This window comes from Oncorhynchus mykiss, chromosome 22 (assembly GCF_013265735.2).
Source record: "Oncorhynchus mykiss isolate Arlee chromosome 22, USDA_OmykA_1.1, whole genome shotgun sequence".
Classification (NCBI taxonomy): domain Eukaryota; kingdom Metazoa; phylum Chordata; class Actinopteri; order Salmoniformes; family Salmonidae; genus Oncorhynchus; species Oncorhynchus mykiss.
In genome coordinates, this window is record NC_048586.1 from 5,952,963 (window position 1) to 6,024,406 (window position 71,444).

The 71,444-nt window shown below is 41.2% G+C and overlaps 3 protein-coding genes, 1 long non-coding RNA gene and 1 other non-coding gene across 7 annotated transcripts in view; all 5 read right to left on the reverse strand.

Annotated features, from left to right (window-relative positions):
• Positions 1–10,974: 10,974 nt before the first annotated feature.
• On the reverse strand, positions 10,975–15,583 carry LOC110501285 (C-X-C chemokine receptor type 1). Of its 2 annotated transcripts, XM_021578731.2 has the most exons (4): positions 15,446–15,583; positions 13,208–13,309; positions 12,637–12,721; positions 10,975–12,325 (listed from the first exon to the last, which is right to left on the reverse strand). In XM_021578731.2, exons 2-4 carry the CDS (start codon positions 13,259–13,261, stop codon positions 11,253–11,255), a joined length of 1,212 nt encoding a protein of 403 aa, XP_021434406.2. In that variant the 5' UTR covers positions 13,262–13,309; positions 15,446–15,583; the 3' UTR covers positions 10,975–11,252. The 2 variants fall into 2 exon arrangements, with proteins under 2 accessions (XP_021434406.2, XP_036814461.1); XM_036958566.1 differs by lacking the exon at positions 12,637–12,721.
• Positions 15,584–17,451: 1,868 nt separating this feature from the next.
• On the reverse strand, positions 17,452–42,049 carry nabp1a (nucleic acid binding protein 1a). 2 transcript variants are annotated; one of them, XM_021578732.2, is made up of 7 exons: positions 41,031–42,048; positions 40,907–40,957; positions 40,560–40,698; positions 40,010–40,081; positions 37,278–37,362; positions 22,961–23,024; positions 17,452–18,484 (listed from the first exon to the last, which is right to left on the reverse strand). In XM_021578732.2, exons 1-7 carry the CDS (start codon positions 41,122–41,124, stop codon positions 18,282–18,284), a joined length of 708 nt encoding a protein of 235 aa, XP_021434407.1. In that variant the 5' UTR covers positions 41,125–42,048; the 3' UTR covers positions 17,452–18,281. The 2 variants fall into 2 exon arrangements, with proteins under 2 accessions (XP_021434407.1, XP_021434408.1); XM_021578733.2 differs by lacking the exon at positions 40,907–40,957 and having other exon boundaries at positions 41,031–42,049.
• A 554-nt stretch (positions 42,050–42,603) lies between these two features.
• Positions 42,604–42,685, reverse strand: trnas-cga. Its single transcript has one exon. It is a non-coding gene; the product is annotated as a tRNA-Ser (tRNA).
• A 14,183-nt stretch (positions 42,686–56,868) lies between these two features.
• On the reverse strand, positions 56,869–60,684 carry LOC110502106. The gene is made up of 4 exons (XR_002470291.2): positions 60,644–60,684; positions 59,989–60,107; positions 59,565–59,706; positions 56,869–57,595 (listed from the first exon to the last, which is right to left on the reverse strand). It is a non-coding gene; the product is annotated as an uncharacterized LOC110502106 (long non-coding RNA).
• Positions 60,685–65,715: 5,031 nt separating this feature from the next.
• LOC110501287 (caveolae-associated protein 2-like) overlaps positions 65,716–71,444 on the reverse strand; it is a 23,512-nt gene continuing 17,783 nt past the window's right edge. Inside the window, exon 2 of the mRNA XM_021578734.2 lies at positions 65,716–69,867. Within this exon, the coding sequence (XP_021434409.2) occupies positions 69,001–69,867 (867 nt within the window). The 3' untranslated portion in view covers positions 65,716–69,000. The remainder of the gene's footprint in view (positions 69,868–71,444) is intronic.

Sequence of the window (71,444 nt, forward strand, 5' to 3'; positions counted from 1 at the left end):
ATGAAAATTTTATATTTTTAGTAATTTAATTTGAATTTGGCGCTCTGCAATTCAGTGGGATGTTGACGAGGATCCGCCAAGAAGTTAACACAGTGTCCAAAGAAGGGCCAGAAGTATACAGAATAGTGTTATCTGCGTAGAGGTGGATCAGAGAATCACCAGCAGCAAGAGCGACATCATTGATGTATACAGAGAAGAGTCTACCAAAGGATTGAACCCTGTGGCAACCCCATAGAGACTGACAGAGGTATGAACAACAGGCCCTCCGATTTGACACACTGAATATCTGAGAAATAGTTGGTGAACCAGGCGAGGCAGTCATTTGAGAAACCAAGGCTGTTGAGTCTGCCGATAAGAATGTGGTGATTGACAGAGTCGAAAGCTAGGTTTATGAATACAGCTGCACAGTATTGTCTCTTATCGATGGCGGTTATGATATCATTTAGGACCTTGAGTGTGGCTGAGGTGCACTCATGACCAGCTTGGAAACCAGATTGCAAAGCGGAGAAGGTACGGTGGGATTCGAAATGGTCTGTGATCAGTTTGTTAACTTGGCTTTTAAAGACCTTAGAAAGGCAAGGTAGGATAGATATAGGTCTGTAGCAGTTTGGGTCTAGAGTGTCTCCCCCTTTGAAGAAGGGGATGACCGTGGCAGCTTTCCAATCTTTGGGGATCTCAGATGATACGAAAGAGAGGTTGAACAGGATAGTAATAGGGGTTGCAAAAAATGTTGGTGGATAATTTTTAGAAAGAGAGGGTCTAGATTGTCTTGCCCAGCTGATTTGTAGGGGTCCAGATTGTGCATCTCTTTCAGAACATCAGTTATCTGGATTTTGATGAAGGAGAAATGGGGAGGCTTGGGCAAGTTGTTGTGGGGGGTGCAGGGCTGTTGCCTGGGGTAAGGGGAACCAGGGGTAGCCAAGGTTGGCCAGCCATAGAAAAATGCTTAATGAAATTCTCAATTATCGCAGTTTTATCGGTGGTCACAGTGTTTCCTAGCCTCAGTGCAGTGGGCAGCTGGGAGGAGGTGCTCTTATTCTCCATGGACTTTACAGTGTCCCAGAACGTTTTGGAGTTTGTGCTACAGGATGCAAACTTCTGTTTGAAAAAGCTAGCCTTTGCTTTCCTAACTGCCTGTGTATATAGGTTCTTAACTTACCTGAAAAGTTGCATATCGCGGGGGCTATTCGATGCTAATGCAGTACGCCACAGGATGTTTTTGTGCTGGTCAATGGCAGTCAGGTCTGGAGTGAACCATCTGTTTCTGGTTCTAATTTTTTTGAATGGGGCATGCTTATTTAAGATGGTGAGGAAACCACTTTTAAAGAATAACCAGGCATCCTCTACTGACAGAATGAGGTCAATATCCTTCCAGAATACCCAGGCCAGGTCGTTCAGAAAGATCTGCTTGCTGAAGTGTTTTAGGGAGCGTTTGATAGTGATGAGGGGTGGTCGTTTGACCGCAGACCCATTACAGACGCAGGCAATGAGGCAGTGATCTCTGAGATCCTGGTTGAAGATAGCAGCTTGATTAGGATGATATCTATGAGGGAGACCGTGTTTTCGGATTTGTGGTTGTACTTGGTAGGTTCATTGATAATTTGTGTGAGATTGAGGTTATCAAGCTTAGATTGTAGGATGGCCGGGTGTTAAGCATGTCCCAGTTTAGGTCACCTAACAGCACGAGCTCTGAAGATAGATAGGGGGCAATCAATTCACATATGGTGTCCAGGGCACAGCTGGGGCAGAAGGTGGTCTATAGCAAGCGGCAACAGTGAGAGACTTGTTTCTGGAAAGTTGGATTTTTAAAAGTAGAAGCTCAAATTGTTTGGGCACAGACCTGAATCTGCAGGCTATCTCTGCAGTAGATTGCAACTCCGCCCCCTTTGGCAGTTCTATCTTGTCGGAAAATTTTATAGTTAGGGATGGAAATGTCAGGGTTTTTGGTGGTCTTCCTAAGCCAGGATTTAGACCCGGCTAGGACATTCTGGTTTGCAGAGTATGCTAATGCAGTGAATAAAACAAACTTAGGGAGTAGGCTTCTAATGTTAACATGCATGAAACCAAGGATGTTACGGTTACAGAAGTGAACAAATGAGAGCACCTGGGGAATGGGAGTGGAGCTAGGCACTGCAGGGCTTGGATTAACCTCTATATCACCAGAGGAACAGAGGAGGAGTAGGATAAGTGTGCGGCTAAAGGCTATAAGAATTGGTTGTCTAGTACGTTTGGAACAGAGAGTAAAAGGAGCAGATTTCTGGGCACGGTAGAATAGATTCAAGGCACAATGTACACAAAGGTATAGTAGTATGTGAATACAGTGCATTGAGTGACGATGAGAGAGATATTGTCTCTAGAAACATAATTGAAACCAGGTGAGGTCACCACATGAATGGGAGGTGGGACTAAAGGGTTAACTAAGTCATATTGAGCAGGGCTAGTGGCTCTACAGTGAAATAAGGCAATAATTACTAACCAAAACAGCAATGGACAAGGCATATTGACATTAGGGAGAGGCATGCGTGGTCGAGTGATCATAGGGGTCCAGTGAGTAGCTCGGCGGGCCAGAGACACACCGATTCAGACAGCTAGCAGGCCAGGGCTAGCAAGCTAGCACAAGGGCCTTAGAGGTGCGTCGCAAAGAAAGAAGTCTGTTGTAGCCGCCTCGTGCTGTTCTGTCAGCAGATCAGTCATTATGGAGCAGCAGAGCTCCGTGTGGTAAAAGGGTCCAGGCCAATTGGCAAAATAGGTATAGTCGCCAAAGAATTTGTCCAATGGGCCTCTTCAGCTAACAGTTTGATATGCTCTAGACAGCTAGCGAGCCGTGGCTAGCAGGCTAGCAGATGGGCATTCAGGGGACGTCGCGACAGAGGAGCCAGTTGAAAAAGCCCCTTGAAAAAGCGAATTACATCGGTAGTTGTCATGATGGGTCGGTGGGGCTCCGTGTTGGCAGTAAAAGGGGTCGAGGCCAATTGGCAAAATAAGTATTGTAGCGCAAGGAATGACTAATGGACCTCTTCAGCAAGCCGGGAGATGGGCCTAGCAAAGGCTAGCTCCAGGCTAATTGGTTCTTGCTTCGGGACAGAGACGTTAGCTGGGAGTGGCCACTCGAATAGTAGCTAGCTAGCTGCGGTGATCCAGGTGAAAAGGTTCAGAGCTTGCGGAAGGAATCCGGAGATATGGAGAAAAAGAAGCCTGATTTGTTCTGGTTTGAGCCGCGCTGTGCAGACTGGCGAGAGTTGTCCGGGCTAAGGGTAGCTGATGACCGCTAGCAGTGGCTAGCTGACTACTAGCTAGTAAACTGGCTAGCTTCTGTTGGGGATTCCGGTTCAAACGTAAAGAAAATAGCAGATTCATACCACATTGGGTGAGGCGGATTGCAGAAGAGTATGTTGAAGTTGAGGTTTAGAAAAATATAAAAAAGATATGCGAAGAAAAAAATATATAAAAATATATATACGAGGACAAAAGACGTCTGATTGCTACGCCATCTTGGATTTTAATACATCCACCTGAAAGGTGTGGCATATCAAGAAGCTGATTCAATTGCATGATCATTACACAGGTGCTGGGGACAATAAAAGGCCCCTCTAAAATGTTTTTGTCACACAACACAATGCCACAGATATCTCAAGTGTTGAGGGAGCGTGCAATTGGCATGCTGACTGCAGGATTGTCCACCAAAGCTGTTGCCAGAGAAGTGAGGAGTATTTATGTCTGTAATAAAGCCCTGCCTCCCCAGTGTGGGCCTATGCCCTCCCATGGCTGCTCCCCTGCCCAATCATGTTAAATCCATAAATCCAAAAGTATTACCTTATTTGAACTGTAACACATTGATAAGAGGCCAGGGATGATTAACGAAACTATAGGATAAGTAATCTGTCTACATTACCTTCCTCCAGGTCCAGGACGGCGTGCATGGCGCTACTCTGCACCTCCCCCAAGTGGTTGCTGGCGATGCAGGTGTAGAGGCCGGCATCGCTGGGCTTGCAGTCCCTGATCCAGAGGCCCCCATACTCCTGGTTAACCATATTCAGCATGTCGTCGTTGTGGTACCAGTAGAGTGAGGGCTATGGGTCTCCTACCACCACCACTTTCAGACAGATGTCGCAGATGGTTCCCACAGCGGCGTTCCTCATTTTGCGAACGAATGCTGGAGGGGTCTGGGTGGGGAACAAGGAAGCCCCAGAGTTCGGGACCGCCTGGTCTGGGTAAGGGTAGGCCTGGCCCGCTTTGGAGGAATGATGGGGCTTGGGACGCCGTGCACCCCTCATCCGCTCCCTTCTTCAGGGTCATCTGCAGCTCTGCCTTGTTCATTGTCACAGTGCTGCCTTCTTATAATAGCATCAGTTGTGTTTTCAAAATGTGTCCCAAATGGGCCCTTTTTCTTAATTTATTTTCTTTCTTTCCCAACTACACTTTAACATTTTGATTATTATAAGTATTGTTAACACTTTCAAACATAACACTAACTTCCAAAAAAAACTGTGACAAAAAACCTGGCTCGGGCACTTTGAAGGTAATCAAATCCAATTTAATGAATTACGTTTATTTGCTTTAAAACTTTGATAGCAGAAGATACATGTATATTATTAGCAATACATGAGCCAATTCAAACAACTTTGAAAGTTCAATTGGAAAAAAAGGCTAAACAAATGGATCATTCCATAGCAATTAGGCATATACAGACTGTGCATGCTCCTGCCCGACAGTATTTTTATGGCAAGATTGTCATGTTGCATTAAAAGCTCCCAGTATTGCCTTTTGCAAGTTGCTGGCCTGTGCCTTTCACCTTCCTTTCCGCTGGCTGGTTTCTCTTGCTTTTTCCCCCTCTTGTGCCGGTTCTTGGCTTGAACACATTGAGCACGAGACAAAGAAAAAGTGCCTTGGACCCTGTCAAATTCTATTGCCTTACTCCCAAGATTATCTCTTGGGATTGGCTCTGCCTGACAAACTCGCTTTGTTTCCAATTCATTATGCACCAGGCTTAGTCACACCAAATGCACAGTCTGTCCCCCCTCCTATGCCAAAAGAGCTAAGCCTTCTCAATCATGATCTCCCCCCACCTCTGCCAGGCAAGTTCACAGTGGAAGTGCCAGCCACAGACCTAGAAAGCATCAGAATGATGACAGTTGCATGCTGATATATCTACCTTGTCCCCCTTAGCTCCTGCCCTCTTGTCATTTTTAGAAAACCATGTGGTCTCCAGAGCATGTTGGACAGTGCCACCGTGAGCAGGGAGGAAGGGGTTGAGAAAATATTTGATTTGTAGGTCAAATGCAAACTCACAAGCAACTTCACAAAAAATATTCAGGAGGGAAAGCAATATACTGTAGGCACTAGGCAGTCAAGATCTCAGTCCACATGGTTTCATTAAATCACAAGCAGCTAGGTATCTAATTTGTTTGAATACTTGTTCCTAAATTGATTCTCATCAGACAACTGTCAGGTACTCATTTACAAGTTTTAAGAGTTCATAACAGTGACTGAGTCTAATGTCAAGCCATTAACGCAACTCGGTAACACTAAAGTTGAAAAAAAATCTAGAAATTCTAATCAAGTGACAGCAAAACATTGGCAAAATAAGTAAGGGCCTTCTCCTTTTTCCAGATGAAATCTGTTTCGGGCTAAAAGGTATTAATAATTACCAGGATAAGCTCTGCATTCAATGACACATTCTAATCTAATCCAATCTGTAATATCAAACCCCTGTTGTTCTTATTTTAAACCGCAGGGTTTCAGTCTCAATCAGTTCAAATGAAGCCATGTTTTGTACTGTATGTACTAGTATGGTAAAAAGATAGCATATTAAACTTGTTGTTCAAGCATTACACTGCAGTGTGGTATTTATACACTTCAACATTTAATAAACAACTTTTTTTAATAAGACTTTCCAGCACCCAACAACCTGATTATATCCAGTGGTGGCTCCTCGGAGGAGGAAGGGGAGGACCATTCTGTTCTGTTATCCTGTTCAGATAAAACTATACAGAATATATTCACGTCAACAAATAATTGATTAAAACACACTGTTTTGCAATGAAGATCTTCAGTACTCTGTACGGTAGCACAATGCAGCATGAACTGACAGGTTGTCCACCCAATCAAAGGATCTGAGAATGGAACTAGTACTGAAAGCATAAGCTACAGCTAGCTAGCTAGCACTGCAGTGCATAAAATGTGGTGAATAGTTGACTATGAGAAAGAAAGACAATAGTTCAACAGTTGTGAACAAATACATTTCATCCAAAATATGGGAGAAGCGAGAGAGAGCGATCGTCCTTTTTTTTTACAGTTTCACTTACTTACCTAGCAAATGCAGCTAGCTAGTTTAACCTACGCAAACACCCTGCTCAAACAGAGGGAAGCTATGTTAGCTAGCTGGCTATGACTATCCAACACAACACTAGAACTCTTCCAAGTCAAGGTAAGCTTTTGGTTTTAAGAATTTATTGCCACTGGGGCCCACCGGTTTCAGTGCTAAACTGCTTACTGACAATACACAGTAACATCACTGCATAATGGTTGCTGGTTTACTAACACGTTAGTTATATTAGCTGTGTTGACCATGACGTTACTTTAGCTAATATGGTGACAACTACGTAGGCTGTGTGTAGTGGTTATGATATGGTTTGCCATGGAAAGTTTTTTTTTCGCCTGATCACATACAGCTGATATGCATTGAAGTCCACAAACGAAGGGAAAAGGTGTGTGGAGGAGAGCGTATAGATGCGAGAAGGAATACAACAACTTGGCTGCTATCACACTGAACTGTGTTTACAAGTGATCAGGGGGTGTATTCATTCCGCCAATTCTGTTGAAAGATGTTTCTTAAAAGGAAGCAAATGGAACGAAACAGAGATAAACATACCTGAATTTGTTCGATAGATACTATCGTTTGCAAGTGTTGGACTAATAATTACACCATAGATCAGCTAGATGCAGGCAAGTGTATTGAAGTGTGCCAGTCCCTCCTGCAGCAAAGCACCCCCACGACATGATGCTGCCACCCCCGTGCTTCACAGGTTCGGATGGTGTTCGTCGGCTTGAAAGCCTCCCCCTTTTTCCTCCAAACATAACGATGGTCATTATGGCCAAACAGTTCCATTTTTGTTTCATCAGACCAGAGGACATTTCTCCAAAAAGTAAAATTCTTGTCCCCATGTGCAGTTGCAAACTGTAGACTGCTTTTTTATGGCGGTTTTTGGAGCAGTGGCTTCTTCCTTCCTGAACGGCCTTTCAGATTGTCGATATAGGACTTGTTTTACTGTGGACATAGATACTTTTGTACCTGTTCCTCCAGCATCTTCACAAGGCCCTTTGCTGTTGTTCTGGGATTGATTTGCACTTTTCGCACCAAAGTACGTTCATCTCTAGGAGACAGAACGCATCTCCTTCCTGAGCGGTATGACGGCTGCGTGATCCCACGGTGTTTATACTTGCGTACTATTGTTTGTACAGATGCACGTGGTACCTTCAGACATTTGGAAATTGCTCCCAAGGATGAACCAGACTTGCGGAGGTCTACATTTTTTTCTCTGAGGGCTTGGCTGATTTCTTTTGATTTTCCCATGACACAACAAGACACTGCGTTTGAGGGTAGGCCTTGAAATACATCCACAGGTACAGCTCCAATTGACTCAAATGATGTCAATTAGCCCATGAGAATCTTCTAAAGCCATGAAATCATTTTCTGGAATTTTCCAAGATGTTTAAAGGTACAGTCAACTTAGTGATTGTAAACTTCTGACCCACTAGAATTGTGATACAGTGAATTATAAGTGAAATAATCTGTCTGTAAACAATTGTTGGAAAAATGACTTGTGTCATGCACAAAGTAGATGTTAACAAACTATAGTTTTGGAAAGTTGGTTAGGACAAGAAATGTGTGGAGTGGTTGAACAATTGGATTGAACTTCCGACTTCAATTGTACATTTGGTTAGCATAAAGCTCATGAACTGTTAAACTGTTGATATTTGTAAAAAAAATAACACATTTTAACGTCACATCGCATATATTTCTTGAACTAAACTGCCTTCGTTCCTAGAATAATAAAACAAATAAGAGCTAATACACTGTTGAAAAAAAGTACAAAAAAGGTTTGGGTGCCATCTAATCCCTTCTCTTCCATGTAAATCATTAGCAACCTAGCCAACCTTCATTACTTACAATGGGGAACATACCAACAAGTTTCACTCGATTAAAACTCCCTCCTTTACACGTCACTAAACTCACGGACTATATAATTAACCATGTTACCTCAATATGTTGCACATTACATACCTGAATGAACAGGATAGAATGATGACAGAGAGACATTAGTGGTGTTCAGTAGTAAGCATTCTACAAGATTGAAGAAGAAACCTCACGATCTCACTAACTCTCCCATTTGATGTCACAGCACTCATACACATTAATTTAAATGCAAATACCTAGGCGGCCTAAAAATGGACAAGGCATGGCCCCATAAAATAACAAAACTAAATAAAACTTGCAAAAATATGACCATACACGTCACAACACACTTAAAACATAAGTTGCAGCCATTTGCAGTTAGTGAGAAGAGCAAAATCTGTGTTTTATTTTATGAAACATTTTATATTTTATTTTATTTTATAATTCAAGTATTTGTTTTTGAGTAGCCTAGACAATTTGCTGACAGTCCAGCATTAGGTTGGGGGCAAAGTCAATACAAAACATTAAATTACAAACATTCTACTTACAGGTCCACAACAATTTGGCATCATTCTCTCTTTCAGAAACTTTCAGTTAATGCAAAAGATTAAAGCATTCTGCCAACACAGTAAATAGACTGGTAGCTTATGTTAAATATTTGACAGAATGGGTATAGGCTACAGTATTGCTGTGCAATAGGAGCACAAGGTAATAGCCTATTTAATAAAAATAGTTTGCCCTACAGCCAATTCTGTCGAATCAAAAGAATTTGCAAAAAACAATCCGATTTCGACAGAAATATGGCTGAGACGCAAAGAAAGTTCAAGGAGAGGGGCTACAAGAATGATCAGATTAATATAGCCATTGAGAAAATTCAAAACAAAACGAGAATTGACCTTTTTCAAGGTCAGTCTCGCAAAAAGACGCATTCTTGCGTTCTAACTACCCGCTATTCAAAGTGCTCTGAACAAATTAAGGGAATTGTTCACAAACATTGGCACATCCTAAAATCCGATCTCGGTAATGTGTTTTCGGACCTTCCCTTGGTCGTATTCTCGCGGGGCAGAAAACTCAGAGACCAATTGGTAAACTCTGATTTACCACCACAAGATATTCCTGAACGTCTATTTGCACCCCTACTGGATGGAAATTACAAATGTAATGGCTGTGCTCAATGCAATGGCACTTATAAATGTAGATACTTCAAACACCCACAAACAGGGAAATCGATCCCAATCAAAGGTGTTATTACGTGCTCCCCTAAGGCAGTTATTTATCTTATAACTTGTCCTTGTGGTTAAAATTATGTAGGTAAAACAAAGCGCGAATTAAACGTACGTATCTCAGAGCATCTAATCTACTTATCCAGTTCCGGCACACTTCTTGGAGGCAGGCCACTCGATTTCGTCTCTGCGTTATATTGGCATCGAACATGTCACCCGCCCTAGGAGAGGGGGTGACCTTGATAATTTATTGTTAAAACGAGAGGCTGCCTGGATCTTTCATTTAAAGACCCTTGTGCCCTTCGGTCTCAACGTAGACTTTGATCTGAAGCCATTCTTGTGATTATTGTGACTTTGCCATTGTAATTGTTTGTAAGCTTGTGTAGTCAAATGAATCTATGATCGAATGCTATCCATTTGTTGTTTGTATGTTGTTCTTTGTATGACATTTTAATATTTGATTATTAACCAATGATAGTAGGCCACTCTTGGCCATGATTACAGACGCCTGTGTCTTTTGACACTATATAAACGAGTCATCCCGCAGTGATTGATTATACCCTGATGAAGACAGCTTGGCTGTCGAAAAGTTGGTAATTACATTTTTGCATCTGAGCTCCTAGTGTGCGGCTCTTTTATTTTCAAGTTTTCTACTCCACTAGCCAGCACCTCGTCTTAATAGGTGTGCGTTTCTTTTTCTTCTAAATAGCCTATTTAATATCAGAGACTAAACCAAGGCAAGAGATAAACATAATTTATTGATTAACAACATTTTGAACATTTTGTATTTTGCATACTGTAGAAGCGTGGGCTGTAGAATTTCACTTTTAAGATGTTTCTAATGTACAATCAATCAAGTGTTTGGCACCTGCTATATTTGATAGTATGCATATTTAAATTATTAAAACATTCTGCCCACACCTCTAAAGGAGTGTAATCAAGATTTGCCATTGCTCTTTCTTTTAGCAAAAAAAAAAGGTGCTATTGTCAACATAAAAAGGTGAATTCACGCACACAGTTTTATGAAAGGTCTGATTTATAACGGAAAACATGCATATGTATGGCGTCGCCAAGTTTATGTCAATATTTTTTTTGTGGTCTAGGGCACGGCATTGCAGGCTAGCTGTCCCACCAGAGACTCTGGGTTCGCGCCCAGGCTCTGTCGCAGCCGGCCGCGACCTGGAGGTTCGTGGGGCGACGCACAATTGTCCTAGCGTCGTCCGGGTTAGGGAGGTTTTGGCCGGTAGGGAAATTCTTGTCTCATCGCGCACCAGCGACTCCTGTGGTGGGCCCGGGCGCAGTGCACGCTAACCAAGATCACCAGGTTCACAGTGTTTCCTCCGACACATTGGTGTGGCTGGCTCCTGGGTTGGATGCGCGCTGTGTTAAGAAGCAGTGCGGCTTGTGTTTTGGAGGACGCATGGCTTTCAACCTTCGTCTCTCCCGAGCCTGTATGGGAGTTGTAGCGATGAGACAAGATAGTAATTACTAACAATTGGATACCACGAAAATTGGGGAGAAAAGGGGGTAAAATAAAAAAATATATTTAAAAATAAATGTCATGGACCTTGCTTGGACATGTTACTATACCCCACAAAATGGTACAGATTTATTTGAGCAGTGTTTGCCTACATGCTGGGAGACATGCGTTCAAAACCCGCCAGGGGCGTTTACACTTCCTTTTCACAAAACAAAAAAAATGGATGCATTGAGTTAATACAGGCTGTTTTAAAAGTCCAGTTTGTTGACATTTATGTGGGCGTATTCCTGCACACCCACAGCATAGCACCGGAGTCCTCATCATGACTCATTGATTCTTCTTATAATCAGGGGTAAAAACACACATTTTAAGATCACATGAATGTGGAGGTGGCCTCTGAGGTCTGAGAGAAGTATCTGCTGGCCCTGGTCAATGACGCTCGCTGCTCCATCACACCCACTTTCTGGAGTAGCCTCCTCCTAAACTTCTCCCCGACAAAGGCATAGAGAACCGGGTTGACGCAGCTGTGCAGCAGGCCCAGACTCTGGGTGGCGAGCATGGCTGTGTCCACAGCGTTCCTCTCTCGGCACCCATACCCCACCACTTTCGCCCGGAATAGGGTGTCCGCCATCACAGCCAGGTGGTAGGGCATCCAGCAAAGCAGAAAGGCCAAAACCAGCGCAACAATCACCCTCATGGCCCTGTTCCTCTGGAAACCGCCCCGGGTCCGCAGGAGTCGAGCCACAATCACACCATAGCACACCACCATAACTGTCAAAGGGAGTAGAAACCCTAACATGTGCCCGAGAACCCGTATGACCAGCCGCCAAGCCTCAGCGCTGCCTGGGTCGTAACTCTCGGCGCATGTCATCCTCTCTGTGCTGGGTAAGAAGACGACATGGTTGAAGAGACCGGGCAGGGACAGCAGGCCACCCACGAGCCAGACAGTTGCACAGGTGCCCCAGCTGACCTCTTGGCGACGAGGAGCCTTGGATGCCTCCATGGCTCGCACGATCACCAGGTAACGGTCTACGCTGATGCAGGTCAAAAACAGGATGCTGGCATTGAAGCTGACCTCCTGAAAGACACTGACTAGTTTGCACATGGCGTCACCAAAGACCCAGCCCACAGTGACAGAAACGGCCCAGAAAGGGAGGGTGAGAGCCAACAGGAAGTCGGCCACAGCCAGGTGGAGGAGGTATAAGTCAGAGGGAGACAGCGGCTGCTTGCTGGAGGCTATCACCAGCCCCACCACCATGTTCCCAGGAATGGCCAAGAGCAAGATGAGGACGTATAAGGCACATAAGACGACGGTCACACCGGAGGAAATGGGGGAAGTATTGCAGGTTAGGGTGTTTTCGTCAAGCTCATAAGTTGTGTTGAAGTCAGTGTAGTTGAAGTATTCACCAAAGTCCTCCACAATCAAAAGGTATGAGATATTTGGGTCTGAAAAGAAGATGGTAAACGGTTACACTTTCTTGAATCAAAATGGATAGTATAGAAAAATAGTAAAAGGACAATTTATTTTCTCTTTTGGCAAAATACATTGGTATAGTGTCTGCACAGTTTGGTTTCCTCAAAAGGTATTACAGCAATACCCCTTATGGTAATACTTGACAAGGAATCAGTATTACCTAATTTTATGAATCAAAATGATACTGTGTGAATAACAACCAATGTGTTGTAGAAAAACAAAATGCACATTCAAACTGAAAAAGTATGTGTGTCATGTTGTAGGAATGAACTAAATGACTTACCTGCCATTGTGACCATGTCTTGCTTTTTCGACGAACAGATATCACAAATCGCGTCCCCACGTCTAATGAATTTGTGACGAGATCTCTGTTGAAACCAGCGTTATTGTAAATTACATGTGACGAGCCTTTTCTAGATATAACAGTAGAGAAAAATAGTAAGAGCTAAATGGACAATTTATTTTCTCTTTTGGCAAAATGCATTGGTATAGTGTCTGCAGTTTGGTTTCCTCAAAAGGAATTACAGCAATACACCTTATGGTAATCTTTGATGGGAATCAGTAAGATCCTTTTCTTTCTTACTACATTACATTATAATTTAGACTTTGAAATGCATGCTTGACTTAATGTGATAGAGCATTGATTCCATAGCATTCATTAATTTATACAACTAATTGAATAAATGTCAGGACAAACGAGAGCTGTTTTTCCGAATCAAAATAAGCTGAGATACCACATAATGAGCCTGTGTGAATAACAACCAGTGTTGTACTTTTTTTTTTTTTTAAATGCACATTCAAATATAAACTGAAAAAGTATGTGTCATGTTGTAGGAATGAACTGAATGACTTACCTGCCATTGTGACCATGTCTTGCTTTGTCGACGAACAGATTTCACAAATCGCATCCCCACCCCACACCACACAGGAAACGTCTAATTTACTTCTGACGAGATCTGTTGAAACCAGCGTTATTGTAAATTACATGTGACAAGAGCCTTTTCTAGATAAAACAAGATGTAATCCCAAAAGTTATTTATCATGAGGGCCATAAACTATAACTAGTAATGATGCATGCTCCAAGAAAGACAAAAATCTCACCTTTCTGGTAAAAATAGTTATACATTGCTGAGGTGTAGTTACTTTTGAGGACACAAGCTTAAGTACACAGTACATTATGATAAAAATATATTTTTTTATATGACCCCCACCTACAAGTACAAATTACCTCAACTAACCTGTACGCCCACACTGACTCGTTACCGGTGCCCCCTGTATATAGCCTCGTTGTTGTTATTCTTACAGTGTTACTTTTTATTATTACTTCTTATTTTAGTCTACTTGGTAAATATTTGAACTCTTCTTGAACTGCACTGTTGGTTAAGGGCTTGTAAGTAAGCATTTCATGGTAAAGTCTACACTTGCTGTATTCGGCACAACAAATAAAGTTAGATTTGATTTGAAATCAATCCCTGAATCTGCTAGAGCAGGAATCGGCACTCTTTATTATTTCACAATATACAAACGCACAAGGCAGGATCACGATACAAATACTAGCCGACCTGACGACACTAACATACAATATAACTATTTACATACTGTCAGGAGTAAATTATTTGAGTGCACAATGACATTTACAGAAAGGAAGTAGAGTTTACAATACAAAGGGATCGGCACCTTTGATGGGGGCGGCGGCCACAAAATAAATCATCATGAGGGGCCGCAGTGGCTCATGGGTATGCATACCCACACATGCCGTCACAGCTGGCCCGATCCTTTTGGGGGCCATAAGCGAAATTTTGTTGGGGGTGCCCACCCCACCTTACGGGCAAAACTTTTTAAGATGCGCCCCCCCCGACAGGAATTTTTGGGTTAATTCTACACATTTTGCCATGGGGCATAAGAGAAGATTTTGCAATATTATATTCACTTTGCATTGGGACGAAGATAAATATTTGCAGTTTTTAAACGTATATCTGAGTGAGGGTGACTAACAAAATCAATGGGGCCCCCCAGTCAGCAATTCGACCATGATTACTAGAAATTTTTATAGATGGCCGCTAGACTAACTTACCAATCTAAAAAATAAAATAAGAATGTTGACATGGGCTAATTGAGTGACTGTCAGTGACTGACAAGAGAAACTGAACCCTGTCTGTGTATTATACTATTCTAACTCTCAACAGTAAATTGAGACCCGGACTGAGTTCCCAAATTTAACATTAAAAATCTATTGGAAACTGAACCACGGGCCACCAGTTGCCCATCCCTGTGCTAGTGTATCAAAATCACGCTCTTCTGCTGTGCTAGGATCTAAGGATTTCAGGCATGTGCTTTGTCAACGGCTGCGATGGAGCATTCAGCCAGAAGTTAACGGACAGTCGGAAGAGCGAATGAAATGGTGGGCGGGACATCCCAAATTGGTGGTGCCAGATTTCACAGCCTGAGTCACAAAGGTCGAAGAAATATGTTGACATGCCAGTCGGGGGAACTTTGAAATTTGGAGTTCCCCCGACTAGGAAACTCTGAAATTTCTGGCTTGCTAAATTGGCTGAACGCAGCAGCAGTATAGCTACAACAAGTCCGACTAGCACATGAACGTGAGAACTAGGGCTATTGCTGAATGGTAGTCATTTTGATCTACGGCATCCACAGATCGATTTAAAAGCAAAAATTACAGATACCAGAACTTTGCTAGTCCTCTTCAGGGGCCTTTACATCCATGAGGTTAATTAAATGTAGCGATATAATATTGTCACTCAAATTCAAAACATTGGTTGAACAGATCTTTTCCATTAATTTGAGGTAGATCATGCAAATTTCCCTTAATACTATCCATTCAACAGATATTGTAGAATGACTGAAGAGCACCTTTGAGGCTACATAACAATCTTTTAAACATGGGTTTGGAGTGTACTATTCCTTTAAGGCTCATTAATTTAAGTGATCATATATATACACTATAAACACTGATGTACTCTATAAATTGTTACTATTTTTTTTATTTCACTACCTGAAGGGAAATTCCACTTAAAAACTCTCCAGTCATGACAATGACCACTTTGTTTTTCTAAAAATGTTCAACCACTCACCTTGTCACCAGAAAAGTAACTGGTCACAATAATACTAAAAGTGAAACAGAAAATAACCGTAAGAGAATAATCATTATTAGGAAGATTAAACATTATATGGCATGCACATGTGCAAGGTAATGTTTCTTATTTCAAAGCGCACATTTGTTTTCAAACATCTGAGAGCAGAAAATGACTCCAAGGACACAATTCTTAGTCTAATCACCAGCTGTATCTCCACACTTCCACTTTCATTGTGATCAACTTTTACCACCCAGGATTTAGTGCATACATACACAAAAAACACATGCACACTCACTTTTAGGAGCACATTTCATAACATACCAAAGACATATTACAAAAATATTGTGCTGTTGTCCTCTGTCAAAGTGTCTGATGCACTGTACATTTATTCAACCAACAATTTGTCTAGGAAATATTTTATACATTTCATATAAAGCTCACATACCCAACAACTGAGTAAGCACTCTCACTGTATTACATTGCTTATTTTTATATGAGCCAGTTTCCAGACACAGATTAAGCCTAGTCGTGAGCAAAAATGCATGCTCAATGAGTCTTCATTTAAAGTGCTTTTTGGTAAAGGAATAGGCTTTATCTGGGTCTGGGAAACCAACCCTATTTTGGAATATCAAAGAGTAGATAACATTTTTTTAAACATTTTTTATGTTAATTAATATCCAGAATAGCCTGAAGCTATTTTTATTTTGAGGAACGTGACACAGTGCCTATCAGTTAGTGCAGGGAGAATTCTCACAGGCCAAAGCCTTCCCTGTCTGTGGTCAGAGGTGCTTTGTGAAACATAGGATATGAGGCCATGTGTGTTTAGTCTCTTGCAATGTGTGGTTACAAAATAAGTTTCAAAACAGACCACTGGGGTAAAATAAGGAAAGTACTAATTGTCATCATACTGCAGCTTTTCTCACAATATTAACCAACCATATTCAATGGGCCAAAATAACTGTCATATGGGACTTGTCTCTTAACATTTGTCTAGATCTCTGAATGAGCTTCTGTTATTGTAGCTAGAAGCAAACATACTTAAGGGTTAACACATTTGGAATGCATTTTTATATATCTGCTTATAAATTACTTGAACATATGTAGGCCTTCTGAAGGCTTCGTTTAGTTCAGACTATTGCCAAAACTGCACTATGAAACAATGAAGTCATTCCAACTGGACTTGGGAAATAAATAAGATTGCAAAGCATGGATTCTAAACTTTGATCATAACAATCTAATTGAAGGGTACAATGTGGCACAGACGACTACCAAAAAAGCACTACTTGTTTTGTTTTTTAAGCAGCAGCCCAAATGATCCCAGTAAGGCACGTGTCAAACTCATTCCACACAGGGCCGAGTGTCTGCGGTTTTTGCTCTTGCACTTGATCAAATATGGTCGCTGATTAGTAAGGCACTCCTCTCACCTGGTTGACTAGGTCTTAACAAAAACCAGCAGACTCTTGGTCCTTCATGGAAAGAGTTTCCTGCGCAAGGCATGCCAAGAACTTGAGTGAATGGACACTGGAGGGCACTGTATAATGGTGGTATATAAATAAAACACTACATGACAGATCTTCAAGATGTCTCTCTACTTGAGGGCAGTTGGGTGATCCCTGGAGCTTATTCAATAGGTTTCAACATTTTAAGTGTTTCAGATAGACATATAGGGACAGTTTCCTGGACAGAGATTAAGCCTAGTCCTGGACTAAAATACTTTCCATTTGGAATCTCCATTGAGTATAATTTTTTGTCCTGGACTACGTTTAACCTGTCTGGGAAACCCGGCCCACAGGGTAGACATGCAACAAGGTAAATATTTCCTCCTACTGAATAAGCCTCAGGACTATCGATTAAAGTTAAGGATATTAGCCTTATGGCTAGTTTTGACATATCAGAAACGCTGTCTGTCGTTCATTGGAAATGTGTTAATGTGATAAAACAGATTAAATGTATTACTCAGTCTTGATTAAAGTTGTTTGACAGAATGAGGAACATAGCTAGAGTTAAATGTGACAATATTATTTATTGCACTCATTAGCTACTTCACCATCTATCTCAGAGATGAAACAGAAATCAAAATGTCAGTAAAATATATTTGGGTGAACCTCTTAAGTGTTCCCACCTAACAAATGTATTGTTCATAACTGGACAGCAAATAAACTAGTCCTCATGAAAACTGTAGCCATTCTCAACTAAATCTAATCGACCTACTGATAAAAATCAAAGTATCACCTTTCTTTTCAGTCACTTTTGATATGTTTTGGTTGAGAAGGGAGTTGTGATCCTTCCAAGGGGGGTTTTGTTAGTTAATTCTGTCCAAAAAGTTGTTTCGCCTACGTAAGGCTTTCCCCATCAGCAGTAATCTGTTCCTTAATCAAATTAGTGATGCATTTACTTTGACTTAAAGAGAAGAAAGTGCATCTAGTGGTCAAGTAGGGTGTATAGTTTCAGCCAACAAGATGGGCGAGAGGGAGGCACAGGGAGGGTTGTCAATAACATTGGCACAAAATTGGCAATTATGGTGGTGGAAGGGGGAAAACTTACTTTATGTCCAGAGCTTTGCAAGTCCTGCTACTGTGTTCATGTTTAGGTCACACTTATTCAGTGAGGTGCTTTATGCAATTGACAGCATAACCAACAAACATTAGCTCAACTAGAGAAAGACAACGTCGCCTAGGTTAACCAGTATAAGCTGCAGATCAGAAACTAGTCTTTTTCAGTGATATTGTTGTGAATGCCAGGTTTGGCTTGTTCAAAAGGTAGATGGAAAGGAGAGAGTGAGGGGGTTGGGGGAGGTTAAGAGGCCGGGGGAAAGATGTCCCTAATGCCAGTTTCATCTCTTGGCACGCCGGGGGTCCCTGCCATTGCTAATAGTGACCGAAGGCTTGGGGGCACTGGGAGGTCCCACAGCGGACATTGGAGGAGCTGCGCTGCCAGGGGAACGGCCGTTAGTCCGCCCCACACCCCCAAAGACAGGGTCACGAGGAGTGGAGGGAGAACTGTTGTTGTTGACAAATGGTATCATGGCACCGTTACCTGTGGGAAGAGAAGGGATGGGCAAAAATGCTAAGAAGAGCAGTCATGATCAACTGAGGGGAAACATGTGTCAGTTCATTTAATCAAATATAGCAGACTACCGCTTTCTTAATCATTTGAATGGACATGGCAAAGAGATTAGCATCATAACTTGGCATGAAAGCAGCAGGCCAGAAAGGCCGCCCGCCGTGGACCAAACATACAAAATGCATGAGTCCACTATGCTTAGATAACAGTAGCACCAATTTAATAAAGATATGTGAGACTGCCATTTAGAAACCCAAACTAACAATTCCAGTTAAACATGGACATACACTATATAGAGGAATTAGCAGTGTAAACGTGTTCTCTGGAGTGATGAATCGAGCTTCACCATCTGGCAGTCCACGATGAATCTGGGTTTGGCGGATGTCAGGAGAATGCCAACTGCCCAAATGCATAGCGCCAACTGCAAAGTCTGCTGGATGAGGAATAGTGGTCTGGGGCTGGTTTTTATATGGTTCGGGCGCCTTAGTTTCAGGGAAGAGAAATCTTACATTCTAGACGATTATGTTCTTCCAACTTTGTGGGAACAGTTTAGGGAATGCCCTTTCCTGTTTCAGCATGACATTGCCCCTGTGCATAAATTGAGGTCCAGAAATAGTTTGTCAAGATGTGTGGAAGAACTTGACTGGCCTGCACAGAGCACGGACCTCAACCCCATCGAACACCTTTGGGATGAATTGGAACGCCGACTGAGCCAGTTCTAATCGCCCAACAACAGGCCCGACCTCACTAACGCTCGTGGCTGAATGGAAGCAAGTCCCCGCAGCAATGTTCCAACATCTAGCGGAAAACCTTCCCATAAGAGTGGAGGCTGTTATAGTAGCATAGGGGTTAACCAACTCCATATCAATGTCCATGATTTTGGAATGAGATGTTCGATGAGCAGGTGTCCCCATACTTGGTCATATAGTGCACATGCAAATGCCAAAGCATTGAAACACTAGAGTAAATGAGGGATACAAAGTAGGTTGAAATCAGGTGCTTCCACACAGGCGTGGTTTGAGTTATTTAAGCAATTAATATCCCATCATGCTTAGGGCCTGCGGGGGAGGCTATTATTTTCCAGAGTCTGACTCCAGCAGATGACTTCACACACAGACACTGTAAGACATAGGAAATGAGACAAGATATCGAATGGTGCATTACCGCCACCAACAGCACAGGTGATGAAATTAGGTTGGTTAAATCCAAAACTTTAAGTACCAGGGTTGCCTACCCCTGAAAGTCATACTTGCGAGCAGCAAGCAGCGAGTGTCCAGCGTTGTACGAGCTAGCTGCACACGCAGTAGTGGTTAACATAACGCCCTGGACCAGAGCTAGTGTGCGTAACACACCAACGCCTAGGAACAAAGTTAATGGCCGTGTTGGAGAGCATTAAAACCGTGATGCATCAAGGGTAAATTGAGACTGACTGAACTAGAAATAGTATTGAGTAGTTATTTAGGATGCAATTTGTAGAGCAGACAGTCGACTGACTCAGTTGATAACAAAAGTACTCATTTCGGATGGTATTTGAAGTTAGCAGACCACAAGGAGCCAGTGTGCATAATCTGCAGCTGGATAAGCTAAAATATGGAATTGTTTTAAGATGGTCATGCCAAAAAGCATTTAGCTTAAACATTATTGACTTTAGAATTTCTGATATTACCCCATAGAAATGCTGTGAATAACAGATTCACCACATGTAACAGATCGGTTTTTCTTTTTTTACTTGGGGGGAGGGGGGGGTTCTGAAGTGTTTGTCCTATATCTGAGAAATAAAAGATCAGGAAACTATTTTTTATTTAACATACACATGTATTTAACCCCTGTATTCTAGGCACTAAACTATCTCCACCTTCAGACAAGTCCCGTGACACTTGTGGGGGTGCGTAGAGCAACCCCATCATGTTCGTGAGAGTCATCTTTCCACAGAGGGGTCATAATAGTTTGTAGGCCAAACCGTTCTGAAGCTTTAGACGTTTGTGAGAAGACAGATTTTTGGGATGTTTTATGGTCTGACAAACACAGCTCTAGCTCTGCCACCTTTCACCGCAGATACAGAAGGGCGATATTAACAGATGCAGTGGATTGAGACAGCCCATGCAAAAAAAAACATCTCTAGACAGATTTTGATGGGGATGTTTTTATGTTAATTCAATTTCCACAGGGCCACAGGAATTGTAGGAGAAAGGTTAAGACACGGTTGGTTCCCTATATTTTGGCAGTTACTTGTAGGTGGCCTAATTTGGCACTAGCAAAAAGAAGTTCAAAAACAAGTATGACCATGTACATTGACATGCCTGACCCATTAAGGCACTGCATGTAGATCAGAGAGGATTTGATGGGTATAAGCAACACAAAAGGCATAAACTCAGCAAATAAAGAAAAGTCCTCACTGTCAACTATTTATTTTCAGCAAACTTAACGTGTAAATATTTGTATGAACACAAGATTCAACAAAAGACAAACTGAACAAGTTCCACGGATGTGGTATAATGTGTGCCCGAACAAGGGGGGGGGGGTGTCAAAATCAAAAGTCAGTCAGTATCTGGAGTGGCCACCAGCTGCATTAAGTACTGCAGTGCATCTCATGGACTGCACCAGATGTGCAAGTTCTTGCTGTGAGATGTTACCCCACTCTTCCACCAAGGCACCTGCAAGTTCCTGGACATTCCTGGGGGGAATGGCCCTAGCCCTCACCCTCCGATCCAACAGGTCCCAGAAGTGCTCAATGGGATTGAGATCCAGAACGAGCAGTATATGGCTGGTGGCATTGTCATGCTGGAGGGTCATGTCAGGATGAGCCTGCAGGAAGGGTACCACATGAGGGAGGAGGATGTCTTCCCTGTAACGCACAGTGTTGAGATTGCCTGCAATGACAAGCTCAGTCCGATGATGCTGTGACACACCGCCCCAGACCATGAAGGACCCTCCACCTCCAAATCAATCCCGCTCCAGAGTACAGGTCTCGGTGGAACGCTCATTCCTTTGATGATAAAACGCAAATCCGACCAGCACCCCTGGTGAGATAAAACCACAACGTCAGTGAAGAACACTTTTTGCCAGTCCTGTCTGGTCCAGTGACGGTGGGTTTGTGCCCATAGGCGACGTTGTTGCCGGTGATGTCTGGTGAGGACCTGCCTTGCAACAGGCCTACAAGCCCTCAGTCCAGCCTCTCTGTCTATTGTGGACAGACTGAGCACCGATGGAGGGATTGTGCGTTCCTGGTGTAACTCGGGCAGTTGTTGTTGCCATCCTGTACCTGTCACGCAGGTGTGATGTTTGGATGTACCGTACCTGTGCAGGTGTTACACGTGGTCTGCCACTGCGAGGATGATCAGCTGTCTGTCCTGTCTCCCTGTAGCGCCGTCTTCTGCGTCTCACAGGTTGGACATTGCAATTTATTGTCCTGGCCACATCTGTAGTCCTCATGCCTCCTTACAGCATGTCTAAGGCACGTTCACGCAGATGAGCAGGGACCCTGGGCATCTTTCTTTTGGTGTTTTTCAGAGCCAGTAGAAAGGCCTATTTTAGTGTCCTAAACTTTCATAACTGTGACCTTAATTGCCTACCGTCTGTAAACTGTTAGTGTCTAAACGACCGTTCCACAGGTGCATGTTCATTAATTGTTTATGGTTGGAAGCATTGGAAACAGTGTTTAAACCCTTTACAATGAATATCTGAGTAGTTATTGGATTTTTACAAATTATCCTTGAAAGACAGGGTCCTGAAAAAGAGGTTTCTTTTTTTGCTGAGTTTAGAACTAAGCTAGTTAGAATCTTTTTTACATTCATTTTATGGAATGAATACATGTTTCTGAACAATCCATCAGGCTTTTGTTGACAATATACCAGAGAACAGTGCCCGCGCCAAACCTGCTCACATGGTGGGCCGTCATCCGGTTTACTCTGTACACACAAAGGCAGCAAAAACAAGTGAAAGTGTGACAATTTAAAGCAACCCCTATCCCTCAACATTTTCTGGTTGACTGGACGAAGCAGAATGCATCCCCACAAACAGAGAAAATAGAGCAGCATAACATTTCTCACCTCGTAGGTCATCGATTCCGACTGCGCAAAACGGAATAGAAACGCCCATTCTCCACAGTTGTCAAAGCAGGTTCTACTTTAAATAGCACAACACGAATGCTTCTGCCACAGTTGTGTGTACAAAGGGTCTATCTAATCAAACAGAACTAATACCTCACCCCCTGATAGGTTAGGTGGACTTCATTTTTGCCATATTGCTTATACCCATCAAATATTTTCATCAACACTGGGGATAGGGGCTAGATGTTTCTGGACTGGGCCTGGACCTCAACTAGCCTGGAAATCTAGACTGATTTCAGTTGTTATACGCCAATATGAACAAATTTGTGAAATTAAAAGTGTGATTCATTGTGGATTTTCTGAATAGATCAACTGCCCCACCACTCCAATTATCACTTACCCGACTGAGCAGGTGTACCTGAATTCTGATTAGGCGGAGAATTCCCCCTCTGATCCGATTTGCCCTGCAAGGGGACACGTGGTGAGGGCATTAGAAAACACTTTTAAAAAGTCCATTAAGCATCACTTCACACCATTCAATATTTTGGGGATAACTAACCCACTAACCTCATTAAGACTCTGTTAAAAACTAAAAACACTTTACACATGTAGAGTCTGAGACAGATGGGCAATTCCTGTTCTCTGAAAGTGGAATTAGATTTTTGTTTGTGCTTTCAAATGAACATTGATTTAGGTGTGTAAACTGAGTATTTCCTTTTCTAGAGTGTCTGCCGTTGATGTTGTTCTTGCTTTTTAATTAGCATCTGATTTACAGTGCCTTTAGAAAGTATTCACACCCCTTCACTTTTTTCCACATTTTGTGGTGTTACAAAAGTGGGATTAAAATGGATTTGTCATTTTTTTTTGTCAACAATCTACGCAAAATACATATGTCAAAGTGGAAGAAAAATTCTAACATTTGCCATAAAAAAATAAATCTAATCAAGATCTATGGGTGTTGAGTATTGAGTCAATACATGTTAGTCACCTTCGGCAGCATTTACACCTGCAAGTTTTTTTTTGTTTTTTTTGGGGGGGGGTTAGGTCAGCTTTAATATTGCAGCTTCCACCAATGTAATTGTCTGCATTATTTCCAATCCCCCATATCTTTTCTTTTGTAAATACAGTGCAGTTGGAAAGTATTCCACATTTTGTTACGCTACAGCTTTATTCTAAAATGTATTAAATTGATTAGGGGATATAAACAATCTACACACAATACCCCATAATGACAAAGCAAAAACATCGTGGGCAAATTTTAAAATAAAACCGAAATCACATTTACATAAGTTTTCAGACCCATTACTCAGTACTTTAAGCACCTACGGCAGCAATTACAGACACAAGTCTTCTTGGGTATGACGCTACATGCTTGGCGCAACTGTATTTGGGGAGTTCCTCCCATTCTTCTCTGCAGATCCTCTCAAGCTCCGTCAGGTTGGAAGGGGGAAGGCGCTGCACCCTGCTATTTTCCGGTTTCTTCAGAGATGTTCGATTTGGTTCAAGTCCGGGCTCTGGCTGGGCCACTCAAGGACATTCCGAGACTTGTCCCAAATCCATTCCTGCATTGTCTTGGCTGTGTACTTAGGGTCATTGTCCTGTTCGAAGATTAACCTTCTCCCCAATCTGAGCGCACTGGAGCAGGTTTTCATCAAGGATCTCTGTATTTTGCTCCGTTCATCTTTCCCTCGATCCCGACTAGTCTCCCAGTCCCTGCCACTGAAAAACATCTCCACAGCATGCTGCCACCACGCTTCACCGTAGGGATGGTGCCAGGTTTCCTTTTACTGGAGAGTGGCTTCCGTCTGGCCACAAACATAAAAGGCATGATTGGTGGAGTGCTGCAGAGATGGTTGACTTTCTGGAAGGTTCTCCCATCTCCACAGAGGAACTCTGGAGCGCTGTCCGACCATCAGATTCATGGTCACCTCCCTGACCAAGGTCCTTCTCCCCTGATTGCTCAGTTAGGCCAGGCAGACAGCTCTAGGAAGAGTCCTGGTGGTTCCAAACTTCCATTTAAGAATGATGGAGGCCACTGTGTTCTTGGGGACCTTCACTGGTGCAGATGTTTTTTGTTACCCTTCCCCAGATCTATGCTTCAAAACAATACTGTCTCGGAGCCCTACGGACAATTCCTTTGACCTCATGGCTTGGTTTTAACTCTGACATGCACTGTCAGCTGTGGGACCTTACATAGACATGTGTGTGCCTTTCCAAATCAGGTCCAATCAACAGAATTTCCCCACAGGTGGACTCCAATCATCAAGGATAATCAATGGAAACTGAATGCACATGAGCTCAACTTCAAATTTCATCGCAAAGGGTCTGAATACCTGTGTAAATAAGGTATGTTTTTTTATTTAATACATTTGCCATAAAACATTTTGCTTTGTCATTATGGGGTAGTGTGTGTAGAATGTGGGAAAAAAACAAACAATTTAATCAATTTTAGAATAAAGCTGTAACCTACCAAAATGTGGAAAATGTCAAGGGGTACTTTCCAAATGCACTGCATGTATAATTTTTTTCATTTGTTCCATCTTTGAAATGCAAGAGAAAGACCATATAATATTGCATTTTAGGTGCAATTTAGATTTGAGTGTGCAAAGTTTCAGATTGATCCAGTGAAGCAATGCAATACTGGACAATGTTTTGTATCAAGTCTGCCCAAACGTGCCAAATTGGTCAATTGATACATTTTCAAGTACATAACTAGAAAGAACATACAAAAATGATATGGTAATACAAAATTAAAAGTCTACACACTCCAAGGAATGTCATACATGATGGATCATTAGTTTACACACTAACTTTCACACATCTAGATAGCCGGGCCGGGCGGAGTGGGTGTGTGGCCAGAGACAGCAGAGGTTCAAACTGTAGAACCCAGTTCCTACATTTGAATATAAAAATATATCAAACCAAACTACGGTACATGTTATCTCTGGGACCCTCAGGATGACAAATCAGAGCAAGATTACAGAATGAAAGAACATGATTTACCTTCAGAGGTGAATGTATCAAACCACTTGCCATGATATGTTTGTTTCACTCTCAAACAGCATGGTATTCTTTCATTCTAATAGCTACTGTAAATTGGACAGTGCAGTTTAGAGGTCGACCGACTGATTTTTCAACGCCGATACCGATTGGAGGACCAAAAAAAGCAGATACCGATTAAATCGGCCAAGTTTTTTTATTTGTAATAATGATAATTACAATAATACAGAATGAACACTTATTTTAACTTAATATAATACATCAATAAAATCAATTTAGCCTCAAATAAATAATGAAACATGTTCAATTTGGTTTAAATAATGCAAAAACAAAAGTGTTGGAGAAGAAAGTAAGTGCAATATGTGCCATGTAAAAATGCAAAAGTTTAAGTTCCTTGTTCAGAACATGAGAACATATGAAAGCTGGTGGTTCCTTTTAACATGAGTCTTCAATATTCCCAGGTAAGAAGTTTTAGGTTGTAGTTGTTATAGGATTTATAGGACTATTTCTCTCTATACCATTTGCATTTCATATACTTTTGACTATTGGATGTTCTTATAGGCACTTTGGTATTGCCAGTGTAACAGTATAGCTTCCGTCCCTCTCCTCACCCCTACCTGGGCTCGAACCAGGAACACGTTGACAACAGTCACCCTCGAAGCATCGTTAACCATCGCTCCACAAAGGCTGCTGCCCTTGCGGAGCAAGGGGAACTACTCCAAGTCTCAGAGCTAGTGACGTCACCGATTGAAAAGCTATTAGCGCACACCCCGCTAACTAGCTAGCCATTTCACATCGGTTACACCAGCCTAATCTCGGGAGTTGATAGGCTTGAAGTCAAACAGCTCAACGCTTGAAGCATTGCGAAGAGCTGCTGGCAAAACGCACAAAAGTGCTGTTTGAATGAATGTGTACAAGCCTGCTGCTGCCTACCATCGCTCAGTCAGACTGCTCTATCAAATCATAGACTTAATTATAACATAATAAACACAGAAATACGAGCCTTAGGTCATTCATATGGTCGACTCCGGAAACTATCATCTCGAAAACAAAACGTTTATTCTTTCAGTGAAATATGGAACTGTTCCGTATTTTATCTAACGGGTGGCATCCATAAGTCTAAATATTCCTGTTACATGGCACAATTCTGGCAAATTAGTTCGCAACGAGCCAGGCGGCTCAAACTGTTGCATATACCCTGACTCTGCGTGAAATGAACACAAGAGAAGTGACAATTTCACCTGGTTAATATTGCCTGCTAACCTGGATTTATTTTAGCTAAATATGCAGGTTTAAAAATATATACTTTTAGCGAATGCGCACCGCATCGATTATATGCAACGCAGGACACGCTAGATAAACTTGTAATATCAACCTTGTGTAGTTAACTAGTGATTATGATTCATTGTTTTTTTTAAAGTTAAGTTTAATGCTAGCTAGCAACTTACCGTGGCTTCTTACTGCATTCGCGTAACAGGCAGGCTCCTCGTGGAGTGCAATGTAAGGCAGGTGGTTAGGGCGTTGGACTAGTTAACCGTAAGGTTGCAAGATTGAATCCCCGAGCTGACAAGGTCGTTCTGCCCCTGAACAAGGCAGTTATAACCCACCGTTCCTAGGCCGTCATTGAAAATAAGAGTGTTCTTAACTGACTTGCCTAGTTAAATAAATGTGTAAAAAAATTTAAAAATCATCCAAATAGGTGTCCAAAAATACCGATATCCAATTGTTATGAAAACTTGAAATCGGCCCTAATTAACCGGCCATTCCGATTAAAATCGGTCAACCTCTAGTGCAGTTAGATTAACAAGAATTGAAGCTTTCTGCCCATATAAGACATGTCTACGTCCTGGAAAGTTTGCGTTACTTACAACTGTCATGATAATCACATTAGCACACGTTAGCTCAACCGTCCCGGTATACGGACACCGATCCCGTGGAGGTTAATCATTTCTGCCCTCCAAATTCATTCATTATATAAATAGGCCCGTTTAATTTTATCTAGCTTGCCGTTCCAAGTAAAAACGTGTATTTTTTGCTTATATAATAAAAATAGGTTGCTAGGTGTAGGCAAGGCCATAAAGCAACTGGGATATGACTCAAGAGTTACTCAGGGTGATTTTAACAAATACAGGGATTTTCCTTTCTATGGGAGCAAGATCGTATCCATTTTTGCTAACTTTATTATCATGTATTTTAGTGAGATGATTTCCCGAAAAATATATTCACATCACCGTCAGACCTTTTAATTGGAAAACTACACAGTAATGTAAAAGTATTTTTTTTGTGATCCAATGCATAATATAGTTCAGTATATAGGCTTGAATGATCAGCTCCTGAAGGAAATTGCAGAATGGCGCAAAGTTCTGTACCCACTCTTCAATGTGAATAAAGGGAAACAAAATACAATTGATAAAGAAATAAACTACAGTTTTTAAAAAGTATCTGTCATCTGTGGCTGTGGAGGGATCCAAATTTGGGATTTCAAAGAAAACATTAATCAGCATACAAGTCCGAGATTTATGGTCCCTTGATATTGCTGGATCTGATTTTAATCGCTAACATTTAGATGGCCATAAATGGATATGCTGATAGTGGACAACCTTGTTTTACACCTCTTGACAATTTAAAACTTTCTGAGAAGTAGCCATTCTTTACCATTTTACATCTAGGGTTATTATACATAACTTTAACCCATTGTATAGGATATTCTCCAAAATTATAATATGCGAGCCATTTATATATAAATCCCAGTTGTATTTTATCAAAAACCTTTAAGTCAGCTAGTGTTCTACTGTTTCCCGTACTTGTCTTATTTACAATGTACCGTCCATGTAAAAAATAAAATAAAAGTCTGATTAGGATGAATAATATCCGACAATACCTTTTTAATACTATGCATTTTGCATCACAACACTGAAGTGTAAGGGGCCTTCAATTTTTTTTATGGACTGGATCTTTATAATTTACCACTTGGGTCCTGTTTCAGTAATAATGAAATCAGACCTTGTTGAGTATCTGACAATCTACCAATTTTATATAAGTGGTGAAAACAAGCTAATAAAAAATGTCCTCATGGTATATCAAAAAAAGGTTTGGTATGCCTTCCAGCCCTGGAGTTACTGGACTTAAAGGCTTTAATTGCATCAAGAATCCCGCTCTGTAATTCAGCCTTCATGAGTCTCTGTGCAGCTGTTCATTGTACATTATTAATAGGGGAAAAAAATCCATACAATCAGCTTCGGTTAGAGGAGACAAACAAAAACATATGCTTTTAAAGTACTGTGCTTCCGCTTTCAAAATATAGTTTGTGAAACATGGGTGACTAATTTGTAACAAGTTTCTGTAAATTATTTTTGGTAACACTTCTAAATTGAAGATTAAAAAAAAGAATTTGCCGCATTTTTCCCATATTCCATCCAGTTCAATATTTCTTATAACATTACTCGTTAAATAAGCTCCTCCATTTGTTCCTATTTTCCACCAACTTATTCTGAGCCTCTATGGTACAGTTTGCATTGCCATCTGTACTATTAGTCCTATTTCTTTGTATATGGACTATTGACCTGAATTGTTTTTGTTTTAGAAATGAGTACCAAATTGCATAGCCTCTAAAGGCAAATTTGAAAATTGTCCCATGCTGTACCTGTTACCTCAGAAAAAGTCAGTTAAATTATTCCGTCCTAGCTAAAACAAATTAACATTCCATAGGCTTTGATAAAAAATTTCCAATATCCTCGCCCATGTGGAAATTCTGTATGAGTAATGTATATGCCAATTACGTGAAGGTCCGAACGCATTCTGTCCCCTATCAACACTAACTTTTGGTGCCAGCGAGAATGACATAAGAAAGAAGTCAAGACGACTAGCTTGATTGAGCCTCCACCATGCATCTCTCACTCGGTCAGGATATTTAAGCCTCCATATATCCACTAGTTCTAATGCATATATGATATTAATGATCTCCTTAAGTGCATGAGGGTTAAAATTGGTAGAGTGATTTCCTTTACAGTCCATTGAGGTGTTTAAAACCGTATTATAAATCTCCCACCATAATGATACATCTTGTATTGCTTGTAGGTTTGATATACATTATAATTATTTATTTTTAAAACAAGCGTGGATCATTATTTGGACCATATAAATAAATGAGCCAAATGTGTTCATGAGCCAATAACACGTTTAAATATAATCCATCTACTTTGCGGATCGGTTTGGACATTTTGCACATTTTGATCAAAATTGTTCATTAATACCGTCACCCCTTCTGAGTTTCTTTGCCTACGGGATAATCATTTTTCGCCGCCCCGCACCCAATACCGTTTATAATACACGTTTGTAAAGTTACTGTTAAAAAGTACCATAATGATTGAGTGTCCATATAGCTGTACCATGATATTTACATTGCTACTATGTAAACATCCAATTGTCCTCCACTATTACACCCGCTAAAACCTCCCCCTATCCCAAGTTGGGTTGTCATCCAAGTGAACACAGAACAGAAGCAGATCAACCACCAAAAGCATTTCCAACACCCTCACCTCAATTGTATTATATACAGTTTAAAAACAAACGTTAAAAATCTTGCACATCTTAAATTTCCACAATTAACAAATAATGTGTAATAATGTAGGCAGTTCATGCAAAGAATTATTACCTATAACCAGGATGGCCATTACAAAATTTACATTTTTGGCAAGCAATTATTATTTTTAGAAAATTGTGATTCATCCTATATTGTTCCTAACAGCATTACCCCATAGTAGCAGATGTGGGATAAACACACACCCTTCCTCAGATGTTGTACAGTTGTGCCATCCAAGTCAAGAAAGGACTTGATGTGCAAATACATAGTTGTAGCGGTTTGAAAAGGCATGCAACATTGAGCAAGAATGGGAAGATTTGATTAACCAATGTCAAGTCCTAGCTGTTCGAGATCAGGTACAACCCCTTCCCCTGAAACACACACACACACAGGTCCCCCGTTGTGACCATTTTCCCAAGCATCTCTGTGCAGTCAGATCTTCAATTATTTTGTGCCACCGGGGACACAATAATTTGCCCCCTCTCTTATTGCCTGAGTGTGACCCCCTCCCCATGGGTTACTGCAGCTAGTGTTGCCAGTACTGTCCTGGGTGGGGGCACCCCACTGGCTAGGTACATGGTCAAGGTTCTCATTAGCGACTGAGAAAATCGTTGAATATTATGCTCACCCATCCAGAGGCTTTGAAGGACCAACTCTGCCAGGCAGGCTCAGAATCTTGAGGGAGTGGTGCCGATTTAGTGGGTGTCTGACTGCATTTATCTTTCCATCTTGGCTGGGTATAGGCTACTTGCAGTAGGCCTATAAAACAGATAAGGACTTCTCCTTAGAGTATGGGTCGCTCAGGAGGGTGTCTAGGGTATAGAGTTGGGAACCGTTCCACCATGATAAGACAATAAATAAACTTTAACTTTATAATTAAAAAAAAAAATGTATATCCCATATCGGCACAAAATTGAAAGCTCTCAACTTCTGCTCATAGACGCACATGGATGGGCTCTGACATTTGCAACCATTTTCTTTTTTCACGCCACTTTTCCCAAACACAAAAACACACACCCCACCTTACACCTTCAAACTGTGCCTTATGTCCTCTGTTTTATTCCTACCATGTTGATTCCTACCTAATTTCAGGCTTGAGTACTTGTGTTCCAGTTCCTTATATTTGAAAATGTACTTTTTCAATAATTATCCTCTCTTCTAATGCCGTCTAATCTATTTATAAATACTATAAATAGAAAGTTGAATACTAATTATTTGACAACATTCCCCATCTTGAATGGTATAGTTGTAGTTAATTTCTTTATCAATTGTTGCATTTTATGGTTCCCCCCCCCAAAAAATATTACAATCCCTACCATGGATAGTATTGGGTGGTCCATTATTCAACGACTCTGGGAATATTGTAATATTTAGAAAAGCCATGGAATGGTCCTGGTGTCTCGGCACAATTTGTTATCAATATAGTTTATCGACTACGAGAGCTACACATTTCCCTTTTAATCTATTCACCTTGAAGAGTGGGAACAGACGTTTGCACTGTTCTGCAATTTCCTTCAGGAACTGGACCATTCATGCCAGAAAGTATTTTACCCAGGCATTTAACCATTATTTTGTCTTTAAGGAATGCAAAAATTTGGCAACGATTGGGCGCTCATATCACGAAGTTTGATTTTGTCAACAGTATCACCTGAGATCTGTAGTGCTGTAAGAAATAATTTCACAAGACTTACAGGATCTTCAACATATTTCTTTGATACCATTAAGTACCAGATTCTCTCAGAAACGTGTTCTCCTTTTGAGTTACTTAAAGTCTGTTTCAATCATATAGACTCTTTCTGGGTAAGGATTGTACAATATTAGCTCTTTCAGGTTGGTTGTTGATCATTGTTAGATAGCCATTTTAATGTCTTGCCATAGATTTTCAAGACGATTTAAGTCAAAACTAACTGGGCCACTCAGGAGCATTCAATGTCGTCTTGGTAAGCAACTCCAGTGTATATTTCGCCTTGTGTTTTAGGTTCTTGTCCTGCTGAAAGGTGAATGTCTCCCAGGGTATTGGAAAGTAGATAGGCGTTACTCCATTTTTTTTAATCATAAAGAACTCCCTAGTCTTTGCCGATTACAAGAAATCCCATAACATGATGCGGCCACCACCCTTGAAAATATGGAACGTGGTACTGTGTTGGATTTGCCTCAAAACATAATGCTTTCTATTCAGGACAAAGTTAGTTTCTTTGCCACATTTTTTGCAGTTTTATTTCAGTGCCTTACTGCAAACAGGATGCATGTTTTGGAATATTTGTATTATGTACAGGCTTCCTTGTTTTCACTCTGTCAATTAGGTTAATATTGTAGAGTAACTACAATGTTGTTGATCCACTCTCAATTTTGTCCTATCACAGAAATCAAACTCTGCAACTATTTGAAAGTCACCATTGGACTCGTGATATCCCTGAGTGGTGTTCTTCCACTCTGGCAACTGAGTAAGTAAGGACGCCTGTATCTTTGAAGTGACTGGGTATATTGATACATCACCCAAAGTGTAACTAATAACTAATCACTATGCTCCAATGTCTGCTTTTCTTCTTCTTATTTTTTTTTTTTACAAATCTACCAATAGGTGCCGTTCTTTGGAAAACCTCCCTGGTCTATGTGGTTGAAATTTACTGCTCGACTGAGGGAAATTACAGATCATTAAGTGAGGAGTACAGAGATTAGGTATAGTCATTCAAAAATAATGTTTATACACTAATTGGATGTAAGGGAACACCCCCCTGAAATGTAAAAAAACTGAATGGGAACATATGGGCACCGTACTAAATATATACACGGTGTCCAATACCACTCAATTCGGGCGTCGTTTCATTCAAAGTTGATTGCAAATGCCATATGGCAAATGCCAAGTGTAACACTGCAAAAATCCAACAGATGCGCTCCACCGTAATTTTTCATATTGCAGTCAAGACCTAAGAGTACAATTTTGAAATATTGAAAACATTTTAAAAAACGTATTTCGATTTGTGTCAATTACACATGTATAAGAACTGTATCAACATACTTTAGTCATATTTGATTATCATTATTTATTTATTTTTTTACTTGTCCATAGGGCATATGTTTTGTCCATTTGCAATATGATTTCATAGGAAGTCACTTTATTTTTGGGGGGCCAAATGCCATAAAAAATGTCCAAATGCAATATGAAAGATTTGAAAGTGCCAAATCAGGATGTTATGTCCATTTGCCATGTACGATCAATAGAAGTCGGTTTACAAACCCGAAAGTCAGTGAACCATGTCCAAAAGGTATTTATACTGCCAAAATGATATATAGCACTATGTTAAGCCATGAATCAACCTAGATCGTCTATTTGTCATGTATGAAGAGGGAGAAGTGGGACTGTTGTTTTAACTATTTTTTGAAAAATGTCCAAAATGACAAGGGTCCCCTATTGGATGGGCACGGATGGGGGGGGGGGGGGGTGCTCCCTACCCAACCGTAGACCCCTTGCTACCCCGTAAGGCATTAAAAAACATTTTAAAAATGCGCTCCTGGTAACCCGTTCCAATCACCAGGTGCACGGCTGTGCATTTGCAGTATGTTTCAATGTGCATTTACCATCACAAATTTGTCATGCTCAAAAGTACAGCAGGAATGCGAAATTGACTGGCCCAATGAACTCGCGATGGCCGGGCAGTGATTCTGGTTCCACTCCATCGCTCTTGGTGTTGATTTCAGAATGTCATTTTGGTGATGGTACCTCACTGTTTAAACATATTGCAAATGGACAAAAGTCAGCCAGCAAGTCACCGTCCATCAGTCAATTAGATGTCATTCTGACACCAAACTAATACAAACTGAAACCACACCCACTTTTTCCAACTCGTTTAGAAGCCAACTATCACATATTTCAGAGCTGGCCCAAAATTCACAGCGCCTTCTGTTCAAACCATAATAAAAACATAAAACACAAAGTTACCTTCTAGCTGCGGGTCCAGTTCTGATATTATGTGTAGGCCTAGCTGAGGCGACTCCGAATACCAAGTTTCGGCTCGATAGGTCATTCGGTGCCCGAGCAAGACCTTAATTGGTTCTGAAAATCCACTTTTTTCCAGGGGTCCTTGAATGAGCTATCAGACAGAAATGTTGGGATCCGTCTCTATGGGCCGAGCCGTTTTCAATGGACCTAGTCTTGCGAATCTGGGACTTTTCTAAACGTCGTCATTTTCGTAATGGTCCAAATGAATTAAAGTTATTGAGAATATTCTCGGTCCGAGAACCTTCTAGAGCCACATAACTCGCCACGCACAATCGACCTGAGGTCTAGAACAGGTTTTGAAAGTTTCAGAACTCTAGGTCTGACGGTTCTTTAATCACCCTGTCTCAGATTTTGAAATTATGCTTTACAGCGATAGCAAGACAAGCGTTTGTGTAAGTTTATCGATAGCCTAGCATAGCATTATGTCCAGCTAGCAGCAGGAAGCTTGGTCACGAAAATCAGAAAAGCAATCAAATTAACCGTTTACCTTTGATTATATTTGTATGTTTTCACTGACGAGACTCCCAGTTAGACAGAAAATGTTCCTTTTGTTCCATAAAGATTATTTTTAATACCCAAAATACCTCAGTTTATTTGTCACGTTATGTTCAGAAATCCACCGGAAATAGCGGTCGACGACAAATTATGTCCATAATATCGACAGAAACATGGCAAACATTTTTTATAATCAATCCTCAAGGTGTTTTTCAAATATCTACTCGATAATATATCAACTGGGACAGTTGGCTTTTCAGTTGGACCGGGAGGAAAAATGGCTACCTCTCTCTTTTACGCAAGAATCACTGAGAGCCATCAGCTGGCCACATACGCAATGTGTTCGTTTACGCTCATTCTTCAACATAAAGGCGTGAAACTATGTCTAAAGGCTGTAGACACCTTAGGGAAGACGTAGAAAAAGGAATATTGTTGATATTCCTTTCAATGGGCAATAGGGATGCATAGAAAGACAGGGGTTTCAAAATAAGGGTCACTTCCTGATTGGATTTTTCTCAGGATTTCGCCTGCAATATCAGTTCTGTTATACTCACAGACAATATTTGTACAGTTTTGGAAACTTTAGAGTGTTTTCTATCCTAAGCTGTCAATTATTGCATATTCTAGCATCTGGTCCTGAGAAATAGGCCGTTTACTTTGGGAACGTTATTTTTCCAAAAATAAAAATGGTGCCGAGGTTAATAGTTCAAACAAAGGTAACTATTGCAGGCTCTGTCTATTTCTACGCACCACACTGTGTCCCTCCGTCCAAGCTGTGTGTGTGTGAGTTTTTCTTGGAAATTGTATGGGAGACATGACTGATTTTCAGTTCACGAGGGTTGCACATATGAAGTTTTGGAAAGATCTGACTTTAACCCTTTGAAACAGCCCCTATGACACCAACTATGGCACTTCCGGTTGGCACAGGAGGCTAAAAGTAAACATATCCTCATTGGGGTATGCTTTTACAGAATCCTGAGTTAAGTCTATACGTTAAGAACTGACTATTACACAGTGTTGAATTCACTATTTCTATCAAACATCAGTTTGGGTATGGAAAAACACTTTTAGGGTGATTTTAACCACTTCCGGTTGCTTCAGGAAGCTTAGAATCGACACAGGTAGACCTCATAGCGGCCTGATAGACTGTCATCGAAGACAGGTTCATAAGGCATTCATAACCCACATAGGCTTCAAGTTGAATTCAGGGGAGCAGGCAATGTATTCCTATGGGGAAAGAAGTCATTGTAAATTGTGAGATGAAAAAAAAAAAATGTTTTTCACTGTTAAGGGTTAATGCCGCACGGTCAAGTTTAGGCTTGCACAGATCGGGAGGACCTCGGGAACGTTCCTGAGGTCAAATTGTGCTTCTCACCATTAAGGTTCTCCCACTGTCACCCAAAAGCAAATAAAATTTAGGGCCAGGCTTCATTTTGGGCCTACTTTTTTCACAGTCGCTGAGCGCGCTACGGTCAAGCGGGGCATCTTGTTGAACTCGGCACGGCCTTGAGAATATGGAAATGCCATTGCAGGCTCTGTGTCTTTAAGAACAGCACTTCGTCACTCCATCCTTGCTGTGTGTGTGTGAGAGCTTTTCTTTGACATCTGTTGGGAGAAATGACTGATTTACAGTTCACGAGGGTTGCCTAATAACACGTTTTGAAAAGATCAGACCTTTTTAACCCTTCGAAACAGCACCTGACGACACCATTTTAAGGCACTTCCGGTTTACACAGGAAGCTGAAAGTGAACACATATCCTTCTTTGGGTAGGCACTTATAGAATATTGAGTTAATACTTATTTACAGAGGGTTGAATGTGTGTGTTATTTCAGAAAATCACAGAAATCTCGCATAGCTCGGAAACACAATTCAAAAAGATTAGTCTGAACACGCTGCAACTGGATCTGTAATTAAAAAAAATAATATTTAAACACCTTTTTTTGAACATCACCAATTTGACATTGTACGATTTCTCTTAAATTACGATAAATGGCTGGTTATTTTTTTATTGACACCGTAGATTCATTTACTTTGACGTGAAGCGCAAAAACTATTGCTCTATTTTCATTTTTTTACCTTTAATCGCAGAAAAATGGCCAGAACTCAAAAACCGTTGAGGGCCAACTGCCCATTATGCCAAACCTAAGCTCATCAAGTTGTCTTCTAAGTATTTTCCGTTTAGGAGAAAAGGCCACGTCGTGATTGGTGATGTTTTATACATCTGCAATATGATTCCATTCGCCCTCTTGTGGGAACATCCGGCCCTGCTGCACGGTCCGTCGCCATCCGCGAATTTTAGAGATGCTGTTGGACGTCTGGTAAGGAACCGTACATTTGCAATGTGGCATTTCTCACTAACCATATGGCGAATGTCAAAATGTTCCCTTAAGGTATGTCATTTATGTCCATGCAAATTGTGTGACTTGTTAAGAAATGTTTTACTTATTGACTAAATACATTTCAGCTTTTCGTTTTTAATTAACCAACCCTCTTGAGCAATCTGGAGGTGGGCTACCGTTAGCCTGGTCACAGAGCTGTTTGTGCTGGATAGCCAACATGTTTGGCAAAAACAATGCCTATAGGAGTTGGCAAGACAGAACAAATAGATCTGGGACCAGGGTAGGGTAGAGGTACTTACAGTCTTGTTCTGCTGGTTGTTCTGGGCTAGCAGATCTGGGTTGGGCTCACTGAAGTTAGGCACTTCGGAATACACCATGCAAAACCTATGGGAGGGAATACATTTAGTGAATGTTAGGAACATTAACCCTGTGTGTTAATACTGCATGCATGTCATTGATATTTAAAAGTAACCCAGCACATTCAAGTAAAGTTGCATGCATCAACTTGTACCGAAAAGCATTAAAACAATGTAATGTAGCCAGCTTGAAACTATACTGAAGAAATACAAACGCAACATGCAACAATTTCAAAGATTTTACTGAGTAACAGCTTATATAAGGTACAGTCAATATAAATAAATTCATTATGCACCAATCCATGGACTTCACATGACTGGGCAGAGCAGCCATGGGTGGGCATAAGCCTAACCACTGGGGAGCCAGGCCCGACAAAGGGCTTCATTACAGACAGAAATACTCCTCAGTTTCATTAGCCGTCCGGTCTCATGACAGTCCCGCAGGTGAAGAAGCCAGATGTGGAGGTCCTGGGCTTGCGTGGTTACACGTGGTCTGCTGTGAGGCCGGTTGGATTTACTGCTAGATCCTCTAAAACCATGTTGGAGGCAGCTTATGGTAGAGAAATGAACATTCAAGTCTCTGGCAACAGCTCTGGTAGACATTCCTGCAGTCATCATGCCAATTGCAAGCTCCCTCAACTTGAGACATATGTGGCATTGTGTGACAAAACTGCACATTTTATAGTAGCCTTTTATTGCCCCCAGCACAAGGTGCACCTGTGTAATGAGCATGCAGTTTATTCAGCTTCTTGATATACCACACCTGTCAGGTGGATTGATTATCATGGCAAAAGAGAAATGCTCACTAACAGGGATGTAAACTCATTTGTGCACAAAATTGGAGAGAAATAAGCTTTTTGTGCATATGGAAAACTGGGAATCTTTTTTCAGCTCATGAAACATGGGACCAACACTTTACATGTTGCGTTTATTTTTGTTCAGTATACATGACACCTATATTTCAAAGCAGGGTTGGTCGATGTCAACCTTTGTCCTATCATGATTATGTACCCATAAAACATTGATACGATGCTATCGCCCCGATTGGCCACCCACAAATGTATTTATTTTTTTGTTGGAAAAAATATAACTCCTCTAAAACGAAGGGTGGGCTATAGCGTGAAACCTAATGCAACGGGACGAATCATGACTTAAGTCAATGTGGTTGAAAGCATGGGCAGTGCAGGCAATGGCACATCTTTTCTAATGTTCCCTGCTGGTGGAGGAGCAGAACAGTTGTGTCTGTGGCTTGCACATGATGGAGCAGTGACTGATGATGAACGGGCTGTCTTACCGTAGTGAGCTAGGTTTTAGGCCTACATCATGGCCTGGATAGAAGCAGTCTAGTCTTCAGAACTGGATAATAATTGCTTTATTTGCCTCAAAATAGAAAAATAAATATTGTTTATTCGATCTCTCAAAGCAGTGTTTGAGAATAGCCTATGCCTAGGCTTAGGTTACAGACTTTCATTCTTGTTATTTTTGAAAGCCTCGACTTCAGAACACTGATAGGCTAGAATCCTTGGAAATAAGCTAATGTTCATAACTTAAACTGGTCTTAAAGCTTTTATGATCGGCCAATTACCTATCCTCCAATTAGGCCTATTTGGTTTTCAACCCTGCATGGAAGAATTTTCCCAGCCCGCATGGATAATTTATTTCATAATAACGGTTAAACTTCAATAAAATGGTCATTAGCTTTTTCTATAGGCTATTGTTTGTCCTCTTGTTATTAATCCTACCTTAAGGCTTTCAAATAATTCTGTTACATTCATTGTTTGATCGGGAGAAAGCCATGCATAAAACGATGAAGCGTAGCCTTCAGTCATATTCATAGCCTATCGAATGGAGAGAGAATGGAACATAGGCTACGTTTTTTTAAACAGATAGTTAAAGAGCGTGTTATAAAACTGGACATCTTGTGCCGATTTGGTGGAATTCTGTTCTTTCAGGACTACATTCCTCATACATTCTGTAGGCTATACAACATTTATTGAAATGGGCTATAGCATATAGGAATACTCAATGTCACTTGTGCTGCCCTGCAAGACAAATGTACTACGTGGCGACACTCAAATACGCTAAACCACCATGGGTCATCACGATGTCTTCAACGTCGACCATGGCTGTCAATCATTGTCGATAAACGATGCTATCGCCAAACTTATTTCAAAGCAATATAACCTTCTGTATTCTTAAACTAAATGCAATTCCTCTGTTGCTCAACTATTGTAGATAGATGTAAGAACAGACATGTTTTATTTGATAGAACACCACATGTTTACAATACAATAGTGGAGGGGCAGTGGGGTTGCACATAACTTTTTTCAGGCAACATTTTTTGAAAAACAAGCACTCTTACTGGACAAGTTCAGATACTTTTTTTTCTTTAATCAAATTTCAGGCCTGTTGAATGCTACCCATACCATGATATCAGTGTTATTTTCTGCTTTTCTTGGTATGAGACTCCTACACTACCACTTTTTCAACAAAAGTCATCAATACTACCCTAACCACAGAGTTTTTTTTTTTGGGGGGGGGGGGGGGGGGGGGGCAGTCTCACTTTGTGTTCTCTGCTTTTATGCATCACTAAATCATAAAGAGTGCGGCAAGTGGCCAGCTGAATTCTCGTGAAATACAGGAAGTTCCTGGTGGTATAAATAGACTGTACTCACTCTCCGATCTTCTGCAGGTCTCCACCTCTTCCAGTGTACAGGGTCAGGCAGCCCTTCCACATGGAGGCATAGCTGCAGAGATGGAGGAAAGTCAAGATACTGTATCTAGCTAACAAAGTACTGGGGTTGGGATCAGTTCCATTTCTACTAACTTTAGAAAAATGTGAATTATATTCCAGAGGGGAAAACAGCTCATGGGTTTTCATAGCAACACATTTTGCTATACTTCTATTCACTTTCCTAAGATTCTTGTCATAACAGAATCAATGGTAAGCCTGTGCAGGTGCTCAGGGGAGTGTATGCTCCATATACTAACTGCTCATATCAGTCAAGGCCTCTACCGGTCATGCAGTGTTTCTCATCTCCAAGGTTGCATTTCTGTTCTAGTCCAGTAAAAGCACACCTGATTCAACATATCAAATGGCTTAATGAGTAGTTAAATGGGATGTTATTGTGCTTGGCTAGAACAATATGTACAACCATGAGGGTAGCCAATGCCAGAGATGAGAATCATTGCAGTAGCCCAATGGGTGTGGGTAGGGGTCAATACCCTCTGGTCAGCCGGATAATGTCCCCAGGCTGAATGAGGCTGCCCAGCTCGTCCCAGACAGAGATGGCGATGCTTCCGCTCTTGTCCGCTACCTTGCAGGAACGCACCTCATGGCCATCCTTCGTCTTGGTTACCCGTCCTAACATATGAGAAAAGAACAAGAGCAAGTGAAGTTATCCCTTTAGAAATGCAATTCAATAAACATAGCTCGTCTACATAGCCTTTGTGATGGGTGACCAAGTCCTCATGGCTGTAATATGGCACCCTGTCAGAACATGTCCAAAGCAACAACAAAAAAATACAGGTAATTGTATGCTATTACACGGAGGCATTTTTTTTATACTCACGATTACATGTTTGCACTAAGTTGCACAATCGACTCAATTGTTCCTCTGGCCCTTTAAGAAAACGGTAACGAATCTAGGTTGACATGACACGAGAAACACGACATTGTTATCTCCACCAACTTACCTATTTCCAAAACAATGAATACGATATTTAAATTTTTCGATCCAGGCTTCACGTCTTTTATCAAGAACAGACCTTCGTTTATGGCGTTCGACATCTTTAGGAAGCAATTGGGAAAGTGACACGCTAGCAAGCTGTCTAGAAAGCTATGCAATCGGTAGCAGCATTCGGTCGGAAGCTAGCAGCAAACTAGCCAGCTAACGTTAGTTTTCAACATAAAGGGATTGTCATAACTTGCTAGCGGTCTATACAAAGTTATTTGAGAAACGTTTTTTTGTTGTTGCCACAACCTGAAACAAAGGAGATGTGGGGTTCCCGATTTATAAATCTAGCCTCTAAAAGGATAACAAGCTAACGTTACTTTTGCTTTCAATGGATGGACCACTGTAGCTGCTTTACTCCATTTTCTACCAAGCTATTCTCTTAAAGGTTACTGTACTTCCTGCTAGAACAATCTTAGTTACACGTGAAAAAAACACTACATAAAGCTAGCCAACTACATTAAACGATATGCTTGCTGTGCTAAGTATTAATCTAAAACACTAGTTTATGGTGAATAAAAAAATATGAACGTCAAAAATGTTTAACCGCCTGACAATCTCTTTCCTCATCTGGTGCTAACTAGCTACAGCAGTAACGTTAGCCTGAATATTCTCACAATGGTGAGTTTACGCAAAACTTGAACTAACTAACTACTTACATAACGAAAAAGACTGATGTTGGCTCAATTATAAATTATAGCTAACATTAACACTCATTTCTAGTCTGATGGAGGAAGTAGCGCTAGCTAACGTTAGCTGTCCAACTTCAGCTTTGTTACAACACAAACTCGTACGTGTCTATGTTGCTAATACATGGCCGCTATATATAATTATTTGATAAACGTAAATTCAAGTGTTGCTAGTAATTAGACTTGAATTATGGCTAAAGAAAATTCTCGGCGAGTTTAAATCTAGACAACTGTGGCACGCTCCCCCCTGCTCTTCAAACAATGCCCCCTAACTACGTCAACGTGCTTCGCCGGTCGAATAAATACACCCGACCATTCCATTTCACTAGCTAGAAAGGGGGTGCACGGGAGGGTATTTTATATTCCATTTCAAAACCACAAATAATCACTGACTATACTCCCTCTCCCGATTTATTTTAAACCCTTTGTCTACTTTCTTCTAAATCACAAAACTGACGAATTATTAGCTTTGGCTGATCTAGCAGTGCATAATTTGGTGCATATAGCAATACCATATTGACTTTTGCAATACGCTATCTTTAAAGATGTATCCAGACAGCCACGCGACAAAAGATAACTTGTGAGGTTATATTTACAGTGCTAGTCACATTGTATCACATTGCACATTGTGTTATAAAGTGTGCTGTGCACTTATGCTATAATGTTAAATTATATCTATATCCAATATACCATGTAGTTCATATATTTCTTTCTTGGCTATGACACTGTTGTGTATGTTCGGTATGCCAAATGACGGCATTTACTCTGTTAAATATATATTTTCGATTTGGGTAAACTACATCTAAAAATTAAATACTTAGCAATAGTAAAATCTCTACAAAAAATCGTCACGAACAGGATTCGAACCTGTGCGGGGAAACCCCATTGGATTTCGAGTCCAACGCCTTAACCTCTCGGCCACCGTGACTTGATAAAAAGAGGTAGAGATGTATGAGTATATAGCGTCAGTTATAAACTTTTTGGTATAACGTTCTGTGCTCGTCGTATACATTATGTGATTACGATCTCGAACCAGGTGAGTTTAATAACAAAACCATTTTTATGTTTTCTTTCGTATTTTTGCACAACTATTAGTTCGCGTCCAATTGCTTTCGTATTATTGCATAGCAGCAGAATGTGCTTACCTAACCCGAAGACCGGACTTTGAATTGCATTGAATTCTACATCGGGTAAAAAAAAAAAAAAAGCGTTTTGATCAGGAAAGTTTCCCCTGACGAACTCTACAAGCCAGAATGTTTCTGAAAATGATGTACTTTTTAGCACGTAAGAATGTGAGAATATATCCACAGGAAAGTATAATTATACTGAACAAAAATATAAACGCTACGTGAAACAATTTCAAAGATTTTGCAGTGTCACAGTTCATATAAGGAAATCCGTCAATTGAAAAAAATTAATTGGGCCCTAATCTATGGATTTCACATGACTGGGCAGGGGCGTAGCCATGGGTGGGCCTGGGAGTGCATAGGCCCACCCACTTAGGAGACTGGCCCAACCCACTGGGGAGCAAGGCCAAGCCAATCAGAATTAGTTTTTCCCAACAAAAGGGCTTCATTACAGACATAAATACTCCTCTGTTTCATCAGCTGTCTGAGTAGCTGGTCTCAGACAATCCCGCAGGTGAAGAAGCCAGATGTGGCGGTAGTGGGCTGGTATGGTTACACATGGTCTGCGGTTGTGAGACCAGTTGAATACACTGCCAAATTCTCTAAAACAACGTTGGAAGTGGCTTATGGTAGAGAAATTAACATTCAAGTCTCTGGCAACAGCTCAGGTGCACATTCCTGCAGTCAACATGCCAATTGTACGCTCCTCAAAACTTGAGATATTGTGGTATTGTGTTGTTTGACAAAACTGCACATTTTAGAGTGGCCTTTTATTGTCCCCAGCACAAGGTGCACCTGTGTAATGATCATCCTGTTTAATCAGCTTCTTGATATACTACCACACTTGTCAGGTGGATGGATTATCTTGAGCACTAACAGGGATTTAAACAGATTTGTGCACAAAAATAGAGAGAAATAAGCTTTTTGTGCGTATGGAAAAAATTCTGGGATCTTTTATTTCAGCTCATGAAACCTGGGACCAGCACTTTACATGTTGCATTTATATTTTTTAAGGTGTACATCAACTTTTCAAAGTGCTGGTAGTGCGTTCAAGTTTTTTACCATACCAGCCTGTCTGTCCAATTAAAATGTGCTAACCTTAGAGCCATACCACAAAGCAATCTGCTATTTTCTTTAACCATAGAGTCCACATGAAACTTGAGTTTGTTTAATGTTTTATTTCATTAGTTGGCTAAACTTTCCATAGTCACCTACCTTTTGTGAAGTTCTGCAAGACAAAAATAGAGATAGTTTTGTAAAGAAAACAAAACACTAGGGGGAGACAAAGACCAACTACTCTGGTATCTTCCAACTGATGTCTTCCAATGACTGTTTGGCATGCATGAAACAAACATGAGATGTGAAGTTTGATCTTTCTGAAAGAGATAATCAATCAAATTTTCTTAATAATGAATGTCATAGCATAAATATGTGATTTTTAGTATGTATGCAATGTTAAATGGATAGTTTGAGATTTTGGCAATGAAGCCCTTTATCTGCTTCCCCGGAGTTAGATTAATTTGTGGATAAAATTATGTATCTGCATCCAGGGGCGTCATGCACCTCAAATCTGAGGGGGCACAAAGTACGTGAGGATTGCTGGGGAGTTATCTGGACTGGTGCTAGGTGTGTCAGACGAAACACCATACAACTGATGACCAGAGTCAGCCTGCAGGCACACGGCCCAAGGAGTCGCTAGGGCGCGATGAGCCAAGTAAAGCCCCCCCGGCCAAAACCTTCCCTAACCCGGATGACGCTGGGCCAATTGTGTGCCGCCATATGGGACTCCCGGTCACGGCTGGTTGTGACATAGCCTGGGATCGAACACCAGGCTGTAGTGATGATGCAACACTGTGATCCAGTGCCTTAGACCGCTGCGCCAGTCAGGAGGCCCTCATTATGCTTAATTCGTTGTTAAAGAAAATAGGTTTATTTTTCTGCATATTAGTCCTAAGTGATTAACCGAAATGTTGGTTATTTTTCATTTAAAAAAATTTTTTGGACCGATGTCGCTTCAATTATTTGTATTCCATTTCCTTCAGTTTTTTTTCTGTGAGCTCAATGCGCACATTGCATAGTTTTTCTAGCGATGAATCAGATCAAGCCCAGAACTGTGCGATATAGTAGGGAGTTGTAGTTTCCAACAGGACAAAATTCTACATAGTTTAGTACAGAAAACGTGGTATTTAATTACAATGACCATAAGCCATTGTGTGTCGGTGAGTTTATTTTATGCCTCCTATTACGTTAGGTTAGTTTTGGGCAGACATGGAGAGAAGAGACAGAATAATGCGCAATAGAAAGGGATAGAAAGCAGTTGCTTCACGAGGTATCTGTACCTGAAAATACATGATCTAAGTGATTGATAGTTGGTATTTAGCAGTCATAAAAGTATGCCTTATTTACCTAATTACTAAAAAGTGATTTTGTCAGACAACATAAGCAGCAGCTCTATATAGATGAGATGATGACTTAGAATGAAATAATAAAGTCATAAAATAAAACAAATGTAACATACCCAACAACTGAAATATTTTATTGAAGTAATGTGAATAAATTATGGTTAATAAGTGGTACTCAGTAATGGGCAGTCACTACCATCATGGGACTTTTACTAATTGTAGACCGTCATTGTAAATAAGAATTTGTTCTTAACTGACTTGCCCAGTTAAATAAAGGTTACATTTTTTATTATTATTATTCTGTGTTGTTACAGCATACAACTGACATGATGCATTGTGCATTTAATGTTTACATAAATATTCAAAACCAAAATCGAAAACTGTGATTATTTTTGGATAATCAAACCGAAACCGAACCGACCCCCAAAAAACACTAATCGCTCAGCAATACTGCAAATCTAAGGATACTGTATCTCTTGAGCTGTCTGTAACTGGTGGTTATTTTTTTAAAGAAACTAAATATGCATCTCTGCTAAAAATCTGGGTAAAAGATTGAAAAGAATGTGAGTCTTATTCAGTACATTTACTTATTGCTTGTTTTTCTAAAGTCTACCAACCCAGCAGGCATGTCAGCTAACTACTCCTTAATTGATAGCCTGAAATGGCTTCTTGGTAGCTAGTTATGAGGTCGGGAGATTAGGAACCTATCTGGGCTATCTAAAGCCAACTTCATAAAATTGCTAGGTGTCTAGCAGTCTTAACATAGAGATATTTTTATTTTTTCAAATTATTATGATAATTTTTTTTACAGGTAAAATCAGAGGGCACGTGCACCTGTGCTACCTATGGGCATGACGCCTCTGTCTGCATCCAGTATGAAGGAAGTTAGAGGTAGTTTGGCGAGCCAATATTAACTAGTGTTAGTGCAATGACTGGAAGCCTATGGGAACAGCTCAGGAACAGGAATTTGCGCTAACGCTAGTTAGCAACTAGAAATGCTATCCATGAGTTCATCTGACTCTGGGGAAGTAGATAAAGGGTCTCATTGCCAAAATCCCAAACTATCCCAAACAGTGATTCTGATTCCCATATAAAATAGCCTTTTGAGTGACTAAAATATCACCAATAATATTTTGGGGTGATAGAAAAATGCAACTAAAAAAATTGAAAATGTACTTTTTCTCTCATGACTAACTACCAGCAAGTTCGAAAAAAAGACGAGTGGGTGGGGGAGCTTATATTCATGAGCTCGCCTTGACTGGTAGCTCTTTGAAACGCCTATGTCAAGAAACTTGGATGCAGTGTTGCAGTAAAATCATCTCAAGCTAATTTGGTGACACACAAAGCAACTCAATAACACAACACACTACACAGTTAGACAAAAGAGCTAAGAATGAGTTAGTCCAAGCAAGGAGTAAAATCATTAATGTGTAATAATGTGATTGTGTTTGTGTACGTGATTGACTCTACATACAGTAATGAGAGACATTTGATAGGGTGCTTGGAGGGGAAACATTCAATGTTCCAGTGGATGAGCGGGCACATGAGACGTGGCTTCAGTTCATGTCAGGAGAAAGTTGACAATGGTAGTGGAGTGGAGTAGTCATCACCTCTTAGTCAGGGAACAGGAGGGGACTTAGCTGTAAATACAAATAGCAGATACATTCCATTACAGCCACGCCATCGTAGGTTTGGACAACGAGTTTCTCCATGAAGTTAAACTCAGACATCTCAAAATTCATAAATTCAATTACAGACTGCACATCTCGCCCACTTGACACATCAAAGAAGCCCAAGAAATGTTCCTGAATAAAGCCCTGATCATCCACATACCTGACGATAACTGACAACTGCAAGCCGACTGGTGGCACCATAGGTCCCAGAGTGGTGGGGCAATTTTTACCCCTTGGGTCCTGGAGTTTTTCCTTATATGTTAACCTAACTAGGAAAACTCTGCACCCAATAAGGTATGACAGTGATTAATCAGTTATAAAAAGGTTTTATATGGGCTATGTGGGACTAGCTTTTCAAAATCAGGTCACAAGGTTTTAAAAACTCCTGAAAAACACTCCTGGCCCTGGGGGGGATGAACACCCTGTCAAACTGCAGCTACCTTTATATTTGTTCATATAAATTATATTTAGACTAGATTAGGAGTGGCATTTCCTCATCCCAGACACATTGACAACAACTGATGGACAATAGAACTCACAGGGCTGAGCTTGCTTTATGCATGTTTGCATCATGCAGGCCTATGCAACTGTTGGCCTTATAAAACATTTACTCACATCTGTCATCACTTATGTTGATTGATTGATTCCAGTTAAGGATTTTGGATTAAAAACTATAGGCAGCCCAATTTTGAATATAAACTACATTTGATCACATTCACATTTTCTCCTGACACCCACACATGGACTATAAATACATAACGTTACCAATTAGTTTACCCAGACCAGATGTAAAGGGCTCATAGGCTATAGGCAGCTGCTCTTATTAGTAGCCTACAGTTGATAAGACTGAAAAATCACTCCATATAATAGCGTTCAGAAATCACGCAATATGAATCAGACAGTGGGGCGCCGCATGACCCACTAGTTGGTCAGAAGGTTCAAATCAACGTTTCATATCGTGGTGTAGATGTACTGTATTGACAATGACAAAATAACGCAAGATCTTACTTGCCCGCCATAGGAAGCAAAATGGTCATGAAGAAATAATACGAGAGCATTGCGTTTGCAGCTCCTTAAATTAATAAAAACATTTAAAACGTAGTTTTAAACGTGAACTCTGAACGAGCTCCAGCAACTCGTAGCCCAGCTGGCTGCAGTTATTTTAACTGACATTGCTAGCCCGTGGGAGCGTTGCAGGTTTACACGGGTGCGTTCATTGCCAGGCTGCGTTTGCGTTGCTAGGCTGCGTTAGCGTTGCTAGCCCGCGGGCGCGTTGCAGGTGGACTTCATTGCTTCTTAATTTATGGGTGTATTACAACGCTTGGATAGTTAACATAACAGATTAGCATAATTGGTTCAGATTATTTGGCCTCTGCTTTCATACATTTTCTTACAAATCCAAAATCACTATTGTAGGGCTTTTAATGTTTATTTATTTAACAAGGCAAGTCAGTTAAGAACAAATTATTATTTAAAATAACAGCCTACCCCTGCCAAACCCTAACGACACTAGGCCAATTGTGCACCACCCTATGGGACTCCCAATCACAGCCGATTGTGATACAGCCTGGAATCGAGCCAGGGTCTGTAGTGAGGCCTCTAGCACTGAGATACAGTGCCTTAGACCGCTGCACCACTCAGGAACCCTTACCACCTCTGTTCCTGGAGAGCTACCATCCTGTAACATGATTCAGTTTATCAACCAGTTAGTTAGGTACGCTAGATAAGGGTTTGAAGAAAAACCTACGCTCCCATCCAAACCCATAATTCTATACTGGATTTCTCCAGATTTCCAACACGATTTAACGAGACAAGATTTGGAAGGATGGCCACACGAGGCTAGTGTTGAACATAACAGCTAACCACATATGCGCCTGATTACGTTGAAGACATTGCATTGATTCAACCAATAGTTGTGCGCCACGTCATCAACTGTCGGACATTACATTGCAATATCATATGATGTTGTTAGCTGATGTGGTTAGCTGATGTGTTAAACAACTATCCAAGATTCACAATATTTGTCAGGGATCTGCAATTTAGTCAGGCAGGAATGCCACCCATATGATATAGGGGAAAAGCAATCTAATGCTGACTGCGCAGTCGATGATGTGGCATGCAAATTACGTGCTATGCAATATTGGTTGATGCAATGTATTATCTGCAAATTGGTCAGGGCCTGGAACATGATCCTCAATAGCTGAAACAGGTATGTTAGTTTAGAGTTGGACTGAATACCCACAGGATGGTAGATCTCCAGGAAGAGGGTTAGGTAGCTCTGTTGTAACCTGTGAAAGTACTAGGTCGTATTTATTGGTGCGGACAGTAGCAAAACTTCCTTTTGCAATAGAAAACTAAAAACAAGCATTTCTTATAGGACAAGTTCAGGTAGTCCCTTGCCATTTCAGTCTGTTTTCATTTTGTTTGGTGCCTAGTGAATACGACCCTGTACTGCCTCCAACCAAGTCCCAGGCTTTTGTGGGCACACTGCCCCATGATGGCTTATTTGCACTTCTATAGTTTCATTTTTGTTTTTGTTTAGAGAGCAGTCTCGCGCATTGGTCATTGACCAATGGCCGACCCATATTCTACTTTACAAATTCAGAAAGACTGCCACTGCTCACGCGAAATATCAAATGAATGATGTGATGTACTGGTCATGGTCTCCCATCTCGTCTGTGTGTAGTGTCTTTAGATTGTTTTGTTACACTGGTAACAGCAAGACTCTTTATTGCAACACAATCAGAGTTGGTGGCCATTGCTTTTGGTACAGCATGATAGGCAAAAACTCTCTCAAGGGTTTAGTTTGAATTTATTAGTAGACAAATAAAACATGTTAATAAGGCACAGTGTGAATTGTGTTGACACTTGAATTGCAAGAGACAAACCAATATAGAACAGCCAGGAAAATAACCTCAATGTCAACCAAACGAAAGAGCTGATGGGGACTTCAGGAGACAGCAGAGGGAGCACACCACCAACCACATCGACGGGACCGCAGTGGAGAAGGTGAAAAGCTTCAAGTTCCTCGGTGTACACATCACTGACAATCTGAAATGGTCCACCCACACAGACAATGTGGTGAAGAAGGCGCAATAGCACCTCTTCAACCTCAGGGGGCTGAAGAAATTTGGCTTGGCCCCTAAGACCCTCACAAACTTTTACAGATGCATCATTGAGATTATCCTGTCAGGCTGTATCACCATCTGGTACGGCAACTGCACCGCCAGCAACCGCAGGGCTCCCCAGAGGGTGGTGCGGTCTGCCCAATGCATCACCAGGGGCACACTGCCTGCCCTCCAGGACACCTACAGCACCCGATGTCACAGGAATAACAAATAGATCATCAAGGACATCAACCCCCCGAGCAACGGCCTGTTCACCCCACTATCGTCCAGAAGGGGAGGTCAGTACAGGTGCATCAAAGCTGGGACCGAGAGACTGAAAAAGAGCTTCTATCTCAAGGACATCAGACTGTTAAATTGCCATCACTAGCCGGCCTCCACCCAGTACCTTGCCCTGAACTTAGTCACTGTCAATAGCCGGCTATCACCCGGTTACTCACCCTCGCACCTTAGAGGTTGCTGCCCTATCTCCGCTGTGCAATCCAGCTTCCGAGCCTGTCACGGGTGCACCTCAGGTACTAAACGATATCATAACCGCCATCGATAAATGACAGTACTGTGCAGCCGTCTTCATCGGCCTAGCCAAGGCTTTCGTCTCTGTCAATCACCGTATTCTTATCGGCAGACTCAATAGCATTGGTTTTTCTAATGACTGCCTCGCCTGGTTCACCAACTACTTTGCAGACCGAGTTCAGTGTGTCAAATCGGAGGGCCTGTTGTCTGGACCTCTGGCAGTCTCTATGGGGGTACCAAAGGGTTCAATTCTCGGGCCGACTCCTTTCTCTGTATATACAGTGCCTTGCGAAAGTATTCGTCCCCCTTGAACTTTGCGACCTTTTGCCACATTTCAGGCTTCAAACATAAAGATATAAAACTGTATTTTTTTGTGAAGAATCAACAACAAGTGGGACACAATCATGAAGTGGAACGACATTTATTGGATAATTCTGTTCTTAAGATAAAGAAGATCATACATTTGTCATGAACAAAGAGAGATTCTGAAAGCCTTATTTGACCAGGGAATAACGAGGAGAGGGTCGCCTTTGATGGCTGAGGCAGCCACCTGAACTGGACTGTCGGAGAGTGGTGGAGGTGAGGGTCATTAACGTTTTGTATTCTGTGAACATAAGAAAGGGTTTTGTCTTTTTGTAATATCTCCCTGGGTTCTGGACAAAACATTTGGCTTAGGACTACTTAGGAATCTTCCTACGGCCTTACTGATGATTCAAATTTCAATCAATCAAATTTATTTTATATAGCCCTTCGTACATCAGCTGATATCTCAAAGTGCTGTACAGAAACCCAGCCTAAAACCCCAAACAGCAAGCAATGCAGGTGAAGAAGCACGGTGGCTAGGAAAAACTCCCTAGAAAGGCCAAAACCTAGGAAGAAACCTAGAGAGGAACCAGGCTATGTGGGGTGGCCAGTCCTCTTCTGGCTGTGCCGGGTGGAGATTATAACAAAACATGGTCAAGATGTTCAAATGTTCATAAATGACCAGCATGGTCGAATAATAATAAGGCAGAATAGTTGAAACTGGAGCAGCAGCACAGTCAGGTGGACTGGGGACAGCAAGGAGTCATCATGTCAGGTATTCCTGGGGCATGGTCCTAGGGCTCAGGTCCTCCGAGAGAGAGAAAGAAAGAGAGAATTAGAGAGAGCATATGTGGGATGGCCAGTCCTCTTCTGGCTGTGCCGGGTGGAGATTATAACAGAACATGGCCAAGATGTTCAAATGTTCATAAATGATCAGCATGGTCGAATAATAATAAGGCAGAACAGTTGAAACTGGAGCAGCAGCACAGCCAGGTGGACTGGGGACAGCAAGGAGTCATCATGTCAGGTAGTCCTGGGGCATGGTCCTAGGGCTCAGGTCCTCCGAGAGAGAGAAAGAGAGAAGGAGAGAATTAGAGAACGCACACTTAGATTCACACAGGACACCGAATAGGACAGGAGAAGTACTCCAGATATAACAAACTGACCCTAGCCCCCCGACACATAAACTACTGCAGCATAAATACTGGAGGCTGAGACAGGAGGGGTCAGGAGACACTGTGGCCCACTCCGAGGACACCCCCGGACAGGGCCAAACAGGAAGGATATAACCCCACCCACTTTGCCAAAGCACAGCCCCCACACCACTAGAGGGATATCTTCAACCACCAACTTACCATCCTGAGACAAGGCTGAGTATAGCCCACAAAGATTCACCTTTTATATTAGACATTCATTGAAAGCATCTTAACCTTCTGCTTCCTTGAGTGGTACGGTTCAGCAGGGTCAAGTCTCAAAGCATCACATCACTCTACAAATCAAGAACCATCCATAAATCCAGAAAATGTTACTAAGACACCCACTATACTACCAGTACCAACAGTTGCTGCCAGGCCAAAGGTTCAAATCCCCACTCTGTAGAACAAACGGGGCACACAAGTCATTCATGTTAACCAGCACTAGGTTCCTCAATCCAGGAAGACTAAACCATAATTCAGCACCTACAGTATACCTCTATCTAATTTGTCTGTCTGACCTTGTCTTGTGAAGTATGTCCTGTGATATTTATGTTGTATTTAAGTGAAGTGTTGAATGTTCTGTGATTTGTTACATGTGTGCCATTATTCCCAAACAAATGCCACCTTGGAACAATTAAGTATTCATTCATCCATTGTTGTCGGGCTATTGGATTCCCTCACCTGGTCCCAATGCACTCCCTCCCTACCTCTTCCCCTTGGCTAGCTATCAGAGGGTTATGACATCAAATTCTGAAAACATAACATGCAAATCCTGGATCCTGTCCTCTGCTGTTGTGATAATAATGTTGATTGTTATGTTATTTTAACTTTTCCGGGTAGCTATTTGTATTTTGCTTCTAGTTTCATATTGCCTGGTAAAACCCAGATTCAAAACATCCATCACTGTCCCTCTGGTTGTGAAACAATAAAGATAACTCTTAGTATATAAGGGATACTTTTTCAATCATCTGCTAGATAAAAAGCTGAATAACTCTGACATGAAAATGTGATGCAGTAGTCTTTACCATTGTGTTTTCTTGCTATTGTTTCCTCTAGAATTGGTTAGGGAATGAAAGAAAACTGGCCCAGTCAAGCTGTCCCTCCACAAAAAACTAAGATCAAATCAAATGTATTTATATAGCCCTTCTTACATCAGCGGATATATCAAAGTGCTGTACAGAAACCCAGCCTAAAACCCCAAACAGCAAGCAATGCAGGTGTAGAAGCACGGTGGCTAGGAAAAACTCCCTAGAAAGGCCTAAACCTAGGAAGAAACATAGAGAGGAACCAGGCTATGAGGGGTGGCCAGTCCTCTTCTGGCTGTGCTCTTCTGGCTGTGTTCATAGATGACCTTCAGGGTCAAATAATAATAATCACAGTGGTTGTAGAGGGTGCAACATGTCAGCACCTCCGGAGTAAATGTCAGTTGGCTTTTCATAGCCGATCATTGAGAGTATCTCTACCGCTCCTGCTGTCTCTAGAGAGTTGAAAACAGCAGGCCTGGGACAGGTAGCACGTCCGGTGAACAGTTCAGGGTTCCATAGCCGCAGGCAGAAGCAGCACTGGAGCAGCAGCACGGCCAGGTGGACTGGGGACAGCAAGGAGTCATCATGCCAGGTAGTCCTGAGGCATGGTCCTAGGGCTCAGGTCCTCCGAGAGAGAGAGAGAAAGAAAGAAGGAGAGAATTAGAGAGAGCATACTTAAATTCACACAGGGCACTGGATAAGACAGGATAAATACTCCAGATATAACAGACTGACCCTAGCCCCCGACACAAACTACTGCAGCATAAATACTGGAGGCTGAGACAGGAGGTAATGTTACAAATGTAATGTGTCAGGTTGCAACCTGTTTATGAGGGACCACCTTAAAGTGAAAGTTTTGTGCAGGTTTGGCTTTAATTACCTTTTTGCAATTACAAGAGCAAGGCGGACATTCAGGTATTGTGGACTGTATGCATTTCTCAATCGGTGTGTCTTTGATGTAGGTCAATTATTATTTTAGATGAATGATCAGAAGGATTTCTCTTCAGAAATATATGGGTCAAACAATAAATTCTAAACTCTACTGACTCTGTCTGACACATATTACTACAACAAGTAAATGTTTTGTTGTAGTAATGCCTTGATAGAATAGATAGATAAAACAATGTCACTGACATTGTCATGTTTTCTGTTGTATGTCAGGAGTTATGGCAGGTACACAGGGCAAATGGCAGGCATTACCACCTGACACAAAACCCCATTACAATGAGGAGGCAGACAAGCTACAGGCAGGAGGTCAGGAGTTGAAGGGGAAACCGAAGGCATTCAAAGTCAAAGATAATTTAAGACGGCTGAAATCAATAGTGGGAATATATACTGTAGGGTCACAATGGTAAATCATAAAATTTTGAAGGTTTAACTTAAAGTAATGTATTTGGATTTGATAGTTGGGAGTTAAATTTGAGATACAGATTTAAGATAGCCAGAACAGGCATTTTTCATACAGTAGGATTTCAGTCTTTTCACCAACTCTTTTCCTATAAGCATTTTTAGGCATTGTCTTTTTTTTTACATCTAATTTAATTTATTATTCATCTTGTCTATTTCTACATCATTTTTTGTTAGGTTATCAAGTTGGAATGTATGGAGGTCGACACAGCTTTCCTTGTCCACAACCCCGAGGACCCCATACCAGTCAGCACAGCCTCATCTGGGAGGGGAAAGGAATTTATTGAGGGCCAAGTTCTGATCGCCAAGTTTTCTGTACACTTTTCTGATACACATATTTTAAAAAATATGGTAACTTTGGTAACACTTAACCTCAAGCATACAGATGTAGGATCTTAATTTGATCATCCAGGTGCAGGACAACTTTTATGCAATGCAGGACATTTTTAACTTATAGTGTATTTGAGGTTTGAAAAGGCTTCTGAGGTTTGTAATTTCCACTTAGAAATGTCAGACTTGATTTTCCCTTGCGATAAATGTATCAACCCCCAACAAAAATGTAAATTCATTAAAATCCACATACCACATTTTACTTTTACTGCAGGATTATTTTCCTGCTGTAGCAAACTGACTCAAATTAAGATCCTACATCTGTACATCTATAATGCCTTTAAACACACTCATACAGCACTGTGCCTCTTTTATTGTTACATCTTGGCAAACCTGCAGCTTCACAGTCAAGGCTAGGGTGCAAGGAGTACAAGCTTTATTCAACCAGAAGTATAGTATGTACCATTTTATTTGAAATAAATTATTAAAATGTACTGTATATCTGTGATTCAACAATTAAATAACAGTCTTGCTCCGCTTTTAAGCAAGCTTAAAAAATGTAACCACTAAAATTCACAGACAGAGTTCTGGATACAAGGGCTGATATTTGATTTATAAAAACATGTGGTGGCTGTGCCTTGTTGGTTTACATTCAAGTAAGCAGATTCATGGATCACAGGTAGAAGCTTGGAATAATGCGTACACTTGATCTTCCTTCACTTGTTTCTGTTATGATGAAGCAGGTGGACAGGGCAGAGTTCCATATAAGGCTGTGGCTGTGGGTGGTCATTGAAGTAGAGGGTATGCCAGGTGGGATAGAATTAAAATTAAAAAAGCCCTCCCACTATGGCATGGACCAACTATCTTCCATTTTGGGGGCAGGCCCTGGCATCAAGTTCACAATAAGTAAGATGCAATCAATGCTCTCTACAATGTTTCAATGCGGAATTGTAATGTCTTGGTCATTGAGACGAACAACATTGACATGTACAGTACCGGCAGTGACTTGACCCATTACTTTAGACAATCAGGACATTCCCTTTGAACAGATACTCAATGTGGCCACTGCTCTCACTAAAGGGCAAAGGTGAGCTTTACTATATATGGCCATCTACCACTTGTTATTGTTTTCTTCTGGGTAAATGTGTCTGCTGATTATGAAAAGATGGAGCAGATTTTAGAATATCTGTTTGCAGCTGGGGGTGGTGCTGGGCCTAGAGCTGGAGATGGGAGTGGAGCTTGAACAGGGCCTGGGTCTTTAACTGGAGGATAGGCTGAGGCTGGAGCTGGAGTTTGGGCTGCACCAGTACCTGTGTCTAATTCTCCGGAGGTTGGTAATAATATATGCACGTACAGAGGGTATACAAAACATTAAGAACACCTGCTCTTTCAGGATCAGGGGAATCCAGGTGAAAGCTATGATCCTTCATTGATGTCACTTGTAAATCCACTTCAATCAGTGTAGATGAAGGAGAGGAGAAAGGTTAAAGAAGGATTTTTAAGCCTTGAGACATGGATTGTGTGTGTGCCATTCAGAAGGTGAATGGGGAAGACAAGTGATTTAAGTGCCTTTGAACGGAGTATGGTAGTAGGTGCACCGGTTGAGTGTGTCAAGAATGGCAACGCTACTGGGTTTTTCACTCTCAACAGTTTCACATATGTATCAAGAATGGTCCACCACCCAAAGGACATCCAGCCAACTTGACACAACTATGGGAAGCATTGGAGTCAACACGGGCCAGTATCCCTGTTGAACGCTTTCGACTCATTGTAGAGTCAAATCAAATTGTATTTGTCACATGCGCTGAATACAACACCTGTAGACCTTACCATGAAATGCTTACTGACAAGCCTTTAACTAACAATGCAGTTTAAGAAAATAGAGTTTACTAGATAAACTAAAGTTTAAAAAAGTAACACAATAAAATAACAATAACGAGGCTATATACAGGGGGTACCGATTCAATGTGTGGGGGTACAGGTCCATGCCCTGATAAATTGAGGCTGTTCTGAGGGCAAAAGGTGGAGGGGGGGTGCAACTCAATATTAGGAAGGTGTTCCTAATTTGTGGAATACTCTGTGTATAGTTTGTCCCTATAGAACTCACACGCACACACAAACATTCATTCCTCAACCACTTTCAGTTTCTGAATCACTGTCCTCCTCTTCATCTGTGCTGACTGGGCCATCACCAGCCAACATTGAAAATGCTTGCTGGAGCTTTAATATGTTCTGCATTTCATTTCGGACAGCACAGAGGGCACCCAGGTGAAAGCATGTTGGCTCGGCCACACTTTGCCCAAGTATTGGGGGGAATTGAGGTGACTTGTTCCTTCCATTGTAGGCGTTGATCTGCTGTTTTATTCTCTGATGTCTGCTTGATATTTCTGGAGAGCCGCACAGCAATGGTTTGTCCATCTGAAAAACTATTTTAAGAAATGCTAATGAAAATCTTGAAGTTTGATAGAATTCTTTCATATAGTTCAAAGCATCTGGGTGAATGAGTTAACAACAGCAGTGATATGCCAGGGCGTGATGCAGTGTTCAACACTGAATTGGCTTCAGTACCCGCATACTTTCTGACCAGGCCACAATAGAAAGAGCACTCCAGGACAAGCCTATGGATTGTGGCCAGCAGACAGTGAGTCTTCTTAGTTTGCAGACTTTCCAAAATTGCTGCGCAGTGTAGTGTACAATCCAGTTTCTCTTCTCCGTGGCCTTCAACCTTATCTCCAGGCTGAAACGTAAGCATTTATGTTAAAAGGTTTAAAACCTATATTGACTAGCCCGAATACAGTGGGACAAATATGGAGACATCATTAAAAAGCTATTTCTTTTTTAAGCTGAGGAGTCAACTGAGCGTTCCTATCATCGGGGATTGACGGGGGCATCATGTCAGACCTAGAAAATATTATACAAATATACAAGCGAACATATAACAGTATGAAAGCATCTCATCATAAAGCTAACCAGTTAGGAAGGCAACATCGATTTGAGTATAGAGTGGATTATCCAGCGTGAAGTGTGATCTGATCCAAACCTCCAAATCCTACTGTGTGCTGCCTACAACATAATCAAGGCCCTAATTAAATCTATTGCAGAACAAAATCAAATTAAGTTATACATGTGCAATGCTCACAAGTTAGAGAAAAATATATTATCGACAATGTTAGGAATTTTACTAAAATATCAAATTGTCAGTCAAACCACAGCAAAGATTTCATTATCAAATCAAATGTATTTTATAAAACCCTTTTTACATCAGCAGTTGTACCAGCAATAAAACTTTAATAACTACCCTCTTTGGCAGCACTAACCTCAACCAAACATGGTCTGTAGTTGCAGATCACACCTGCACAACAGTCAGGAGGAATTTTGGACCATTCCTATTTACAAAACTGTTTCAGTTCAGCAATATTCTTAGGATGTCTGGTGTGAACTCCTCTCTTGAGTTCATGCCACAGCATCTCAATTGGGTAGAGGTCAGGACTCTGACTGGGCCACTCCAGAAGGCATATTTTCTTCTGTTGAAGCCATTCTGTTGTTGGTTTACTTCTGTGTTTTTGTTCGTTTTCCTGTTGCATCACCCAACTTATGTTGAGCTTCAATTGGCAGACAGCCTTACATTCTCCTGCAAAATGTCTTGATAAACATGGGAATTCATTTTTCCAAAGCAGCCCCAAACCATGATGCTCCCGCCACCATACTTTACAGTTGGGATGAGGTTTTGATGTTGGTGTGCTGTGCTTTTTTTTCTCCACACATAGTGTTGTGTGTTCCTTCCAAACAACTCAACTGTAGTTTCATCTGTTCACAGAATGTTTTGCCAGTAGTGCTGTGGAACGTCCAGGTGCACTTTTGCAAACTTCAGACATGCAGCGATGCATTTTTTTGGACAGCACTGGCTTCTTCGTGGGGTCCTCCCATGAACACCATTCTTGTTTAGTGTTTTATGTATCATAGACTCGTCAACAGAGATGTTAGCATGTTCCAGAGATTTCTGTAAGTCTTTAGCTGACACTCTAGGATTCTTCTTAACCTCATTGAGCATTCTGCGCTGTGCTCTTGCAGTCATCTTTGCAGGACGGCCACTCCTAGGGAGAGTAGTAACAGTGCTGAACTTGTCCTGAACTCTCCATTTATGGACAATTTGTCTCACCGTGGACTGATGAACATTTTAGAGATACTTTTGTAACCCTTTCCAGGGTTACAAAAGGTCTTCTGAGGTCTTTTTTGTTCGAGGCATGTTTCACATCAGGCAAAGCTTCTTGTGAATAAAAAACTCAAATTTTGTGAGTTTGTTTTTACAGGGCAGGGCAGCTCTAACCAACAACTCCAATCTTGTCTCATTGATTGGACTCCAGGTTAGCTGACTCCTGACTCCAATTAGCTTTTGGAGAAGTCATTAGCCTAGGGTTTCACATACTTTTTCCAACCTACACTGTGAATGTTTAAATTATGTGTTCAATATAGACAAGAAAAATACAATAATTTGTGTGTTATTAGTTTAAACACACTATGTTTGTCTATTGTTGTGACTTAGATGAAGATCAGATCAAATTTGATGACCAATTTCTGCAGAAACCCAGGTAATTCCAAAGGGTTCACATACATTTTCTTGCCACTGTAACAAAAAAAACAGCTATACATCAGCTATACATCTGAAAAATCCATCCATCCCATCCACATTCATCCATCAACCATACTTCTCTCCTCTCTTCAGGTTCAGGAACTTCAGTAGATGCTCGTGCCTGCACGCCATCCCAAACACACCAGTTACTGTATGTCCAGTTTTTGGGTTTTGGGTTTGGATCACAGCACATTCCCTGCTTGAAATCCCGGGCACTCCTGTAAAAAGAGTGAATAAAAAGTCACATTCACTATGCAGTTCATGTTTCATCTGATCTGTATTATAAATATTAGGGACAGAATCGTTCAATGCTAGTGTCGCATCACCAAGGATAAATGGCTTCTCCTGATTTCAATCAAACATTTTAACTTTTCCAACATTAGCCGGGCTGTTGGTTATACACATATACACATAAACACACGTCACACAAGTCACACAGAAGAGGGCTAGTGATACTAACTGATTGTGAAATACATCCCATTCTTCAAAATCCAGTATACCTCAGTTGGTGTGTCTGATGCTCCTCCTACAAAGCAGTCGACTTTGTCTCGGTCACAAAAGAACCATCCAGCTGCCAGCATGTTTGGGACCCTTAATGCTTGTCCCAGGCAATCTTTTTCTGGGAAGAACAAATAGGGCATCAGCTGCAATACTTGAATGACCGTTTTCCTTTAAAAAATAATGCAAATAATGAATTATACAAAATTATTAGAGACACAGGGAATGGATATTTGCAAGGCTATTACTTAAACCCCTGTGCTATTTGGGAAACATGGGTCACTGTAGTTTTGCCGTGAATGCATCTGTAATCGGTGTATCCACTAAGCAGATGATTGGTCTACCTAGCTTTACCAGAGTCCCGTTATCCAGCATATTGTGGATCCAGACAGGCTTTCATGGCAACTGTAGCGGCCTGGGTGGCAAAGCCACACAGAAAATGTTGCCCTGTCTGGCAATCCCGTACCGCCTCCCACGACTTGGACAAAGGGTTGGGTTTTTGAGGCTTGCAATGGTATGCTGCATAACATTGCTACTGTTTGGCAAGGCATTTTTTTCAACTACGCAAGTCAGTTAAGAACAATTTCTTATTTTCAATGACAGCCTAAGAACAGTGGGTTACCTGCCTTGTTCAGGGGCAGAACAACAAATGTTTACCTTGTCAGCTCAGGGATTCAATCTTGCAACTTTTCGGTTACTAGTCCAACACTCTAACCACTAGGCTACCTGCTGCACAAGGATATAAGATACAGTATATGAGAAAGACAACTAAGGTTGGATATATTTCCCCTCATCAATTATGAACAACACTGAATGCAAATAAGAATCCTCGCTTACTTATTGTTGTTCCTTAATTGTTATCATTGACATACCTGTGGACAGAGAGGACACTTTGTTCCGTCCAAGGTCAGTATCGCCATCTTCCTGACAGTCTCTCGTTCAAACTGCCAGTGTTTGAACTCCTCAAATGACTAATTTCTGAGCTTCCGGTAGAACTCAACTGTCTGTAGATAGAATGAAAATAAAACTACTCCTCACAGTAAAAAACACATACATGTTTTTTCTTATTTCCAATTTAAAATACAATAACAACCTTCCAACATGCATTGGATTTGTGAAAAACCAAGGTAATTCCCCTCAAAGACACCCCACGCTCCAGCTGCAGGGCTCAAAACTGGCGCAGGAGGACCACTGAAATTGCTGTTTGTGGCAGATGGGGGGTGGCAGGCCAGAGTCTGTAGCGGATCAGGGTGGCAGGTTCCAGCTCACCCAATCCTCCACTACAGGAGCCTCGGTCTGGCTCTGATGCCATGGTACAAGGACCGGCTGAATCACTCTTAATCTCTATCCAACAACGTCACTAAGCTTCTCAACAAATAGAACCTCCATAATGCTCTGTGGCACAATCTCAATAGAACACACTAGGTTCATTCTCTGATCCTCATGCTATGATTGGATGGACAACATGTCAGTTCATACTGAAAAAGCTTTGATTGGTTGGTGTACGTCCTCCGGAAGTGGTCATAATTACCATGTATGTCTATGGAAGGGGGTGACAAGCCTCCAATGTTTTGTATTGAAGTCAATGTAGTCAGAGGAGGACTAGCTGTCCTCTGACTACACCACGGTGCTACCCCAGACAGTACTTTTGAAGTTACTGTAGACCATTTCAAAACAGTGTATTTAAAATCCATTATCTAAAGACTTTTTTAATGTTTCACTATTTACATTTTTATGAAATTTTACTGAGGAGGATGTTCCTCCCCTTCCTCGGAGGAGGAGCCTCCACTGTCAGTAATACATGACTTGGTGTGGCAATTGAAGAAACACAGGTAGACTCCAGCAGTTGTTACAAATCTTTATTTACGTATTGTGATGCTGAACTCGAGCAAATCAATTACAAGTAGTGTCTATAGGAAGAAAATATGTTACAGTAAATGTTGCTAAGAGTTTTCTGCCACGGAGAAAGAAGTTATTTGGCTTGAGGGATGACAACTGGGTGAAATTATGTGACTAAATAAAGTATCATCTAAAACCAAAATGTTACAGTAACAATACTAGTACTCCATGTATGGGGACTTGATACCTGTGACATTCACCTCTTTCACTGTGAGAGCCAATGTGTGGTGAGCTTTTCTGGCATAAAATGGATGCTGTGCATCACCCAGGTTGGTGTGCTACTGTACACAATGGTAGCAGGTGGGGTGCGTTACTCCCATGCAATGTAAAGCACCTTGAAGCTTATTGAAAAGCACTGACATTTTTTAAAATTGTGTCTGTATTTTTTTTTTCAAACAAGAAAAAACTCAAATTTTAGTCACATTTTAATCGTAATCTCTACATATTGTACACACAAATTTAAAGTTTGGCACTTTTTTCAGTACTGTGATATCTATAAGAGGAAACACCATCCATGCATGGACGAGCACATACCATAGATACTGTATTACAGATAGAAGGCTTATAATTTCATTATATAATGTGTAAATATTTCATACTTCTATATTTCATCATCTAAGACATATGCCTTCTTCCTACTCCATAGGTTCCATGTTTCAAAGTTCAAACACTTTTCATTAGACAATGAAACACCATGGAATATTTATAGGAAGGCCTTCTTTCTTGCTGCGCTTTCCCGCTAAAGCTTTGTTGAGAAAATTTGAATTTCCGTTACAGGCATTGTATTTTTCCTTTGTTTACCAGACCTCCGTAATGACCAACAGCACTTCCCTTGCATAGTTTTTACATGAGAACAAATAGGTTGGAGATATACTGGGGCAATGTAGGGTTCAACTTCAAGATCAAAAGTGGTATTTCATGTGTTTACCTGGGATGTGAACCCGGGACATATTTCTGTCATGAAAATGTGACAAATGGTGGCCCTGGTTGCAATGCCATGATATTTTACACTTTAAGTATAGCTTGTGGTAAAAAATGAAAGGCCATGCATGTGCTCAAAGAGGTGGACACACTTCTCTGTTCAACTTATGCCTCCCCTCAAAAATCATCCCTTATTTGTTCTGATTCTCCCCCTTTCTCCAGAAGTGTGCCTTTCCAATCTCCCAGGCATAGATTTCGAATAATTCAATTGGTGTTGGCATTAGCTGGAGGGAGTTTCCACCATTGTTAAATCCATGACCAAAAATCTCAACTTCGAAGTCGGCCCACCACCTCAAGCTCTAACTCGTCAAGACAGAACTGCTCTTCCTCCCAGAAAAGGCCTGCCTGCTCAAAGACCTCTCCATCACAGTTGACAACGCCACAGTGTAGGCTCTGGTGACCAGCAAGAAGTTACATTATGCTGGCTTGCAAAGTGATGTTTAATTCATATTGGAATCCATCCAGAGTGGATTCAGAATGACTGCCAGTGTCAGAAAGATAAACATAATTAGACTAAACTCGAACAACCATTTCAGTCACGGGTGCAATAAATCCAACTAAAAGATTGGATTAATTTAGTTATTTATCTTTGTGTAGCAAAACATAAATTAATGTATTCCTTAACCAATCAATGTACATGCAACACAGATATTGAAAACAACTCAAATCTAACTGCAATGCTGGGAAATATGATACTGAGGGGCGTGGTTTTGCCAACCAGTAAAATTATGATTACTTTGGTGTCAACCTCACTTGGGATTTGACCTCACAACTTCTCAGTTGCCAGCAACCTGAATTTGCTGCTACAATACTGGATCTGTTCATGTGACTATGGTTGTAGTGGTCATGAAATTTTGTCAGCTGGTTATTGTCATGCGAAAGACTGCCGGTCTCACAGTAATTGACGGTTAAGTAACAAACATGTTTAGCATCTCCATGCCTCCACTCATACAAGTTGCTGATGCTCGCCTTTGGAACATCTACATTTAAAGTCTAATAAATGCTTTTAATATGCACTATCACAATAAATCTATTGTATTTTAGACAGCTCTGAAGAAACATGACTTGAAGAAAATTTGTTTCAAAATGTCCCAAATTATTGGCTACTGTGCCTGCAGAAAGTATTCACACCCCTTGACTTTCTCCACATTTTGTTACAAAGTAAGTTAATGTTTAAATGTCAACTTACTGTCAGCTTGCTGCAAGTAGTAATTGTAGAATTCACAGAAACTTACTTTGGCTGGCTTCTGTCACACTCATTGACCTGATTGTGTGGCAGGAAGGTCAGTTTGCTGCCAACCTAGATGTTGATGCCAGGTGAGGCTGGGTCCCAAGTGTGCTCATGCAAAAGACTACATAATAGTTATCACCTAATGTCATAAGCGTTCTTGTAATCAGAAAAGTTCCTTGAAGTTGCAGTGAGCTACTGGCAGCTCGTTGCAAATATGTTACTGTGCGTTTTACAATACCTTAACTGGCAACCTAACTGTCAGTATGTTCCTAGCAGTTGCTGTGAATTTTACAATAACTGACAGCTGTTTGCCAATTCAGCGGCACAAAATTCAGTAATATCCATATAACTAACTTCCATTAATTTACTGTAAAATACAAAGTAACCTTTTAACAGTACAGCTCTTATTTAATGTCACATGCTCTTACAACAACTGCACAACTGACCATGTTAAAAGAGGTATTCAACCTTTGACGACAACCATCAACCACTTAAACTGGTACAACACTTCCACTGATGGTTGGCACAAAACACATATTAGACCATGCCCCAAAATATATTTTCTTGACAAGTCAGTTAGGAACAAATTCTAATTTTCAATGGCCCAGAAACAGTGGGTTAACTGCCTTGTTCAGGAGAAGAATGACAGATTTTTACCTTGTCAGCTTGGGGATTTGATCTTGCAACCTTTCGGTTACAAATCCAATGCTCTAACCACTAGGCTACCTGCCGCCCCAGACCACTGGTACGTTTCAGAGATGAGGTAGTCATTCAAAAATCACGTTAAACACAATGCACACAGAGTGAGTCCATGGATCTTATTATGTGACTTGTTAAGCAAATCTTTACTCCCAAACTTATTTTGGCTTGCCATAACAAAGGGGTTGATTTACTTATTGACTTAAAACATTTCAGCTTTTAATTTGTATTGAATTTGTAAAAAAAAACGTAAAAACATAATTTCACTTTGACATTATGGTGCATTGTGTAAGGCCAGTCACAAAAGAAATCACAATGTCATCCATTTAAAATTCAGGCTGAACAAAATGGGGAAAAGGTCAAGGGGTGTGAATACTTTCTGAATGTACATGTTCTTGGTACCAAAGATGTACCTGGTGGCACTGCTGAAACATTAATGCACTTCTGCCTAAAGGCCTCTAAGTTCAAATCCCCAAAGCATTTATGCACACATTACATCAAGTGTCCCTGAGTACTGATATTTTCACATTGGTGTTGTCAGATAATTATACAATTATTGACTTGATTCTGGGCTTCTAGCAGTGTACAGAACTGTGTTCTTGCCATTTAAATATGTGGCCAAGCTCTGTCATGACATAGAGCTGGTGGTGTAGCAGGAAGTTCAGGTCATTAGCAACAAAGAGTTTGAGTTCAAATCCCAAGTGAGGTATAGTCTTAGGTAACCAGCATTCAACAGCATACTGTCCTTTTACAGCAATAACACCTTCATTCAGCTGTAGAAATTCAGTAACTTGTTGTGTACCATGCAATTAAAGGAACTTTGCAACAGTGTAGCATTTCATGGCATAAAAGGAAAACACTGTGGAGAGGGAATTCTTAATATGAAAAATAAAATTACCCTAAGCCCTGGCAAATAACCTTTTTTTTCTTCTTGGGAGTGTATGCTGGTCCAGCATGGTCTAGCTGGACAAGCTGGTCTGCTAAACTACGGTCATCATTATCATATTTCCCAGAATGCTATATTGCAGTTTGATTTTCTCGAAAAGTTTGTTTCAATATCTGTGTTTTTGCATGTACATTGATTGTTTTAATTAATCAATTAATGTATCTTATGCTACACAAAGATACATAACATACATACTAATCCAATATCTTAGTTGAACTTATTTCACCCGTTACTGAAACTGTTCCAGTTTAGGTGGTGAACATTATTTTGTAGTAAGGGTTACATTGAGAAAATGGGATCTTTCTGAAATGAATATGGACAGTTCATCAGTTACATTTCAATTAAACCCTCCCTGAATGCTTGAAAAAAAAGTGAATCTCCCTTATACCCCAAATAATAATAATAATTTAAACAAAAGTGGATAGCGGAGAACATGTCTATACCATTTATCCTCTCATCTTGGACAGACCAGAGCCTTTTAGAAACAGTTTTAGAAAGTGTTCTTCTTCCTGTAAGCATTACATGGCAATGCAGGAATTTTGATAGCCCACAGGGCTGCTGGCCAGAAGGTTGTGGGTTCACAGCCCACCGTGGAAGAGAGTAGGGGGGGAAAGATCTCCTTTATAGTAAAAGCATTGCATGAATCTATCATTGTATTTGCAGGTCTGAGAAAAAAATTGCCCTTTTCTGTGGCTTAACCCAACAAGAGATGGTCACAACGGTTTCCCTAAAAGTTGTCTGTGTTTAAACATTTATTGTACAGAAAGTTAATCGCCTAATCAATTGATAGAGAGAATTAGAATTACTTCCCAAGCAAAGTATATTTTTTGGGTCCTTGGCTATAGAAGGTTGTGTCTCAGCCTCTGAATGTCAAAGACACGAAACAATGCATATTGTAAAGCATCAAGGACCAAAGCGCTCTCATATATATCACGTTATATAATCGGATCAGTTTTAAAATATTAAACTAACAAGAGGTAAGCTTGTGCTTTTTGCCATTTTCTTTCATAAAAAGTAGGGCTATGGCATACCCTCATACCCCCTTCACTGACATGGAATTGACTGACAAATATATCTATATAGCAGCCTATTGCCTAATTTAATCTGCCAAACAGGTAGGCCGACCTCTTATTTCTTAAATATGAATAAATAGGCTCCAACACAAAGCCCTCTTGTTGTTAGTAAAGTCAAATTAATTATGCCTACTCAAATTTGCCTACTTTCAGCACCATTAGCTGTCAATTTCCAATTGATTGTGCCCCGGCTGCTGTTTCAAGTTTCAGTCACCACAATCGAATCTGGCTGATTGTGAGGCCAATAACTCTGATCAATACGCTTTCAGAATGGAAAAGTAACATTGTTTTTAATAAAATAAATTATAGTAGTAGCAAGCAATCAAAGTTGACCTCTGGTCCTCGTCATCTTTGAGCTCTCCTTCTCAAACTGAACTGAACAGAACAAAAGCTTAAGGATAGTTCGCACGCAGGAGTGCATTTTTGGATTAGGCCTAATCAAAAATCATTTTTAGAAAAAGCCTTTGACTCTCCTCCTGAACTGCCTTTGGTTTATTTTGTGCCATTCTTTAGTTTTTTATCTTATGTTTGTTGTGTAGTAAATATTTCACCTATATTATCATTGCATTGCATTCCATGTCTGAAATGGGCTGTATAAATAAAGCTTGATTTGATGTTTTGAGGGCAAAACCCTGGCAATCATTCTGAAGGCAAATCGTGGGTGAATAAACATTCAAATTGTTGGATATCTCCGTTCAGGCTGGATTCCATTAGGAATTAGACAACACTTTGCAAAGCCAGCATAACGTAACTTAATGCGGGTTTTGCGGGTGGCCACCATATGCTGGAATGCTGGTGACCAGTGTCCAAACAATGACGGCTGGTCACCAGCCTATGCTGGTCTATGCTGTTTTTTTTCAACAGGGCTTCCAAAGCAGGAATTCCTCACTCCAGCATGGCAATTACCCACAACAGCCTGTGTAAGTTTGAAGAATTCCGTGCGTGTATGAGTGTGTGTGTGATTGTCTTTGTGGGTGCCTCTGTAAATGTGTGCTAGTTAATCTAGTGTTTGTGTGCATGTGTGTTTCAACCATATAGGAATGTGTCAACATTGTTTATGTGAGTGCTATGCTAACTTTAGGTGCACATAATGCACACGTAATCAACTCCAACATTACAATTTTTACAGTATATTTATGAAAGTCAGGTGACAGTACTCAAATATGATTTTATATAAGTCGTTATGCCTACTGATATTTAACTCCCTATAATCAAATATATACATAAACGTAAGATTATGATTGCCCTGATATAGGGTGTTTAGGAAAGTCCCAGTTTGTAGAGCCTTAAGGTCCCAAGTCATCCTCTGTCTCAATAGTGCTCCCAGTAGACCTTACCCTAATACAGAGATATCAACTTACAATCCCTTAACCACTTACCACTTTCAAGCTGTATTTTTCAAGCTGTTTTTGTCATGAGAGGTCTGATGAGTATATATATTATGGCAAATAAATGAACTAAAGTAGGGATGGCATGAAATTGCCTTAATGCTATGACTCCATTTTTACCCTGCACTCGGGTTATGTGGTTACATCCAGACCTGGGTCAAATGCATATGTCACAAACCTCAGCCTTACACTGACCTTGCTTTAGAAACATAGCTACCGCCCCATACCAATGCCCAGACAACTTGGCAATGAGCTACCCTTCCCAAGCTGTGGACTTTACCCTCTTTGCCAAGGATTTCAAGCGAGGCAGGAGAACAAAGAGACTATCCGTCAGACTGAGAGGCCCATGCAAAGACAGATACACAGAGAGAGTGAGTTGGCTCAGCATCCTGGAGATGTGCTCTTCAGAAGCCTAGGTTCCAGTTGGGAAGGTGAGTTATAGTCCCTTGGCTTGCTGGTTCTTTTCCTAAGGTAGCCCCAAAGAAGGGTAGGTAGCTATACAGACCAGGCAGGAGCAACTGATGCAGGATATCTTGATCACTCTTGATAAATCAGGATCTCTGAAATGGAAGCTTGGTGATCTGGGATATGTCCATGGATCTCCTGGATCAATCGCACATGCAGGGCTGGAGGCATTGGAGGGCCAGGAATGCTTAGGGGCTCCATATCGTTAGCACTGGGGCTTGAGATTTTTTTGAAATTGGTAGGCTGGAAAGATGGAAGGATGACTACAGTTTTGGCATGTTAATTTAAAATACCCAGGGAATGTGCAGGAGCAAAAGATAAGAGGGATGAGATTATGAAGCTTGCTCTACAGCAGGTATGGGGTCCTTTACCTCCACCAGGCTTTCCTGCTCCTCTACCTCATCATAAACCTCTTCCTCCTCCCCCATATCGTCATCATGCTCCGGGAGAGCAAGCCCCGGTTGACGATCGATGGTCAGATCACACTCAAGGCTCCCCGCTTCTCCATTGATGGTCAAATCGGCCTGCACGCTCCCAGGGGTAGAAGGACTAGCTAGCTCCTCTCCCCCCTCCACACCCAGCCCTTCCTGGGAGTACACCTCGGCCAGGGGCAGATCCCTATCCATGCTACCCAAGGGAGGGATCTCCACGTGGGCTTGCCCGCTAGGCGAGCCTCCGGGCTGTGTCGAGGCCTCCCCTTCGCCTCGCAACTTCTTCACATTGAACGTCATGGGCGACACCTTGAAAGAAGAGCTCTTGGCAGCGGGACTCTTAGGGTGGTTTGGTGTAAAGCTTTTCTTGATCTTCTCACGGCTCGCAGGTGGCACGATCTTGGTGCTGATCCTGGTCATCTTCTTCTCGATGCTTTGGCGCGAGAAGGCCTTCTTCAGGCTGTCCACCTTCTTCAGGCTGGAGCGCTTCAGCCGGTCGGCTCTGGATCTCTCGAAGGAGGGCAGGGCCGCTTCTAGGCCCAGCTCTGCCTCTCCCTCCAGGGCTTCGTCGTCCTCGTGGAGACCCCCGGTGTCATTGTCGGAGGAGTACAGGCTGATGTTATGGAGACCCTCCTCCTGAGAGCGGTTGGCATCTATGCCGGTGACAGACGGGGCAGGTGCCGCAGGGGCGTCGTCCTCAAGCTCGCTGGCCTGGCGGGTCTTGGGGGATTCCTTGATGAACATGCTGGATGGGATCTCGTTGTCTTCCTGGAGAACAGAGGGGAGGACAGTGTTAGGATTAGGAAGGTGGTCATGTGAAGTTATGGGATGATCACTTGAAACAAGTCTCAGGTCATTCATTTATTAATCAAGCGGATGAACACAAAGCCATGCACACTATAATTCTATATGGTTATCAGATATAAGCATCAGCATTAAACATACCGATAACTGCCTAAATAAAGGAAACCGAACATTGTGTTTTAATAGGACATTGGGCCACCACGAGCCACCGGAACAGCTTCAATGCGTCTTGGCATAGATTCTGCAAGTATCTGGAAATCTATTGGAGTTATGCGACACCCGTCTTCCACGAGAAATTCCATCATTTGGTGTTTTATTGATGGTGGTGGAAAACACACTCAGGCGTCACTCTTGAATCTCTCATACATATTCATTGTGTTGAGATCTTGTTACTGAGAAACTTACACACTAAAAACTCAAACACATTAAACCCCTTATGCTCCTTTGAGACCCCTCTTTCAAAGTCACTGAGATATCTTCTCTTCTAACCATGGTAGCCAAAATAATTGGTAAAACTGGGCATTTTATATATGTATGTATGTATGTATGTATGTATGTATGTATATGTATATGTATATATATATATATATATATATATACAGTGCCTTGCGAAAGTATTCGGCCCCCTTGAACTTTGCGACCTTTTGCCACATTTCAGGCTTCAAACATAAAGATAGAAAACTGTATTTTTTTGTGAAGAATCAACAACAAGTGGGACACAATCATGAAGTGGAACGACATTTATTGGATATTTCAAACTTTTTTAACAAATCAAAAACTGAAAAATTGGGCGTGCAAAATTATTCAGCCCCTTTACTTTCAGTGCAGCAAACTCTCTCCAGAAGTTCAGTGAGGATCTCTGAATGATCCAATGTTGACCTAAATGACAAATGATGATAAATACAATCCACCTGTGTGTAATCAAGTCTCCGTATAAATGCACCTGCACTATGATAGTCTCAGAGGTCCGTTAAAAGCGCAGAGAGCATAATGAAGAACAAGGAACACACCAGGCAGGTCCGAGATACTGTTGTGAAGAAGTTTAAAGCCGGATTTGGATACAAAAAGATTTCCCAAGCTTTAAACATCCCAAGGAGCACTGTGCAAGCGATAATATTGAAATGGAAGGAGTATCAGACCACTGCAAATCTACCAAGACCTGGCCGTCCTTCTAAACTTTCAGCTCATACAAGGAGAAGACTGATCAGAGATGCAGCCAAGAGGCCCATGATCACTCTAGATGAACTGCAGAGATCTACAGCTGAGGTGGGAGACTCTGTCCATAGGACAACAATCAGTTGTATATTTCACAAATCTGGCCTTTATGGAAGAGTGGCAAGAAGAAAGCCATTTCTTAAAGATATCCATAAAAAGTGTTGTTTAAAGTTTGCCACAAGCCACCTGGGAGACACACCAAACATGTGGAAGAAGGTGCTCTGGTCAGGTGAAACCAAAAGTGAACTTTTTTTGGCAACAATGCAAAACGTTATGTTTGGCGTAAAAGCAACACAGCTGAACACACCATCCCCACTGTCAAACAT

Bases quoted from the DNA above. Each gene is read 5' to 3' on its own strand.
- LOC110501285 (XM_021578731.2), bottom strand. From the start codon at position 13,261: ATGCGATTTGTGAAATCTGTTCGTCGACAAAGCAAGACATGGTCACAA. The intron at 12,722-13,207 runs GTAAGTCATTCA...TGGTTTCAACAG, and splicing joins AGACATGGTCACAATGGCAG to AGATCTCGTCACAAATTCAT. The intron at 12,326-12,636 runs GTAAGTCATTTA...TCTTCTTTTCAG, and splicing joins AGACATGGTCACAATGGCAG to ACCCAAATATCTCATACCTT.
- nabp1a (XM_021578732.2), bottom strand. From the start codon at position 41,124: ATGTCGAACGCCATAAACGAAGGTCTGTTCTTGATAAAAGACGTGAAG. The intron at 40,082-40,559 runs GTATTGACCCCT...CCATCTCTGCAG, and splicing joins ATTATCCGGCTGACCAGAGG to CTATGCCTCCATGTGGAAGG. The intron at 37,363-40,009 runs GTGAGTACAGTC...TCCCTCCCATAG, and splicing joins GACCTGCAGAAGATCGGAGA to GTTTTGCATGGTGTATTCCG.